Here is a 72,089-nt window from a genome sequence, read left to right on the forward strand (position 1 = left end):
TAAAAAATATTATAATTGCAGTAAAGAAAATAATTATGCTGTCAGTGTTTTATCAGTGTTATGTGTCAGTTTTTAGAAAGTATTTAATCGTTTTCTTCAGACTATAATTAATCTTTTGAAGGTAACTTTTAAGAATTAGGAAAAACTTGTAACTGAAAATATTGAAAAGTATCTAATAAAATAAATATCGAAAGTTTTATATTATGAGCAATTAAAAAATGTATTTTTATTTAAGAAAATTATAATTCGCAGTGTCCAGTGACGCTTAACATTGGAAATAGATTTGGTGTTTCTGAGTAAATATCGAAATGCTTGTTTCGAGGTTTTTTTAAAAATATTCCTTTGCATTGAATAAAATGTATATCGGTATACTTTTTAATTATTATTTTTAATATTATCAAGGTGTTTTTTAAAACTGAGTTTAAAAGATATCAAAGTAATGTTTTTATGCAATCAGTTGCTTTTAATGTTTAATATTGACGGCAGTAGCAAATCAGAATTATTTGAGGAACTCAAAATAAATCCCTCTATATGTAATTAAAATTTAGTTCAGAATTCGTACATCTTTTTTCTAAAAGGATTAATAATTCGTATAAAAAAAATTGGTATAAAAAATTGTTTTTGATGGTAGGAATGGAGTAAAATTGATCATTTTAGAACTCCGTCCTATCTACCTATTTTGCTACTAGGCCTGCTCTTATAACTATATTAGATCAAATATTTGGAAGTTTACTGTAATAACAAAAGGGAAATATTTAATTATCTCTACAGAGCAGAAAATTGGATTTAAAGCTACTAAATTTATCACTGTGCCTTTTTCTCCAACATTTAAGTTTCATTTTTAATTAATTAAAAAGGAAATTTTTGGCGGTCTATACATTCAGAAGTTATTAAACCTCTGAACGTATAGTCAAACAAAAACGATATTATATTTTTTGCTAAAGAATAATTCTCCTTATTTGTTAAATATTTGTCTGCGTTAATTTTTCAAAAGCAACTTAACATACCCACTATCTTCCATATAAGAAAATTAACATGCATATAATCTAAGCGACTGCTCTAGACTTTCGTATACTTTGAAACCACTGTAATTATTACAGCTCTAAATATGCATTAAATGGTTTTAGATTATCCACACAAGTTCTCAGTCAGTTAAAAGAAAAGAAAATTAATGGTCCATCGCAATCTTTTAAAGGAAAATAGTAGAATATTCAGAGAACGAATCCTCATCAACTGTTAACCCTTATATCAATAACACTGCTTATTATCCTTTCTATTCACTCTACGGAATCCCAAACTATAAAATATAAAAAAATAAATATAAATTGGCCAGAGTGAAGCTAGATTAAACCGAAAGAGTAAATTTCACAACTAATGACACTAGCTTGACGCTGTTGTAGATTTATTTCATTGGTGCTTGCATAAAAAGAAGCATACATTCTAATTTACAAATAAAATTCGAAATACAAAAAAAAAAAAAACACCAACTAGTCACATACTTTCATAAAGAGAGGAAATTGAAGGTGTTGATGACCTAACAAATTACTGTTTATAGATTTGACTGGTTTGTTTTCATTGTAGAAAAATATAAGTTGAATGGAAGTTCCATAGTAATTTTTTATTTTATAAACAGGTTGAGCATATATATTATAGACTTCATTTCCATCACCCCCAATTTATGGTACACGAACAATTTTTTAAATAAAACAGTTCTATTGTAAGATTTCACTGAGAAAACTGTTAATCATTTCCTATAAAAATATAGACGGAAAAATTAAATTCTTTGAAAATTTCGCTGAAACTAATAAATAAAAAATTATGATATAAGTATTAAACAAATTAACTTGAAAGAAAGATAGAAATTTGTAAATAGAAAAAAGATTAAACATAGTTTGTGAAAACTTTATAAAAAATATCTGGCTCTTTCAATTTTTAAAATAAACATCAAATATTATTTCGCTTTTACCTTTATGGAGAGGAACATTTTCTATAAATGATAAAGAATATATAGATATTCCCGTATCGAGAAATTTGGAAAATATAAATAATTAGAAGTTTAATTTTCAAATGAGAATTGAAATTTAAAAATTATAAATGATTAAATTCATTAGAATAATTTTTCAACTAATTGAGCAGACGTAGCCGATATAGGATAAATTTTTTCTTGGTTGTTCCGTCTTAGAAAATGTCTAGTATTTGTTTTGATACTGAATAAAATGTCCTGGTTTTAACTTTTAAGCAAAAAATCATGTTAAATTTTTTAAAAATTTAGCATGAATTTTCCAAAGCTTATTAACTTTAAATAATTAACTTCTGGGGATTTCTTCTTATCAGTTTTATTGTGCAAAGAATGTAATCACTCCAATATAGCCAACTATTCTATGAATCATTCCACAGATAAATAGTTGTAAATAAGTAGTATTAATGCATTCTTGTCTTTTTTCTTTAATTTTTGATCTTTAAATTTCTTACACTCATCCATCTGAATCGCTAACCTTACTGGTTACTAGGTGAAAGGATTGAAGTTATGAAAACTTGATTATGATATATATAAGTCAAAGCTATCATCATTCAATCAAAACTATTCTTCATCTTTTCGTACTCTTTTTTAGAAATTTTGAGTAGTTTATTTTTTTTTTATATTGAACTTGCTTTATTTTTCGCAACTCCTAAATCTATATCGTTTTTTTACAAAATTCTCTGACTTCCAGAATTCTTAGAATCTACAATGTCCCACATTATCGTTTAGGAAATTTGATATAATAAATTTAAATGAAAGCTATTAACATCTATTAAACAACTTACTTAAGAAATAACGTCCTAGGAAAATTATGACATAATAGATATTTTAGCTTTACAAAGTCTTTATTTGTGTTTTGTATGTTTTTAAAATCTTAGTAATGCTATTTTTTTATTTTATTTGCCAATGAAATATAATGATCAGCCAAGAAGTTTGGAACGAAAAAGAAACTCACAAATTTAAATCATAAATAAGTTTATTTACAAAATGGATAAAAATATTTTTTGCAATGCAAACGTCAAGCACAGAAATAAAACTATAGCTATATACAGAACATTTCCGTATCACACTAAATTACAAAAATGCAAATGGATTCATTAAATAATGCAAAAATCTAATTTACAAATCACCGGTTAGAATGCACCGAATTTATCTGAACTTCACAGAGAGCAATGCAGAAATTAAATTTCATTTCACTAACAATCTAAATATAATTAATAAAAGTTTCGAATTATTGAAGTAAAAAATCTAGACAATTTCAGTAAAAATTCCAATAAGTAATAAACTCCGAATTATTTCACCAACAATTGCAGTATATTTTAGTGAAATTCGGAATTATTTCGTTAAACATTTCAATTTATTTTAATAAAGTATTGAATTATTTCAATAAAAAAAATTCGATTTTGTGAAAGTTTATATTCTAAGTGCATGAGTGATAAAATACATATAAAAATTTAAAGTTAAAATTATTAAGATAATATTATATTACCTGAGGTTCAACCTACTTATTCAATTAACATATAATAAATTCAATTTATATTGCAGATATAAAAAGTTCAGATTTTATACAGCTGACATTAGAAATGATTCCATGAAAACAAAAGAAAAATCTATGATATATATATATACGCCACAACGAAAGATATAAATACAATTCTGAATAAAAACACTTTACAAAAGAAGCAAAATAAAAGAAAAAGAAAATGTATATAAATAATTATCTGAAATCGGACACAAAAAATGAATAATAAGTTAATACAACCTATGATATAACACATATAATCTACCGTTTATATATGATCTCTATATAAATAATAATGAAAACAAAAATACAAATGAAATAATAAATAAATAAAAAGAAGTAATAATAAAAAAGAGAGGAACCCAAATTTCAACACACGCAAAACAATGCAATGAATTCTCCCTTACTCGCTCTTCTTAAGATCTTTTGTTTCAAATTCTTAAAGCTTTCAAAGGATGCTTTGCTTTCCTAAAATTGTTGGCATTTGGAAATTTTTTAGATACTTTTGGATGGAAAACCTAGGTACCTCTCCGATACCGCACACCCTAAATAAAAGAGACAGAAACAAGGCCTGGTCGTACGATGCAGCTTAGAAATTATTCTTCCTTTTATTTAAATTGATACCTAATGAAAAAAACTACTTGTTCGTATTCGTTCCTATTGTAATTATTTTGAAATGCGATTCAAATCTGGAATTCTTATAGAATTAATTTAATTTCATAAAGAATTTTTTTTACGTTCCGAATAACTTAACTTCCCAATTCCTTTATTTCTCTTTTATAAACAGAAATAATCACGAACAGAAAATATATTTTTAAGACAGATTTTAGCCTAAGCAGTAGATTGTAACCAACTTCAGGTGTGTTTTCTTTTTCTTTGGCCAGACGACAAACATTTTTTTTTTAAATTTGTCTATTGGTACGGAAAAATCAGATAAATTATTTGACTATGTAATTTATTGTTTCAAACAATTTTTAAATTATGGAAAAATTTGACGCACAACCAGACCTTTATAGACCATTATCCCGGGGTTATGGTTATTAGATGGAAAATAAAGATAGACAAAGAACCGCTTATGAGCAACCTACCCTTGTTGTTCATTGCACTGCTGTCCCGTAGCTTTGATCCACTCATTGTAGTTTTATTTTTGCACATGCCCCGTTATTATCATTTTTTACTTTTCAAACCATTGATTACAATTTATACAGTTTTAGAGTTAGCACTATTGGTTCAGAAAATTTCATATCTGAAACCACAAAAGTGCTTTTAAAAGGTGAACTAGCAATTCTTATAAATAAATTCAATAATTTCGGAATTTATACATTTAATCTTTTAAGATTATATTATTAGATTTCTAGTTCAACTTTGTAAAACTTAGCCATGTTCATTTTTAAAAAATTAATTTTATTTAAAACTGAAAAAGTTGTTTCATTTTTTAAAATCAAACATAAGGAGAAAATAATTGTTTAAACTTTTGAGAAGCTTGAAATTTAAATATATTAACTATTAACACCAATTAAAAAAAGTTAAATTTAAGAATGAGAGAAAATAATAATAATGGAGATATTTTTAATGAATTCTGTCGATAATACTATGAATGTAATTTTATAATTTTCTTTTATCAAAATTTTAGCACTGTTTTTATTTTATTCCACGATTTAGAAGCTGCGAGTTCACCTTTTTGCTCCAAATACACATTATAAAATTACAAAATTTATTAAAAAACATTTACAAAATAATAAAAAAAAAACTGTTTAAAAAAGTCAATCACAAATATACATGTACAAATTCTTCGCATATTATACAAATCACTTCATCATTGTTGTGAAGAATACAAAAATTTAAAGAAGGCTTACTTTTGTTTTAACATGAAATCATTAATGAAAAAATAATTCAGAAAATATTTATCAGGTAAAATAAATTTCGATGTTTACAGCAATTTTAAGTTTATACAGTACAAAAGAAATTTTATTCCACTTCTCATCACTAAGGATAGTAATAATTTGTAAAGCAGAGTAATAGTAATAATAATAATAATAATTGAAATCAGAAGGAGGATTTGTGCACAACAGATAGCTTCACACACAGAATCAATAAATTATAAATAATATATATATATATATTCTTTTCTTTGATCACCGAGAAACAGCCATAAATGAACCAGGTACGTGAAGAATACTGCAGTAGCAGGGTTTGGTGAAGACCAGCAAAAGTGACATAATATAAGTTAATATATAAATATACATGGGTTTCCCAATATCCCCTTCAATTCTCTCAGTCTGCGTAACATCCATTTGTGTAGATCACTCTACGTTTTTCTGAAAAAGAGAAAAGTCACCATTAGTATCAGATAATGAGATACTTAATATTTAATTTGCACACAAAAAAAAAAGACTAAAAGATTTGGAAGTTTTTTTTTCTTTTTTGAGGACTGTATAACAACAAAACTTTGGTAATGCGAAATTTATGTCAATATAAAATAATGATTTTTAAGGATGCCAGAACATTTAACCATAATGTTGAAAAACAAATTATAGATATTTCATAATGATATACGCATTAAAAAAAAACTTTCCTAAGTTTGATTTCATAGTAATTTGAGTTCAATTCATGATAGGCTTTTTTTTAAATACTTAAATAAAAAGGCGTGGTCCTCTTCATCATCATCATCCAAACATGATTCAAAATTACGGGGTCCATTTTAAAATAGCTCTTTTGCTGGTTTCAAAACGATACGTTAATCTTACTAAACAAAATATGACTAATCCAAAATCTACTCAATAATATTTTGTCATCGAAATGAAATAAAATTATGCAGAAGGTTTATATTTAGATGTATGAGAGGTATCTTTCAAGTCTTCACTTAAAACACTCCGTCAGGGAATTGATGCACAGCACTATTTTTAGAATACTGGGAAAAATCTGTTTTTAGTCAGAAGTTTCCAGTCTATACTCTCTAGGAGTCGGTTTTCTTCGAAGAGGGTTAAAAGATAACATCGGCTTCCTTTATGCCAATTTTTTTAACTTTTAAAAAACATGGATATTTATTAGAAATGTTATCTTTAAAATAGTGAATAATTGAACCTGCAATATATGCATAATTCATATGCATCATGGCTTCTTAAATTGTGGACAGCTTCTTCAAAAAAGGTCACAAATAAAAATGCTGGATTTGCATCGTAAGGCATCTTATATCCAGATTCTTCGAAATTTATTAGAAAAATATCCCAGAAAAATCATTTCTTATAAATTTGCGTTAAAAATAATTGCTTAACTATATACGATTGAATTCCTGCTTCGATTATCGCCAATTTAGTTTTTTTTAGAACTTCAATGCAATTATATAATTTTCGCAACGCAAATATAAGCACAAGAGGAAGATTTTTTTTAAATAATTAATATAAATAATAACTAAACCTAACAGCTAAATTGATAAATTGAGATTCTTGTCTTAAATTAATTATAAATTTCGCCAGTTATATTACAAAAGTAAGAAGAAAAATCATTTCTGCAAAAAACTTTTAAAATTTTATATCCTTATATTAATGACAATAATTAATTATGATTATTTAATGAAATAATTAAACCTGACAGTAAAACTGACTAAATTTAGAATTGTGAGGTATTAATGGGTCAGAGTTTCGGAGTCAGAGGGTTGCCGTTCAAGACCCGATTTCAAGAAAGATCCGCCATTCAAATTAAATTCATCGAAGTCGAATTTACCCCCACTCCCATCCTTATCGAGTGAATGGTATGCTGGAAATAAAAATGTCTTGTAAAGAGCTCGTCCTCATCATTTGGTGACGGTCAAAAGCATATTATATAATGAGGCTAATTGGGCTGTATATCAGTTGTGACATGGATTTGAGGGGATTTAAAATTACTATATTGATTCATTTCATTTTTGAGCCAAAAAATAATTATATTTTTAAATATGTTAGCTGTAAAAATATTATTACGTTTGTAAATAGACAGACATCGATTTAGTAAGGAACCATAAATATTTATATCAATCCAAAAATATACATAAAAAGTCAATGCATGATTATTTTTTATATTTATTATATAACTGTTAAAATTAATCATGCTTACGATCAAGAGTGGCTAAAGTTAGATTTTGAAATTCTATTTTTTTAAAAAGTGCCAATTTGTAAAATGGCAAGTCGCTAATCACAGAATATGACTTTTTCTTCTTCCTTTATTAGTTTATTAGGTAGGTATTTTCTTTGTTTATAGACGTTAAAATTCCTAGTTACGGTTCTATAGAAGCGTCAAATTATTCGATACACAAATTTGTTAGACGGTATTGATTACAATTTAAAATTACGTACTATGTAATAAATTTGCTTTTACATAATTTCGATAACGAGATGTTAATCTAATAATTAATCAGATCTGATTATGATAATACAAATTATTGCACACAATAAAGTATGGCAAAAACCAATTCCGCCTTATTTTTTTAATATTATTATTTACCGTCATAATACTCTATTGTAGTTTACCGTAATTGTTATTCAAGGGGGGAAAAGCATGTCCGGAAAAATTTAAAAATTCTGAGAAAATAAATATTTAATTTCTGCTTCGTTTTCGCCAATTTGCAATTTTTTTTTGAGTATATAAAGCAAGATTATTTTATAATGTTAGCTAGTATTACAAATTAAAAAAAAAAACGTAATTTTTTAAAAAATAAAACCATTAACATTCAAAAATCCGTATTTATATATGTTGTAGTAAAGATTTTTAAAAATATTATGTAAAATACATATTGAGAAATATCTAATTCCTATCCAAAACATTATTATTTGCATTAAGAAAAATATATTCTGAAGCGCAGAAAGCATGGCTAATGGAAAAAAAAAAAGTTGTATAATGGGAATCTGAAACTCTTGTAGAATATAAATTCAGTAAACATTTAATATTGCATAATAGGACGTCAATGAAATGAACAAACGTAATCAAATCAAAATAACCGATTGTTTAACAAAAATTCATTCATGCCGTAGTACACAGAAATTTGTTGATGTAACAAGCGGAAAAACATAAATTATTGTTTTAGGGAATTGGTAAATCACTGAACCAGAACTAAAGTTTCAAACAAAAGATTTTTTTATCATTCTTTTTTCGAGCATTTCTACTCCAAGACATTGATTAATCACCACCAACCTGTTTTTTGCAATGACCTTGAAAAAAGGAGAGCTACATTGTATCTTCTTTAGCAAAGAAAATATGAAAAAACAAGCGAGCATAGAAAAAAGAGCTATGGGAACACTAGAATATTTGGGAAAAGTGACATTTTTTATACGGAACCGAAATTGCCTAAGTCAAGAACAATTTATTGGAAAAAGTTGATGCAATAATGCTTGGTTATTTTACACGTTGATGTTAGGCGAGAGAATTAAAAAACACAAATTGGGATATATACTTTTCAGTTTCCATTTCATTAAAAAAAAAAAAAGCAACATTCATTTTAATTCACGTGTGGCCAAGATTACATTACAAAAATTATTGCCATTTATTATGCAACTAAGCGTTCACTTGCGTTGCATACAGTCCCTCCCCCCATAAGGTGCACAGTCGTTTTCAAAATGATACAGAAACGGCGCATAACTCATAATAGTTTAAGATAAAAGCTATATCGCGTATAAGTATATAACCTTTAGATTTAATTAAATAACAAATGCTTAGTTGTTTCGTTATTTGTTTATGGTAACGATTAATAACGGAATATAATTTAAATCTGAACTTCTGAAATCGAGATTTCTCAATATTAGTTAAAGAAATTAATTCAAAAAAATCTGCTTAATTTGAAGCATGCCGTCATAACTTTTGCAGATGAAATAAATAACAAAAAAATGTTATGTATTTGTCAGAAAGAGAGTTAAAAAATTATTTTAATTAATACTTAGTTGTCCTACTTTATTTATCTGTTTGTATACAAAAAAATGTGCAAAAAAAAAAAAAATGTCTAAAAATGATGTCAATTTTGTGTGTGTGCGTGTAACTGTAAAATGGACCAATTAGAATAAATTTAAGAAGCTTTATTATTTTTTAGTGAAAGACAATTTGTGAATACTAAAACCCTTTTTCTCTTGCTTTCGTTATTGATATTGATAAATACTGAACAACGCAAAAGCACCATTTAATGGTTTTATTTTGAATAAATCTCTATAATTTTCTATCAAGGAAAATATATTATCGTAACAAATTGTATTACAAGATATACATCTTATGTATATCTTGCATGTCATCATCCTATATAAATTTCCCAAATTTGGAGGAAACCAAGAAATGGGAAGCAAAAGAGAGAGAGAGAGCTTCGTGCACCGAATTCACAACAAAATTTTTTCTGATATCACCATAGAATTTATCATGTTCGAATTTGGAAGTATTATTTCGAATTGGAAGATATTAGTTTCGAATCCATTCAAATAGATTTTATAAAAACTGTTACTGATTAACATTTTTGTATCAGTATTTCAGAAAACTATTGGATAATTTGGTGCGTTCGATCTCGAATAAAATTTAAAATATTCAGCTTTAGTTATATAAATATGAGCTACGAAAAAACTAGTTAACGCAATTTTTTTTTCCACCAGTCGAAAACTGGTATTGAAAATAAGAAAATTGAATATTTATTATCTGAATCTTTATATCGCACGTTTGTCCATATTTCATATTATTTAGCACAAAGAAATGCATTTACCTGATGAAAGTTTTTTGGTGTGGAGAAATGAAAATAAAGGTGATTCATGTGGAGAAGCGCCGCCTCGTTTTTACTTTGGGTTCTGGCGTCATGTCTTTCTGATTGCTTGACAACTTCCGCTTCCGCATGAAATCTGAATGAGGAAAAAAGAAATAACAAATTAGTCATCTCGCAAAAAACACTCCGACTTTAATTATGCCAGATGTTCAACAAAGGAACTCATATATCATGCACTAGCTGAATAAAATAAAACGACAAAAGCACACACACATCGTGAGATGATACGAAAACAGGTGTACAACAAAAACGTACTCAGAAAGGAGTTTTCTTATGTACCATTATCTCTGTTTATTGTTAGTAAACATCTGAATACTGTTTTTGTTCGTTATGAGACATCATAATGAGGCAGATTTTTGTTAATTGGTTTCTATAATTTCTAATACTTTTCCTTAAAGATATTTAAAGAATTATTAATGTTCACTTTTTTATATTTAGTGAACAGAAATGTATGTTAAAAATAAAGAAGAAAAATTATATAGCGAATTGATATTTAGTATTTTTGTTAATTCTGATTTTCAGCCAATAATACAGTACTTCATTTTATGTTATTATATACCAGTGTGCATCAATAACCCCGATATCCAAATGTAATAAGTGATACAAGGATACAATTATTTAAGAATATAAATAATTCAAATAATTTATATTGCCATCACTATAAAAAATATCAATTAAGTTTTTCACTATTTTTGAATATATTTTGAATGTATCTATATTTCACTATATTTTTTATCTATATTTTTGAGTATATTTTGAATATAATCTATATTTCACTAAATTTTTTTATCTTATATTTTTGAGTATGTTTTGAATATAATCTATATTTCACTACATTTTTTTAATTATAATCATTTATTAGTTGCAGGACAAAGATAATTGAATACAGAGTTTGTTTTGTTTATGTTAAGTTGAACGAGAATTTTATCTCACTATATTTTAAACTATTATCTTTTGTCAGTCACGGAACAAAAATAATTGAATACAGATTTAGTTTTATTTATGTTAAGTTGAACGAGGATTTGTTTTCTTTTTTTGGGATTTCCATTGCAGTCGCTTTATTTTTAATATTCTCCTATTCTTGCTTTATAAAAAAAATATCATTCTGAATATACTTGTTGAAAACAAACAATAATATGAATATGAAATGAAGATTATGATAAAATGCATATTATATACAAAAAAAATCTAAAATTAAAATAAAATACATTAAATAGACCTAAAATTTAGATATAAGACTTATATACTTTTAATAATAAAATAAGAAAATTATTAAATTACTAATAAAAAAAATCAAAGACATACAATTCTACACATCTTCCAAGTATGATATCATTTGAGTTTTTCACATTAATTTAGTCTCGTCTAAACATAACATACCATAAATTAAGATCGTGCATCCCCTCTGTCCTTCAGAGCAGAGAATAACCCTCAATAACAACCTCTAACGAAAGTAAAAATGAAATCATCCCCTCTCAACACTAATTCGTATCCAAGGGCCCCCAAGCGTGCCTAAGAAGACCCAAGTCGTTACTGTGTTCTCAAGCAGATCTCTCATCCATAATTCATCGGTCAAGCCCCAGTTGATGGCGCAGCCCCCCTGTTGCTGCACAGCCCAATTTAATGCTTTCTTCATCCATCATAGTTCGTTGCGCTCTGCCAATCAAGCAGTCAAATGTGCATCTCACTCCCCCCTCTTTCGTGACCCCCATTCCATTCTGTATTGACTTGAAATGCCATCATTTTAATCTTGCCATACAGTTAAGTCGCTGGAATAAACAGCATGTGAAGATCTTCAGAACACAACAATGTACTGGTTTTGGTAACTAAGTCATGCAGTTTTATGAGTAGCAGGGATGGATGGACACCTGTTGCTTCGTTGTACTCAGTAGGGAGGGGGTTGTTAAACAGAAGTTTCTATAATCAGAGATTAAACTGCATGAATAAATAATGTTTGTATGTTAGCAACTGACATAGATTGTTTTAGAATCGGTGCGAATTAAATTATTTTGGGCAGATGCTTTCATGTTTTTCTACATTGGCAGATATTCTATATTCTACATTAGATATATTCTTCTATATTCTATATTAGATATATTCTTCTATATTCTATATTAGATATATTCTTCTATATTCTATATTAGATATATTCTTCTATATTCTATATTAGATATGCAGAAATTTAATTGGGAGGGAAAGAAAATTGAACAATGGCTATATTTTTGTCTTCTGTAGAGTTATTATATTATAATATAATATGAATAGCTTTCATTTTTTATGTTATAGGCATAAAATATTAATTGCCAGCTCAATTTAGAGCCCAATGGCGTAGCGAATGTAAATAGCGCTTACGACATGCCGTTATTTTTTCATCTCTTCATAATCCTCAGCTTTAAAAAAACGATATAAATAACAATTTTTTCTTTATAATGCCTCTAAGACTGGCACCCAAGGCATCTTTATATCTTAGCCTTATCGCTGCTATGTCGCTGTAATGACGCTTTAACAAAAAAAAACAAAAAAAAAAAAAAAACGAAGAGATGTAAAACAGATATTATAATGAAACAACATTTTTGAAAAAGATTAATAGCAAAGAGAGATGTATTTTAAAATATCTATCATACATTTTATACATTAGTGATATTTAAAAGGATTAAAAACAGTAATTTCGATCTATTGAAAAATGATAACAGCAAAGTGACATATCAAAAACTGTAAATTTTATGAATGCAGGCGTGATTTAAATAAAAATATTAAAATTGTTTAAGTCTTATATCGCGCATTTATTTTAATATTAAACGAAGCACTAATAAAAAAAGAAGGAGAAAAAACCTCTGAGATTTATTTTTGCTTTAAAATGTGATTTTTGTTCCAAAAAACACTAAACATATGCAATTAATTCTTATATAAGGAAGATTTTTCAAATTAAAATAATGAAAAATAATTTAATTAATTTACGTTGAGAAAGAAACAATACAAAAAAAACGTATTTAATTTACTTTATTTTAAATTTAAAAAAAATCATACTTTGCATCTTTAGATCATAAACAATTTAATTGTAAGGAATGTGAACCTCATAAAATCATAATTGTTTAAATTTATATCGCACACTTATTTTAATTTTAAGCTATGCACTCCTCCCCGAGATAGATTTATGCCTTAAAATGTGATTTTTGTTCCAAAAAACATTCAACAAAAGCAATTAATAAGGAAGATTTTTCAAATTAAAATAAAGGAAAATAAGTTAAATCATTTAATTACATCGAGAAAAAGACAATACAAAACAATCGTGTTTAATTTACTTTATTTTAAATTTTAAAAAAATTATACTTTGTATCTTTAGATCATAAACAATTTAACTGTAAGAAATGTGAACCGATTTTGAAATGCGAGGATCAGCTATTTATCTGATAACGCTGCATTTTTCTCATTACACGATACAGCGTATCTTCGGAATACCTCAATTTGCCATTACAAATGCCAATGCCCTCGCGAAGATTCATCTACGCAACCCCGATAAATATAGTCATTGTTTGCAATCAAATGAATCACTTAAATCCTATCAGGTCAATGTTGAAACCGCAATTATTATCTACTGTGCACCACAGTAAAAAGAAGCACACCTTCCCTGACGTGACCGCAAAACACAATCCCGGTACAGAACAAAGACAAAAAATTGCGTGCATCTTCTCTGTCATCAGACTTTCTCACTACGAGAGCAACAGAATCGTCCCCCGAATCTTCCCCATCCACAGGTTGTTGCACTAGAGGATACTCGCATGGTTAGAGTTTGTGCCATTAGGTGACTTCGGCCATTCCACTCTGACGCGCGGGAAAATGCTCTGGACGATGGCACGGTGAGAATCGGCTTCCATAGGAAGTCCGGACTGGTTGCGGTTTCACTGATGTCAGATAAAAATGATAAAAGTAGTATCTTGATAGTATGGGAATTTTGATTTTAATGAGCTGATGTCACGTATTTTTGATTCAATCTATCGCTTGACCTTTTCGATAAAGTTCAGATTCTTTCTTTTTTGTTTGTTTATGTGTATTAACATTGGTAGTTCCTCACAGGGCTACTGAAACAGCAGGATACCGTTTTTAATTGCAGCACGCAGAAAGATGTAATGAAATTTTTCAGGCTTAAATTTCTTTCAGATTCTCTAGTATTCGTTAACAAAGATATTTAAGAAAATAACCCTGACTTAAAATACGTAATTAAAATTTAATAAAATGGCTCTAAAATGTTTTTCATTCAAATTTCATTAATGTTTCATTTTCTTATTCTTTTCCAAATAATGGCGCAGCAATGAAAATTTTTAAGGCTTACTGCGATCGAACATCATAATTTTACATAATACTTAAATGACGAGAACATCCTAGATGGTATCTTGTCAATGAACTTATGATTAAGTGTTAGTAATGACCATTAAGCAAATGGTGAAGAGTTGTAAAGGGCGTATTGACACCCTCGGCATGATTCAGTCTTGGGCAAAACAGAAAAAAATATTACTTTTTAATTTTTGAAAACCAAATATGAAGAAAAAAGGACAAAAAAGTAATACTACGCCTCTCGCATCATTTTTCTTAGTTACGCCATTATCTTCAAGCTTCCATAATGCTTAATAGGTTAAAGTCGCCAAGTTAGAGTTAAGCAAAACTCAACGTACCCCAGCGCTACTTTGCAATTTTGAACGTACCAAGTAGGGATTGCAATACCGGTATACCGGGATACCGAATACCGGTATTTTGAGCCATTTGTACAATTTTGTAATACCGGTATTCACAAGTTTAAATACCGGTTTTTCGGTATTTACTAGAAATTTTTAAAATTGTCTGCTCTATATGTTCAGGGATCGCGAACATAGCAAAATAGTATACGTTTTTGTTTTTATGTCTTCATAACGGGTGAAATTAATTAGCTAATGAATGGCTTAATTAATTGCTTACATCTAAATTAGAGAAACATGGATTATCCCTGAAAGAAAATATTGTATCCATAACGACTGATTACAATTAACAATTATGAAAAAAGTTGGAAAGTTGATTGGTGCAAATCAGCAGTTGTGCTACGCACATGAAATTCAATTAGGAGTAATAGATGCATTATACCAAAAAAATAAAGAACAGAAGAATCCAAATACTGTGGATATAGAAACTTCGGATTCCAACTTTGAAAAGAGTAAGAGTGAGAGTGATATTGACAATGAAGATAATGACAATGTAATTGTGGAAGAAGATATTGCTAATTAGTATGAAATATTAACCTATCAAGAATTGCTTCCTATAATTTATAAAGTTCGAAAAATTGTTCAGATATTTCCCTATATAAACGTTCCCCTATAAAAAGGATATATTACTAACATATATACTAACTGTTAATAAAACAGAATATGTGTTAATATTAGATTCTAAAATACGTTGGAACAGTTTACTCCTAATGATGGAACGATTTTTGATCCAATCCAAGAAGCAATAATCGACTTAAACCTGTAAATTAATTTTTCAGATAGTGAATTCGACTTAATATCCAGAACTATATCAGCTCTACTTCCAATAAAACTGACTATTGAAGCATTATGTCGGAGAGATTCTAGTTTATTAACAGCTAATGCAACAATAAATTTCATGTTGCGGTCACTGAAAGAACAGCACACATCACTATCTGAAGTATTATATGTTACATTGAAAAATCGCACAGAAGAAAGGCATACCGAAATAGAAAATGTCTTATGGTATTTACATAATTATAATGATTTTAAAAATGAAAATTAAAAAGAAGAAAAGGAAATAACCATTTCAAATCTGATTAAGTTTAGAGAAAATTTTCTTAAAATTTTTTACGCACAAACCTATCCACATTCAGAAGAATTCGGTTCAATTATCGAAGATTATGATATCACTACTGTCGATATTGAAAAGGAATTGTCTCTTGAACAAAAATTAGAATTAGCGATAAATAAAAAAAAAATCAACGAACCAAATTACAATACAGAAATCAGCTATATCCAAAACCATCTGACGAGAAATCGATTTATTTGATGATGAGGGATTTAGAGGTAAATATTTGGAAAAAGTATATCGCGTATTGCTAACAGTACCACCAACTAGCGTAGATGCCGAAACAGCGTTTTCGACAGTTGGTAATTTTTACACAAAATTACTTTTCAGGCTTAATGACAGTACAATGGATGCATTATGTTTTTTAAGATCACATTTCAAAAATTTGTAATAGTACCACAGACTGAATAGTGATATTTACACTTTTTTGGGGATTTAAATAAATAAGATGTTTCTTTACTTTTTAGTGATTATATACTGTTATAATTTATAAGTTACAGATTATTTTTTGTGATATTTACACTCTCTAACAAAAATGGCAAATAAAACAAAGAAACACCTGTGTTTTCTTTCTTTTTTTGAAATTTCTAATACCGGTATTAATACCGGTATCCCGGTATTAAGATTTAAAAAAATACCGAATACCGGTATTGAAATTTTGGTCCGGTATTGCAATCCCTAGTACCAAGCATGAATAAATCTTTTAATGAAACAGATCCTATATTTTACTATCAAACCATGGATGTCCGTGGATTTTGTAAGAAAATTAATAATATTTTTCAAGATTAAAATTGGTATAAAGCCCCTGCAACCCCAGAGGAACCTCATAAAATGCAAGCATTTCAGAATTTCTGAAAAAAAGTTTGTTCAAAGTCTACTGAAAAACACTATTATTTCCGAGATTGTTATGATTGTTTCCTCTCTAGTATAAAACGAAAAGTGAAAAATTTTAGTGATCATTTAACCATAAGCTATAAAATAAAATCCTCATTATATGTTTTTTAATTCATATAAAAGGATCGCAACAGAAAAATGAGCGTAGAATAAAATTTTGCAGTGATTCTAAGCAGTTATAGTTGCTACGAACCTGGATTATTATTACAAATCACAATTGATAAGCAATAAAGTGTACTTATTATTATTGTACACTTATATAAAAAATATTACAATTATTAATCTCGTTTAATTTGAAGACATTTTTTATTATTTTTCGAATATTGCAAATCAAGCAAATAAAAAAATGCCGAGGAGTTGATAACGACGATACGATCACCTGTTTCACAAATTGGAAGCTCATTAAAACGATCGTTGACTCTTTTATTTGATAAATAGAGTTAGAGGCGAAAGCTGGGATCGTTTCACTCTTCCTACATGGACGGATTACATTGCGCAACCGCTCACCTTCTGTTTAATGGGTCAAAACCAAAACTCCCGTGACGAAGGCCAATTACCGTTGACTATAACAAGTTAGTAGTTTCGAAATCCAGCCGCTGCAGCCCACAGAGCTAATACAGAATTGCTTTTCTTTTAACTTAGTAATTGCTAAAGAAAAATTATCAAAAGTGTTTCTCAACAATTCTTTCTTATTTGTCTCCTCTCGAAATTGAACATTAAAACGATGTAGGATATTTTAAACAATCTTATCTGTAATTATAACAAAAAATTATCAAAAGTGTTTCTCAACAATTCTTTCTTATTTGTCTCCTCTCGAAATTGAACACTAAAACGATATAGGATATTTTAAACAATCTTATCTATAATTATAACAAACAGAATCAGATTATTACATCATTTGAAATTCTGCTTTTTGTAAGGTTTATATAACTTTATCATAATAAATCTGGAGAACTTTCAGAAAAAAGTAGATATAAAAGATCAGGTTAGGTATATTTTAGGTCAAATGGTTCACAAGAATTAGTTTTCGTATTTAAATAAAGTTGCAAAAATCACGCCTATATAGAATTTCAGAGATAATTCTAGTACACAAGATATCCGAATTTGCAAAATCTCAATCTATATCGTTACAGCATGCTTTCAAAGGATACATATTTCACAGATTGAAAAGTTTAATATTAGATAATGAAATCTCAGAAAAAAGGATCCTCATTTGAATATTTTATATGAAAAACACAAATTCAACTTAAGCGCGCAATATAATTTCATATAATAAATTCTGCATAAAAAGCACTTGAAGAAAAACTTTTTCGTAAAGCTAAATTTAAAATTTGTATATTTTTGAAATATTCTCTACTAAAATTTAAAAATTCAAAATACAATGCTTACCAAATAAAATTATTTTTCGATATGACGAGACAAAAGAAAATAGATCCTATTTTTATTTTTAAAAAAACTGAAACAGAATAGAAGATTTGTTCTGTTTTCTTACGGAATTTAAAAAAACTTTATCATTCTATGTCAAATTTTAAAAGTTTTTAGTTTATATATATAGAAATCCCGATTGATACGATATTACTTTTTTCTAGTTTCAACAGTTCACATAATAAACTTAATTTAAATACGTCTTTAATTCTATTTGAAATATTCAAAACCAAAAGTAAACCACACTACAATTTTTTTAAACTGAGCTCCGCATCATATTTTATAAACAAAGAAAGTGAGCTATTTGATTTTTGGTATCAAATATAGTGCAGTATAATTTTTTTTGGATCCACTTTGACTTTAAAAAAAAATATGCTATCTATTTGGATGTGATGCCTAGTTCGGCCCAACGAAAGTTTTGAATTCCTCCAATCGAATTCCGAAAGCCTCAGCTAATTTTAAAATTTCAATACCAACAAATTAAGCTCCATTATCTTTTAAATTAGGAATTTAAATATTTACAAGTTACTAAATTATGTTCTTTTTAAATATCCTAATATGTAAAGGGATGAAAAAACTAAAAAAAAAAAAAAATTGTGTATAGGGACGTACGTAGAGAAATAAGGAGAAATGAGTATAAATATAGTGGATTACTGAAGAAAAGTAGTGCCATGACAAAAATATGACTTTTCATCTCAAATTCAGATTTGCAAACGCAAGTGATACTCGAGCACAATATAATATTGTGCATTTTCGTGACAACTGAAGTTAAAAATTTTTTAAAGCACAATGTTTTTGTCTCCTTAGTGTTTCTAAAACAAGTATCCGGGAGCATCTATATCCCTACCCACCCACTCCTCTATACACCACTTCATCATCTTCTTGCGTACAGCCAACCACCCCCTACACCACTGTTCGGCATTACAAGCGGGCGCTAGTTTTAAAAAGGCATTATAGACACAAAGTACTCCAATCTATTTCTCATTTTTTTAAAAAGTTATATAACGAAGGGGCGAAAAAATACAGGGTTTTCATTAATTATTGTCGGGGTTTCCGTAGCTCATAACTTTCGAATAAAAAATATTACGCAAAAACCGATTACGTATTCGTAAATTACAACTCAAAGAATTTTATTAATGATATTAAAGTGTAAAGCTTGCACAATTTGCACTTTGTAGGTATTCAGCTGAAGGCGATTCTTTGAGTTGTAATTTACGTATTCATAATTCTTTCAGTTGTAATTTACATATTCATAATTCTTTGAGTTGTAATTTACGTATTCATAATTCTTTGTAATTTACGAATACATAATCGCCTTCAACTGAATGCCTACAAAGTGCAAATTGTGCAAGCTTTACACTTTAATATCATTAATAAAATTCTTTGAGTTGTAATTTACGAATACGTAATCGGTTTTTGCGTAATATTTTTTATTCGAAAGTTATGAGGTACGGAAACCCCGACAATAATTAATGAACACCCTATAATATAATCTGGACTTCCATTTATCCTTGCTATATGCCTGAGAAATATTAGGGGCGAAAAAAATCATATTTTTTTTTTTTTGTATCTTAGCTACTTATCCTCGCTATCTGCGCAATAAATTTGCTTTAATCTTAATCAACGCAAATGCATTTAACTTTTGATTTGCATTAGCTTTTAGTTCCGGCACTCGAGATCACTGATATAACAAGCCTTTTCAAGTCAAAACACTACCATAAAGGCCAACGATTCCAGCATTTAAGAAGCACTCACTTCCTCAAGAAAGAAAATACCGCACAGAAATGAATGAACTTAAAGCAGCAGCAGTGAACAAAAATAGCATGCGAAGTAAGCGAACGGCTCACACGTCATGCATAGAATAGAATTCTCACATGCGCGGCAAAAAACAAATACCAAAACCCAACCCTCTTTTCCTTGTACGCGCGTATTTTTTTATTTTTTAAGAGGCGAAATAAAACTTCCCGAAAATCTCGTACATCCTCTTAAAGACTTGACCACACGCCAGAGTTTTCTTAGGAAATTATCTTACTATGTGTATGTGTATGTGTGTGTGAGCAGCGAAAGTGATTCGGACTCTTTCTACTACATCGTGCCGCAGTGTCGTGCGTTGACCCCTTTGCTTTGGAATCTTTTGATATTTAGTTTCTTCCAACCCTTTTTATTATTTTTTTTTCGTTCTTTTTCTTTTCTTTTTCTTAGCGTTCATTCCACACAAACAACTCTCCAACCGGTTTGTCTATTTCTTTATTCATGAGTTCCCCCCCCCCCCCTTCATCTTAGCAGCAGCTTTCATAAGTTCTTAAGAATGGATCGTATAAGTGGCGTGCAGGGGGAAAGAGCAGTGGAGGGGGGTCGGTAGGCGTGAATTCGTATGATTGTGTAATGGATTCCCCCTAGAGCGTTTGGTGGAATTATTGATAATGAGTATGAAATTATAAGGCTGTGATGAATAGGAGAAGGTGGGGAATCATATGCTCTTTTTTTTTTTTTTTCTTTTACAGATGCTGTTACATTCGACCTCTGACGGTGCAGGGTTACTGAAGACGAATAGCAAGTGTGTAGAGGTTATATACAAAAATGCAACTCAAATGCTTAAGCATGAACTGTGCGCATATTTTATTATTTTAGTTTATTTTTTGTTTCCACTTTTTTTTTTTTTCCCAAAGAGAAAATAGTTTTTAAAGTTACGATGTTTTTATACGCAAGTAACGGCACTACTGAATGTTTTTTAAACAGTTTTTAATTTTTTTTTCTACCCAGATGGTTCGCATTATCAGTTTTTTTTAAAAGAAATTGTAATTTATGTACTAAAAATTATAATTTTTTTCGACCTTAAGTGTAATACGAGTTATTAGCTTCCTTTTCCTATTCAAAGGTTGGTATACTCCTCTGATGGTGCAAGATTATTGAAGACGAATTATGATGGTTAGATACAAAATTTCAATTCGGATGTCTAAGCGTTAATTGCGCTTGGAATTTACTATTTATTTAAAAAATAAATAGTTTAATAAATTATGATGTTTTATAACTGAATAATACTTTTGCAGTTTTCTATTCGGTACTGCAATATGCGTTTTATCTAGAGGTTATTTTATTATTTGTAAGGCTCCAATGTCTTGAAATGCAGTTTGTTCCATCGTGCTAGGTGGAGTTGCTCTTCAGCGGCCCCATTAAGTTTCCCGCATGGCTTCTGGTTAGGTAGGGGTATTGCACAGTATTCAGGGCTGATTTTCAATGATGCATATTATAATGCTTTAAACTTTATTTTTTAAAGTTTAAAAAATTACACTATAATTCATACTAATACCATAAGTTTATAAAATACAATCAAGTATAATCTTTCAAAGAAGATATAAAACAAATATATTGCTGCTTATACTAACTTATTTAATTACTAATGAAATTATGGCTATTTTTTTCTGTCGTAGCATGAATAAATGGGTACATGTGTCTAATACATTCTTCTATCTTTGCTTTCAAAATTCTTCCATTTTTGTTTTCAAAAAGTTAAATAGCGACCTGATGTTTAGCAGTCGCAACCCTTGTCTGAACAACGGGATATATTTCTTTCACATACCTATATTCCCTTTTCCCTTTGTGGCTCCATCACTGCAACGTTTTCAAAATTCGGAAATCAAATTTTGGCACTTTTATACATAATAAATTCTCAAAATTTTCGGCAGCATTTCTTATTTTTTTTTTCATTCAATATTTAGAGACACAAGACGATGCCTCATTTTGTGGCAAAATATTGCTATAAAAACTTCAATTACAAATAAAGTGTATTAAATAAAAATAATTAATAGATGTTTTTTATAATAAACGTAATCTAACAAATTTATAAGTAAAGAAATCTACTTTTATAATGTCATAATGGTATGTTTAGACCCGATACTATAAATAAAAAAGCATCGATTTTCCTTTCCGATCCTTCTGTGGATTATCCATAGAATCTGCTTAACTGCAACTCCCGAGTCATCTAATTCGAAGGATAATTTTGAGTATAACTGCCCTAGTATCTAAATTTTTCTTTAGTTATTCTACCGCATTCCTAATAATTAAAGCACGGCTCTTTACTAAATCGTCTAGATACTCTATGCTATCAGTTTATGTTGATTCATATCAGTTGTAACTAAATTAAATCAGAGGCTAAAATCAATAATTAAACTGGAATACTCTGATTAAATACAAATAATATAGCATGACTCATATAAGTAGAATAAGGCATCTCTTTCGAAATTTTATAGTCCAAGGCGAAAGTTAAATGAATTATTTATATTTATTCAATTTTATTTTCAATAACAAATTTATCCCAAGTACCCCGTTTGGAAATCAAAAAATTAAAATTGTTTCTATTTTGGTTTAAAAACTATTTACTAATTCTCCACCTTTTGCCCTCTGCCTTTTTGAAATATGCACACAGGCAAACCGAGAAAATTTCAAACATAATTTTCGAATTCAGGGTGAAAATTAAATTCATCAAAATCTTGATGTTATTATTTGATGATTGCAATCTTTATTCATTTTATGCAATGTAATCTCCTGGTTAAGCAAGAGATCATGAGAATTAGAATATTCTGAGGTCTACGCATCCATGGACCATTTCCCCAATTTAAATAAATCCAAATTATTGTTACTTTTAATGTATTTTAGATCCGAAATATCAACAATTGACACCGGTGCTATATACGATAATTAGCTCGAACTTGGTTGGTATTAAACGGAGAAATTCTTAAGATCTTGCTTTTGGAAGGCGAGATTATAAGAATTTCTCGTTGAAAACTTTTAAGATTTTATTAGTTTCTAGAGAAATGAAAATGAGTTTCTCAAAATTATAGAATTCTTTGATAAACATGAATTTTTAACATATTTGTAGCTTTAAAATTAGTTGCAACATACATCCTATTTCCTAATTCACAGAATGCAACATCTAAATACTGACCACTAAAATTTTATAATTTCTCTATAATATGAAATTTTATATACAAACCAAGCAAATATTTCGAGCGCATTTCATTCCTATAGGCCTAAGCTGTAATTCAATCCTCTATCTTTTGATGCATGTTTCAATCTAATTCAATTAGTTTGGCAAAACTATTACAGGAATTTACTATGCGGGAGATTAAATTTCTCAAATGTGCTGGCTTTTACACAAAAATATAGAATTTTAAATGGTATTTAATTTTTTTTACGTATCTCATGCCTTATAAAAAAATTATTTCATCTTCTAATAATATAATTTGACAATGTGCCCAATTAGAATGCAATGCCAATAAACTGCAAACGAAACCAAATAAATGTGTAACTTTTACGCCATAATCCCATTCCCTATTATTATCTGTTTGTTATGTTATTACTCAGTTTTTAAATATTTTCTATACAAGAAACAACTCATGTCTATAACACTACAAAATTTACAACTGAATTTTCGTAAAATACTACGAACAAAAAATAATTTACGAATATCTACTAAAAACGGTTGTAATTTTTAAAAATAAATGATCTCGTACCGTATTTTGTATTACATCATCGAGATAAAAAGATAAAAATTCACAATAACCCTTTCTGACAATCTCCAAACCGAAACAGGCGAAGAAAAATGACGCTCAACTTCAAAGGCGTATGCGTAAAAAACTGAAACATGTAATTACTGCACATTATTCATTTAAATGTTGCTGATGTATCATGTAGTATCTATTCCGGATCCACTAGCATACTCAAAGAACTATGTGAAATATATACATAAAAAAAATCAGTAAATAAATAAATAAATAAAAACCCCAACAATGAAATGCATATAAAAAAAGTGATTACCAGAAAACCGGTTTTCTAGTTCATAGGGTCAAGGTGATACGGACATCGCCATCCGAAAACATCTCGAAAGAAATCAGGTGAACAACCCACCTGATGATTCTGTTGAAAATGTTCTTGGTAGATATTAAAAAAATAAAAAAAAAGTCGGGGGGAAGGGTCCAATCTAATTTTTCTTGCTCGAGCGAAGACACTTTGCGTGATACGACTCGAAAAAGACCGCAGGCGACTTTTTTTCTTTTTCTTTGCCTCTTTTACTTTCGAATGCGTGATGCTGATGTTCTTTTCTTCTTAGGGTTAGTGTTTTTCAAAAAAAGATATAGAGGATTCATTGTTTGAGAACAAAAATTTCGTGTGTTTACGTTCCAAGTTGAAACTTGTTCTAAGCGATATGAAAGATGTTTGACCGGTTAACAGAGGGGAAAAAGAGAAAGAAAATAAATAAAAAATGCACTATCATAATGAAAGCAAGAGTGATGGAACAGTGGTTGTTTTTGTTTGGAATTCGGTAGCGGGTATGTTTCGTGTTTCGTAATGAAAGTGAAAACAAAGCTACCACAAACCGTACATAACATTGTTCTGTTGAAGGATATTAAATAACAATTCTTTAAAGGTCCCATTACTTAATAATTGTTGCCATTGAAAAAAAATTCAGGAATATAATATCATAAAATGAGAAAACTAATTCAATATACAGCTATTATCTGAAAACAGATGAGAAATTTCCAAGCAATAAATCTTCACCAAAAAATATTTAATAAATAAATAACATCATTAAGTCATTGTAAAGGCATAGATTTTTTTTTTTTTTTTTTAAAGAACTATCGTACGAAGAATAAATTTAGAAAATTCAATTACTTAATGCCTATAAATAATTTAAAAAAATTATTTTATTTTTAAAACAAAATCTGCATTTTTTTAAAAAAAATTGTATTGTTTTACAATGGATCAAACTGTGTTCGCATGATATGCAATAGATGAACTGTATCAATTTATTTTAAAAGTCGGCGTGCATCTTGTAGTAAGAAAAAAGTTATTTTTGTCACAGTGACATAATTTTAATTGACTCGATTATTACTTTTCACATCCAATTTTTAGAAACAGAAAAATAATATTTTGATCCTGAATTCAATTGTTTCTAGTCAGAAAGGTCAGTACGAAAATCGCTAAAATTATTTTAGGCTTCATTAAAAATTAAATAAGAATTATTTTCCAATTATTTTAATTATAAAAATATTTTGTCGTTAATTCACATTTTTTTCTTTTTCCATACTACTGAGATGAATTTTAAAAAAAATATTAATTCAGGTACAAGGGTAATTTGATTTGTTTTCATGACACAGGACTTATTAAAATTTCACTCTTCTATGCTGCATATAAAATAAAGCACACACAAAAATCCCTGAAAACCTACGCTTTTACTACTTAACCGATCGAATTATTAACAAATAAATCTTTCAACGTATTTAAAAAGTGTATTAAAAAACAGCGTACTTAAAAAGAACTGACATGCCATATCGCTAAGTAAATACACATGACACTTTAACAAAAGAACGAAGGAAGCAATGACAAATCAAGACAGAAGCTCTTTTCTTTATTCCTTTTATTTGTTTACGATTTAAACACACAGTGCTATCTATATTTAAAAAGCGCCAGCGGAATTCGGAATACTCACTATGCGAAGCTTATCAAAAATGTCCCGTTTGATAACCGAAGGCGTAACCCAGTTCCGATAAAGCAGTGAAATGTGTTTACATATTTCACAAGACGGAAGTGAGAAAAGGGTCATTTTCATGTCAATGCGCGATTTGGGTTATTGAACGGAAACTGAGACCTTTATTTGTCAAGCGCAATGAGATCACGACAAAAAAAAAAATGGCTTTTGTCTTTGAAATAAACTCCTACGCAAAGAGTGTTAGGGGATTAAATATGATGATTTCAACTAAAAATAATGACTGTCTTTGATGAACATCGATACTTGCTAATTCACTTAAGATTACTAGGGAGAAGGAGATGATATAATGTTCCGGGTGCTGCTTTATTTTACCACTGACTTTTTAATGGGGAGTCAATAAAGTTTCTAAAACGAATACATTGCTGTTTACTTATGCTCACGTGAAATATAACAATTACATATCTAATAAGATGATGTGTCGTCTAACAGTAAGTACCTCGTAAGATCACATGTGATTTGATGAAATATATACAGTGATGCTTGTCATGTGACTGACGATGCATTGATTCTAATATACTCGACTAACACCAATTCCTTTACATATCTGCCTTTACTTATGCTTTCTACGTGCTCACGTGAAACATATCAATTTCGCATCTATTAAGAGGATGTAACGTCTAATAATACATTCTATACCACATGTGGTTTGATGAAATATATACAGTGGCATTTTCCATGTGATTCTGAAGAATACATTAATTCTAATATACTAAGCTTATATCAATTCTTTTACATATTTGTCATCATATTTTTTGAAACAGTACAAATTTATAGCAATTCATAATATATATATAGTAATGATTATACATCAGGTAAAATCTTACCTATGTTCAGAAATCAACAAAATATTCAAATTGAAAATGATAATTCAATAAGCTGTTTGCTGTTTAGTTTTGATATTTTTACTTTCGCTTCAGCTGCTGAATTTTTGAAATCATAACTGCTAAAAACACTCATTAGAGGATATTGAAACTGAAAAATTATCTCTCTATTTATAAAGTTCTGTTCTTCTAATAATAAGTATTTGGCAAAATTTTTGTATGGACATTTATATATCGTTAGGCACAGTTTGTAATAGTAAGACCAAAATTAAAAAAATAGTAGCAAAATTGAATCAACTGTAATATGCTGCACATCAGAATATTCATTATGCAAACATTAATTCCTGTAATAATAATTTCATAATTTTAAACGCACTTTTTATAAGATTATCTATTTAAAAATATTTTATCTTATCATTTTAACTACGAAAGCAATTTTGTCCTAAATTTTATTTTAAAGTAAAACTCTTCATTCGAATTAAAAATTAAAAGAAAAACGGTCTATTGAAAATCCGACGTGGAAATGCAATAATACTTTATATTATTCAGTGCTGTAAAATAGATGATAAGGTATCAGTACTATACCGCGCCATGTTTAACGTGTCGTACATGTTCACGAGATTTTGTAATTGTTATTTTCAGTAAAATAAATTACAAAGAATTGTAATATAAATAACGTGAACTAACAAATTATGATTAAAATCTTAATGATTTTTACAGGAACAGAGTTTGAACTAAAACAAGAGAATTTTTCCGAAGAAAATCTGCTTTTTCCACGGAATGTTCGGGGAAAGGTGATAACAGCAGGTAAGTGATACATTAATTTCAACGCGCATTGGTAGCGCAATGGCGATTGCGCAGGTGTAATTTTTTAAGGCGCGATCACGAACTTATGATTGAGACAGCTGCGCATACTCACGGACCGAAATCTCACGATCAAAAAGCGTGTGATCACTTGTTTTCCTGCTTTCCTGAATTTCCCCAAGAATAGGATACGCAGAATTTTCGTCCTTATTCGGAGAAATCAACACAGAAACGTCACTATTTCGATTATTTCCGTAATGCCCAACGCATAACGTCACTGTTGTGGTGGAACGATACACAAGCCAATGAAAGTCAATATTTTCATGCTGCAGACTTTGTTATGGCGTCTTTAGGATTATGCTTAGCATCACGAGTAAGGCAAATAAAGAATATTATAGGAAACAAAAATAGTAAACATTCATTTATATTAATATATTCAATTTATTTTTGAATTCTACGACACATTTTACAGATTTTTTTTTAAAAAAAGGACGTCGTCGAATAATGTAAATTTAAATATTAGATGGTTTGTGCTATTACGTTTACCTAATTGCAGTGATATTACTTATGCGAACTCACTTAAAAAATACAGTTTTTCATAACTTTTATAATTACACAGTTTACAAATGACATTTTGTACTTTAATTTTCTTGAATTCTTCTTGCTATAAAATAATAGATATTCGAACATCATCAATTTTTCTTTCCGAGATCAAAAACTTATACTCATCACTTCTTGATGCTGATGAAATATTGAAGTTAGAAAAGAGGATATGAATTTAGGTGTCGCCTTCGATATCTGATCACGGTTAAAAATTACGAGGTCCATTTTAAGCTTTCGAGTTTCTTCAAAAGGGAACGTTTATTTAATTGACATATTCGCTTTTAAATTTGTTAATTAAATTATTGAAAGGAAGATATCGTCCCAGGATATTTTACATAGGGTACTATAGTCTACAAAATGGGTTCCATTATATCCCAACCAACTCTGTTGAGTTAGATCCCATCAAATGGAATGTTCGTCTAACAAATCTTACTACCATGAACAAAATCGTTAACCATTTTGATCTTCAGTCAATGTTTTTGTGCCCATCATATTGTGGAGTATTAATAAGGATAAAGGCTATTTTCTGATCTGTTTATAATAGACAATACACGCAAAAATAAAACAAACTTTTCAAAAAATAAGCAAATTTTTGCTTCTTTGTCATAATGCATTTTTTCACTGACATGTACTGCAACTAGTCATCTAGTCATAGCGTTATCTAGTTTTTTTTGTGACGAATTTGATTTTCTGAATTCTTTCCTTTTTCTGCTTTTTAGTAAATAATTCATATTAAAAAAAAAAACGGATTAGATTTGATTTTTGGAAAATTAAAATTTTAAGCAGTTTTTCTTCATAGCTTTTACTGCACATACAATAGAGTTATTTTAATATGATTAATGTGTATTAAACAGTCTAAAGAGGGAAAATGTAAATGCAATAGCGAAATGTATTATTTAGGGTTTTTTTAAATCTCTTCCTAAATTTTAATTAATCTTATTTTACTAATTAACCAGTTTATTGTTTATGAATTTTTATATCAAATTATATACTTACTTATATGTTTTTCCTTTCCTTTTATTTATTTATTTATTTATTTTTGATTTTGAGAAATACTAAAAACTGTTTTGCCCAGTCAGAATCCCCGGTTCCATTCCCAGAGAAACTGTCGCAGTGAAAATCACTTTACCCAGCTACTTTAGTTTGGAGTAAGAACACATCAGCCAAATATCGCAGCTGAATCTTTTTTACGACATAATAAAAAAAAAGTGAATAATAAAGAAATTAGAGTAAATTTCTGAAATAAAATATATATGGATGGGCTAGCAGGATGGCTTCACTATTACGGAAAAAAAATGAACGGACAAATGAAATTGAGCTAAATTCATAGCCACCTCCCATTCAAGCATAAAAGAAAAGTGTCCAATTTTTTTAAAGGACACTCTGGCCGTTTGAAAAAGGATGTAGCATATCCTGGAAGTCTATAGGCCGTCGTACGTCACAGCACTACATCCAATTAGCGGATGCGGTGAAAATTACGTCAGAGTCGCGTTTTTCTGGCGAAGCCCTGATGACAAGTGAAAGTGACGCAATAAAATCGCGGTTCGTATTATGAATCCGTTCTGACAAAAACACTTTTTCCTTTCTTTTTCCAAGTGCTTTAATCATCGAATGACCCCGATTCACAGCTGGATTCATACAGTAGCTGCTGTGGATGATGATGATGATGACGAAGTGGAAAATTTAAAAGTCCCTACAACAGCTTTGCCACGTTTTGTGTGCAGGAAGTTATTCGTCAGAGGATATGCGACCTCATTTCATGCTCATTATTTGCATTTTAATTTTTGTTCACTGTGTTTAAACTATTACGAGACACATTTGAGCAGTAAACCTAATCAACACAGGGCTATTTCAACAGTGTTAACTCATTGTAATTTTAAAAAAAATCAAGGGATAAGTAAAAAAAATTTTGAAGGGGGTGGGATAAACAGAAAATGGAGAAAATATCACTTATTTTCCCCCTTGAGCTAATCAGCCATATATTTAAAGTAATTGAGAGAAGGAAAGAACCAGTTCCGCAACCCCAATCACTGATCCGATTTCTATAATTTTTGCTTTATTTACAGGCTTATGACCGTGAGATATCTCATGAGCGGTCATCTCTCCTCCAATTTTTCAAAGAAATGGTATCAAAACCATTACTTTATTGTAAATTCTCTATCAGAAAAAAACTACGATAGAGTCTTCCAACCTCAATCATTGCACTGATTTTTACAGCCTCAACTATTGCACCGATTTCGATAATTTTTATTTCATATGAAAGCTCATGAGTATTATATATATCACAAATATTCGCCGGACCGCCATCTCCTATTTTCGAGACGAATCTCAAAATAAAACATTGACACAGTTTCTAACCTTAACAATTGGTCTAATTTCTCTAAATAATATTGATACTTCGCGTGCATAGTTTCTCAAGCAGAATTCTTTAGTTTATCGTGCAAGTATAATTTAAAACTGTAATTAAACTTTGTGTGATAAGATTAATTTACCAAAATTGGTTGACATTTCTAAATTAATTTTATTATACGGTAGGCGGACAGCTGGTCACCAAAGGCGGCTAGTAAAAATTTAAAATGTAAATTACATTCACTACTTAAATACGCAACAACATTCCGAAGGTTAGCCAACTGGGCGTATTTCCAGGGTCCCTCCCACCCAGCGAAACCTTATGGATAAAAAAAATTGTTTATTATGAAGGCTGGCAAATTTGTTTCCTGTATTCTCAAGTCAAGAAAAATGTTAAGAGAAAAAAAATAATGCATTTATTTATTTCATTTTTCATTCAAGGGGATCTCAATCCATAATTATGCCTTGGTCTTCAAATTCCAAAGAACAATGACCTTAAAAAAGAATTATTAGAATGTTTTTTAATCAAAATTTTCGCCTTAAACTGAAAATTTCGTCTCAAAATGTGATTGTAAAAAACTTGAATAAGGTTTTATTTAATGATATTCTTCAATAATTAAACGAAAAGCAGTACAGGATATTAATCTGCATTTTTAAATATATATATATAAATTTACTAAAAAAATTCTTTTTAATTGAATTTTTTTCAGCTGTCATAGTATTATTTACATATTTGCAACAATTCAATCTGAAATAATGAGATGCTACATCCTAAAACAGGCCTCCAATATATATTTTATTTTAAAAAAGGAAGTTAATTTTTCTTCACTAATTCCACCAATATTTTCAGCAAAATTTCATTTCTGAACGCGTAGTTGCGAAAAATAATAAAGCAAATAAAAAAAGCAACAGCAATAACGAAGGAAAAAAAAAAAAAAAATCCGTTGAGGAGCACGTGCGCCTTGATCATTGCAGGTGCATTTCGTCAACACGGATAGCTTGTTTATTTGGAGCATCCACAGGCAGCGAGGGAGAGTTTGGCAGCATGCCAGGAATAGACCCTCAGCGCGTTTTTATCTAAAGATAGCGATGCCGGATCGACCAATACCTTTACAAAATGGAAAAAAGGCACGGTTGGTTTTTCGCTCGCTCGTTTGATCGCATTCAGGAAATGTTTCTCATTTTATGCACAAGGTAGTTCTGGAAAAATTCCTTTTCAGTGCAGTTTAAATCTTTATTCAATTTTCTGGTACAGTGGCGTGCCTTTTAATATTTCGGAATAAAAAATACAATAAAATTTAATTCAATTGGTTGGCTGTAATTTCACGTTAAAATGTACCATATGAATTAAGATAGTATATACTTAATTAATGAAGTAATATTGCCACTGTAATGGCGTAGCGAGGATTAATGACGCCCATGGCAAAAATTTTTTGAAGTCCAAATGCTATCAACAGTGTCTTACTAAGTGTAAATAACGCTAGGATATGGTATTATTTTTTTTTATTTCGTCCTTGAATCATATTTGGTTTTTGAAAATGACATAAATGACTAATGTTTAATATTTGCTGCCAGGAACAACGTTCGATATGCCTAGGTGCAGGCATATCGAACGATGAATAATTTTGAAAATCCAATGAGGTGTGAAATTTCTGATTAAATGATGGACAATCGAATCAAAAGCGTGGGTACAAATTAACTAGGTAAAATGCTTAAAAAAAAACTAAAATTGTTTATACAGCAAGTATTAAGAGTGCAAATGGATATTAGATAGGGAAACGTATTACGTTTACTTTTTCAGCAATTATAGGCAATCTTACGTTAGTCCATTTCGTGGACACTGATATTGGTATTAAGTATTACTGATCATCAAATACTTTCTCATATATCAGTATTCTTGACACCACAATCCAATTTGAAAAGCACAAATGCTTATATTTACGAGACTAGAACCAGTAATAAAAATTCTTTGGTTACAGAAAAAGTGTTTAGCTTTAACATCTGTTTTTGCTCCAATGGAAAATTAATAGGGGTTGAAAAGTCAAAATAATAAGAAATTTAGCTAAAGATATAAATAAATATTTTTCAGTTTTCTTTTTTGCAAGGGATGTATATATATATATTTATAGTTTCTTTTTTTAATATATATTTTAGATAATTTATTATATCTGGTTTTAAGAAAGTCAATCTCACTTGTTAACCTGATGTCACCTGTTGATTCTTACAATACACGTGATTTCTGATGGTTTATTTTTTAATTTCTAGGTTAAATTATTTTTTAATTGTTTGCCGTTAATTCTCTTTCCTTTTACAGTACTTTCATTAAAAAAATGTACTTAAAATCGTGTACTGAAGATAATGGATAATTTGTAAAATTATAACTATCTAATTATTTATCTATAACCATCTATTATTTATTTTAATTTGATAAGACTGCAAAATGATAAATTTTCAAATTATTTTTTAAGTAATGGTTATGGTGAAATGACACAAGAAAGTAATCTTTCAGACCTCTTCATATCAATGAAAGTTCAAACATGTCAGTCACTGGTGATTCATGAATTCTGGCTTTTTGCATACCATACTAGCAAACAAAAATAACAGTCACACAATAGGACCGCGCAATAAAAGCATCAACAGAATTTTTAGAAAATATAATATTAATTCTGCAAGGGAAAAATTTCTAATCGTTTCATGTTTCAGTTTTTGTATAGTCCCTATCAATAGGATTCAACTGGTACAACAGCTATAATATAATATTTACAAGTACTATTACGGTATTTAATAGTTACAGGTATTAATTTAAAAGGTACAACAGCACCTTTAAATTAATAGTTAATCTTTACTATTAATAATGTAAGAATGCGTCTCCATGTGTGTGTTTGTCTGTACAGGTGTATGCTGGCAGGACAAACTATTTGAAGCACAGCTACGAAATTTGACACATATATATATTTAGAAGGGGAAAATGTGCAGCTTGGAGCGATTCTTTTTTCGAAATTTTAATTGATTAAATAATAGGTTGTACTTTTGAGGTTTTTCTCGATTAGCTAACTAGTTAGTCACCAGAGGGAGTTAGTAAGAAACAATTACAAGCTATGAGGCTTTTTTTTTTATACTGATAGAGGATAATTTATTTTTTGCATTCATTTTGAATTCTGAGATGGCCAAACAACGCCATTTTTCTGTAATTATATCCAACATTAAAAGCACAAACCGCCTCATATTTAATCCTCTCTCTCCTAAAAACTATATACATATAGATAAGGTGGAACGAAAAAGATAAGAAGGCACGTACGCCTCATCCATATGATCCAAGATCAGAGCAACAGATAAACAGAGATAAAATGTCACCCACAGAATGGGAGACGACGTATGACAGCAAATCAGCTTTGTAAAAACAGTTAACCGAAATCTGCCGATACCGAAATGCGACCACAACAGGACGCTAACGAGACGCGGTCTAGTCACCAAGAGAAGGAGACAAACCTCTGATATTTGAATAGAGCAATTATGAAAAAAATAGAGAGGCTGGTAAACAACTTCGAAATAATATCGAAAGATGTTCTCCTCCTCTTTTTTTTATTTCTTTATCACAGTTGTTATAAGTGGGTGGATTGAATAAAGTTTAGAACGCGGAAGTCTAGAAAAATCGGGACCCCATTTATTTAGTGTCTCGACATTGAACGGGTCACGTTTCAATGCGACACACAAATATATATATTATTTTTTTTATTTTATTTTTGACTCAAGGAACAAGTGTTCGTGTTCAGTTGACTTTTCAATATTGACGTATAGAATTGGAAGTACGTTATTCTCTTCTGATCTACGTGTTGGCAGCGTAGCATTGTGTATTTTTCCGCCTTTTTTTTTCATTTTTTTATCGCTTTTGATTAAATTTATTACTGCTGCTTGCGAGCTTACAAAATGCTTCCAGGGACGCGGCCTTGGCTCGGTTTTTTTTTGTTATATTTGTTTTAGCAGGCATAGCTTTCATAACGCTCGAGTATGAGGTTTAGAGATACGGTTATTTATCTATTAAGTTGCAATGCAGAGATGGTACAGAAGAAAAATATTCCACGCACTTTTTTCGAACTATTTTTAGTATTATCGAAATATCTTGACTCTTTTTAATAAGCAATAATATAAATCTCCTTTTAACTGGGAATAACAAGGTTAAACCAGATTTTGAAGTATCATTTTACTGCAATATATTTTCAGGAAAGTGAAAATTTTTTTAAAATCCGGAATTTCAAGAGATAGGCATTTTCTGATGGCAGATTTTGCTGGAATACATATATTTTAGAAACTAAGCTTACACTATACAAAGTCATCATTTTTTTTTAATGTAAAGATCATAATTAAATAAACAGCAGCCTAATGTAAAATTAAAAAAAAATATACAAATATACATTTTTTTTTAAATTCGCACTTTTTTGAAGATATTTACAAATTTTTTTTTAAATCCGGAATTTCAAGAGATAGGCATTTTCTGATAGCAGATTTTGCTGGAATACATGTATTTTAGAAACTAAGCTTACACTATACAAAGTCATCATTTTATTTTTCATGTAAAGATCATAATTAAATAAACAGCAGCCTAATGTAAAATTAAAAAAAATATACGAATATACATTTTTTTTAAAATTCGCACTTTTTTGAAGATATTTACTATGCACAACAATAACAGCGGCAATTAAATTTCCTACATATCATGTAATTCTTTATACAATAATGTTGTTTCTTTATCTTAAAGACGTTATCTGGGTTTAAAACTTAAATCATCAAAAGTTCCTAAATTTTGGTAATTTTATATAACTAACGATAGGAACTATGATATTTTGCTGCGTTTTAACCAAGCCATTTTACACAATAAAAAAATCAAAGCACATGTACATTATTTTTATATATATTTCAAAAGAGCGACCATATATATCAATTTAAGGACAGTTTTGATAAAGTGCGGCAGTAAGCAGTTTTCTCTCTTAGACCAAGACTGATAAAATTTACAAGTTACTCTCGATTTTAAATAAACACTTCAATAAAAACGAGACTGCAATAAGTCGGAGAAAGTTAAAATTAAAAAGAAAATGTTAACAGGAGATCTAAATATTAAAACATTCAATATAGGAGTCCTATTTTTCATCTATACTGTATACAAAGTATGACCATTCAGATTTAGACAATAATATTGGTTCAGTATTGTAATTTCTTTGAATATCATGCATTAAAACTTATAATGCTTTTTTTTTATTTCGTGTTATCATAAGTGTCATTATATGCTCCGATTTTTTTTTGTTCCAGTTCATAATCTACCATAGTTTTTTAATTATCTAGCATATATAAGTTCGAGATTTAGAGAATTTTGTATTTTTAATTATATCAATGGGGATAAAGTAGAAACATATGAAATCAAAAAGTATTTTAAATGAAATTGAGCGTTTAAATATTTATAAAGTTTTATATAAACAAACTACGTCCATTATTATTCAGAACGATATAATGGGATGAATTTAAGATTAGCGTTAGAAGCAGTGGCAGATTTCCGACTACGTAGCATCTTAGTGCCAATAAGCTCAAGAGGGAGGGGCCGTAAGGAAGTCGATAAAATGAATGCTATTAATTTGTTGCAAAATAAAGCAATTTGATAAAAGTTTAAATTCTCTGAAATACGTAATATTAGAATGAATGAAAATTTATATGTTCATCAATTTTTCTAAAATAAAAATATTAATCTAAAATAAATCATTCTGATAAAAGTAAAAACGTGTTGAAATGTGAAACTATATTGACCAGCTTATTAAAAAGAAGGCCTCATGATGCGCATAGTTCCCGACTGCCAAATGCTTAAATCTGCTAGAGTCCAAAATTGGTTAGAATTATATTGATTAGGGTCACATTCCAAGATTGACGCACTTACTTATTTACTTTTTGACGACTTTATGAAATAAATTATTTCTTTAGTATTAATGATTGCACTCTGAATGAAATTACATTACGTTATACTGCAAATAATAAGATAGCCAGAATTATCTCAAACGAGCAGCTAGCGTTACGACGAGGCCCACGATAACACTTAGAAATGACTTTCCTATTTTTTTCTTACTCGTATCGTAATAAGAATTTTAATTTAATGGCTTGCGACCTATTTTAGATTTTAATATTAAACGTATTATGATCGGGACTGAATTAAGCCTTCCAGGAGCACATTGGCTATGCATATTTGGGGGCACAAAAACTAAATATCTTTCTTAAGATTTTAATTTAATCAGTATATAAGCAGTTTCACGAGCAAATTTTAACAAATCACAAAATATGTTGTTGCAGATCACTTAAAAAAAAAATTGAATTTTAATACATCGCGTAAAAAATGCACAATTAAAAGTTAAAATTTAAATCTAATATTAAAAATAAATATCGGAACTTTTATTTTAACATAATCTAAATAATATTGTCTAATACGATCGGACTTTTTTTTTAAAGATTATAAATAAACCTTTTTTTTTTTTTTTTTAGAATTATAAAATAACATAGTATAAAATTAGCAAATGGTAATAATTCAGGAATATAACAAAAATTATGTTCGAAAATTAATTTAAACAATGCTTTATATCAATTTGAATAAGTTTGAGTGCACGGACTTTGTAATTAATGAAAAGAACAAAATAAAATAATTTTAGAAATATCGCAAAAAAAGTATTTAGGGCTTCTAAAGTTGCAGGACTCTAGGCAAGGGCCTACTTTACGAATTGAATAACCCTGCCCTGATCGTGAAAGGCCAAAACGACCGTTTTCTAGTGACAGCGTGTATAAGCAATAAGAAAAGAAATAAAATATCAAATCTACAGTTGTTGAGTATACTGTATAACGAATTGCTAAAATCATAATTTTATAGAATCAATCACAAGTTATTATCATTATTATTATTTCTGCCATAACATTTAGTCTAGACTCTGACTTCAGACAGTAGAAATAAGGGTAAAATAAACAGATTTTGGGTTTTAATTTAATAATTTCAGCTATTCTGCTCTAAATACCTGTGTATAATTATGAACATAACATAGAATTTGCAATATGCATATAATTTAAATATATGCATATAATTTAATTATAGATTTAAATATAAATCTTTGCATATGCACTTTTTAACATTTTCAAAATGGCTACAACCACATATAGCAAGAATAATTCAAGAAATAAAGAATGCAATTAACGCATAAAACCTCTAATAAACTTCTTATAACTGTTACAGATTCTGAAATTTTTTATATTTTGATTTACATTCACTTATCATTTGCTGTCAGTCATTAAAAGTGTCCATAATGCAAATATTTATTATTATAGTTATAATCCTGCGGTGGTGAAGAGCAGTTTTATTTCAAGACTCACATTTTGAAGCATATAAAATACTTGTGGTTATTATAAAAAAACATTAAGGGCAGAAATTGATACAAATAATCGAATTAATATTGCATCGATAAATTACTACTAATAGATTACCTTTCGACAAAAGAAGCGATAAAAAAAATAGGTATCTCTGTCTCTCACTTTTCCTTGCTAATGAATTCTTTTGATGAAATGGAATTCCAGACGCCTTTTCACCGCTGTTGGAATCAATTGCTGCTTAAATATCTTTTTATTTATATAAAATTAAAAGGAAATAATTAATATAATAAAAGTTGAAATTAGAGGATATATCAAACTTTCACTTTTTTAATTAGAAAAAAAAACAAATTTTTAATTTTTATTTTAGTTTTAATAAGTTAAGTTAATTGGAAAGTAAATTGTTTAACAGCATTATGATTTTAATTCTGAAGGTATGCAATTTTTTTAAAAGCAATACTTTAACGAATAACTATGATTTTTTTGGGAAAATTAGCAATTAATCTAGCTAAATATCACATTAATGCACAATTAATTTTTCATGTTAATTCAAACTGAACTCTAGTGAAAACAAAACAGTTTTCAAAAAACTTGAATAGAAAAAAAAATGTTTAAAATAGCTTATTTAAATAACATGCAATGATTATTTTAATAGTAAAATGTTCGTTGCTATGTCGCTTCCAATTTTTAATCAACAGTAGAAAATAAAAACGGCGAAATTTTAGGGAAAAAAATCCAAATGCAGAAAGTATTTTCGTTTTAATAAAAACAACTGAGGACAGAGTGAGAGAAAGAGAGAGACAAAAAATAAATAAAAATAAAAAACTATAACAGCAACGACAAGGAAAGATTAATAAGAATCTGTGATAAGGAGAAAATGAATAGCTGCAACGAATGAGGATATATCTTCCACGAGTGAAAATGACATTTATTAGAACAGCGAAGAGATTTCCGTATTCTGTAAATGTGTTTTTCCGTATGACCTTATTTTTTTCTCTCCCAATAGCTTAAATATTAAATGACAGAAAATACTCGGAAGAAATAAAATTATTTCACATCTGTTTTTAAAAAAGCAGTTAGTGAATGCAATATAGAAATATATGTTATGAAAAATCACCAGAAATATTTATAAATTTTTTACAATTGTGTAAACGCCATCTATGGATTTCATGGAATTAAATTGGCTATTGAAACTTCACTTAAATAAATACAATTTGAATGCTTAACTGAATAAAATCTATTTCTACGCATAGCAGATTAGGCGTAAATGTAAAAGTCCATAAATGCAAAAGAAATTTTTCAAGAATTCAACTTTTAAATCCATTTTTTTTTTTTTTTTGCTAAGTTAGCTAAGTTTTACAAAAAATGCTGTATTTTAAAGTGCACACTTTGATGTTAATTTCCAATACGAATATTGCGTCCAATTAATTATATGCAAATATTTCGAAGTAAATAAAACATTTTTAAATAGAAATTTGTAGCTGGAAAAATTTGAGATTTTAAATTATAGTAAGTAAAATAAAGACTTTAGTAAATATTATGTATAAGAGAATAATGAAAATCTGCAGGGTATTTTTTTTATTGAATTTAAACTACAAAAATATGCGCGTGCATTTTCATTTTTGCCTAAACAATATTTTAATTTTTAATATAATTAACGGTAATTTAATCATGCGAAGTTTACATATTATTTGCAAAAGTCTGAGATTATCTTTTAAAGCATTTTTTTACAACGAAATACATTTGTTTTTCTTTATGATTGATGCATTATATTTTGCAAATACATAAGTAAAGACTGCTAACGTCAGTTTTTGTAAATCCAAACTCAATAAAAAGCAAATATTGCTAAATGCAAGTGGCGGTAACCGATAACCGCCAATACCCAAATGTAAACACAACGAACTTATGCAATTCCACCCAGACGCTGAGTCGCCATAACACGAATACTATCAAAACAAAAATCGAACAGAATAATACTAACTACATCAATACATCACAAACCTTACCTGTAATAAGCTTTTGTGACAGTTTTCCATCGGCGGATACTGCGCAAGCAGAGCCATCATCATCCCGATCCTTCTCCGACGGTGATGAGGATGCATCATCTTTTTCCTCCGCTGCGGCTGCATCCTTCCACACCGGTGTCCAAGCAAACCGTCCACCCTCCAAGGGTGTTCCTTGTATGAAATCGAAATTCCACCGATCCCGATTCCTTTTTTCCAACTTTTTAGTTTCGTTTTCTAGAAATTTTTCGGTGAGTTCATGATCCGGAGAGCCGAACAGACACCTCCTCGCACGGCTGGGAGCCCAGAGGACCCCGGGCCTGGGGTCGGGTCGCAAAATCCCCACTGCTGCCACGTCCCCCATAGAATCAAATGGGTAACCCGACGGAGCGTCCGCGCACAGCGAGAGCAACCATTTAAATGCCCGTTTCTCGTTTGAAGTGCTCGTCGTAAACAAGGCGAACGGGGACGCGAGGCCTTTTTTCTTCTTTACCAAGTTCTTTTCGTTGTTTAGTTTTTCGTCAGCCCGGCGAATGTTGTTACACTGGCATTTTTATCTTTTTGGGGTTTTTTATTCCCCCTGCTTATCTTTATTTACTTGGTTCTTAGGTTACGCCATGCAGGTAGCTACGTCACATCCGCTAAGGAATGGTTGCCTTTTTCGGGTATGATTGGCGAGTTTTTTTGCCATGTGTTGGCGGCGTTCAATTTTTTTTTATGGATGAAGTACTGTTTTGAGTTTTAATGAAGTATTTTTCTCTATGCATTCTTTTATATAGATAAAATATCGAAGTGTTCTTAGAAGTGAGTTGTTCGTAAACGAAATCAGTTATTATTTTTCTATTATTTATATTTCAAAAGTAAAAAAAATATTAATCAAAATTTTAGTTTTTTTTAAAGAAAAAAAATTATAAGAATGTATTAAATTATTTGCTTCAACTTAAACAATTGAAGTCCATTCAGTTTTAAATAATGCGCATTACATAATTTTGTTTCATAGTTATTTTTAATCTATTTCTGTCCATACAAGGGAAAAGAAACAGCAACAACCCCCGATAGGTAACAACCCCAATATGGAAATTTTTTAAAGCTGAAATTCATAAAATGCAAATTTAAAGTCTCCATTACATTTCAGATTCAAATAATGACATATTTCAGACATAAAGAAATTCAAGTATAAATATTTCTTTATATTTTAAATACGAAAAAAAAAAAAAAAAGGTTTAAATGTTGGAAACTAATAGAGGAATAATTTTAAGCAGCAATTTTCATTAAACTAAAAATGTTTCTGTTTGAGAAAAAGGAAAAGAAAAACATAATCAAATCCTACTTAAAAAAAGGAAAATATGATAAAGATAAGGATTTATAAATTTTGTGTTCTTCGTATAATATTTTATATATTTTGTATTATAAGTTGATAATTTAGATTTTCATGGGATATGGCACTTAATCATTATACCATAATATTTTTTAATTGTATATGGAAATATACAAATATTTGTAACAGTATAACAATTTATATCTAAATTATTTTCTTTCTGCAGTTGTGCAATTGGATATATGAAAATAGGGAATGGATATAAAAATAGATTCATGTTTTCTTGACATTTTACAGACAATCAGAAGTGTTTTTTTGAATAAGAATTTTCATAAAAAGAGCAATATGATATATATATTTAAATGAAATAGTAACTGCATTCTAATTAATTTAACTATATTCTACAGGCACACTTGATACAAATATGCAGTTTCAAAAAATTTAAAATGTTCAAGAAAATGTACATAAGCATATCTAAACAGTGTTCCTTAATAAAATTAGTTAACAAACCATTCAAGCAAAAATATTAATGAAATAATAATAATTATTATAAGTGATTGATATCACATTATCGTTAATTTGGAAAATATTTAATTATTTTTTAATACAATAATTGAATACAATTGATGCAGTATTGAAAGTGCTATTTCCTTTTTTAACGTGATGGCATAATTTAAAAATTCAGCTATATGTGTGATGAAAATAATTGTTCAAAGTTCTTTAAGATAAACTGTTGCAAATGGAGATATGAAATTTGATAACTGGAAACACATTAATGCACAAAGGTTATACTTACACTCCTTTAAGTATAATTTTATTTTATTAATTCTTCTCGAATTTTATTGATTTTTTCAAAATATTTTAAAGCATTTTTTCAACAACATTTTTCATTGTTTAATGATTTAATTTATACTTAGACGAGTTTGATTACATTAAATCAGCGGTTCTTAACCTATGGGTCGCGAAGCATATTTCTTGGGTCGCGACAGATGTAAGTAAAGATGCTCAACTCATGGTTTACGTGCGGTATCCAGGTTTAACAGATATACAGGAGGACATTTTATTTTGCAAACCAATGTCAACAACAACTAGAGGTGAAGATATTTTTCTTATGGTCGATTCGTTTTTTAAAGAAGGATTAAATTGGAATCAGTGTTTCAGTATTTGCACCGACGGTGCAGCTGCCATGACAGCATCTAAAAAGGGATTTTCGACAAGAGCAAAACAAATGAATCCACAAATTATATCGATTCATTGTTACATAGACAAAATCTTGCTTCAAAAAAATTATCACCCGAATTATGTATCGTTTTGGATGAAATTGTGGCGGTAGTCAATTTTATCAAATCAAGAGCTCTTAACTGAAGAATTTTCCGCGAACTCTGTTTCGAATTTGGTGCAGAATACGAACATTTATTATATTATTCTGAAGTTAGATGGCTATCCCGGGGCAAAGTTGTTCAAAGAGTATTATCATTACGGACAGAAGTCGAATTATTTTTGAGAGAAAAGAAACACCCATTAGCATCTATGTGCTAATCAAAATGTCAATTATTTTCAAAAAGTTATAAATATATTTTAATTTGGTCAATAAAAAATATTAAAAACACTTGATTATTAATTAAATTTTCCTTGGATCGAAAAGTACTTTTGTTTATCTTTATTATTAAAAAAATAAATAAAAAATTTGTAAGTTAAAAAAAATTATCATCGTAGGATTGAAGATTTTTTAAAAATACAATCTAAAATAAAGCAATGAAAAAATTTTGACTTTTTCTCAAATATTTCTCAAATTTGGGTCGCGGCTTAAAAAGGTTAAGAACCACTGCATTAAATAAACTGTTTTTTGTATGTATGTTTTCGCTGTTGCATAATTAAGAACACATTTTAAAAATGAAATAAATATAAATGAATCAAGCCTAAAGCAGTATCAGGTAGCTATGTTTCGAATTAAAGTTTCGAATCTTTTTAAAATTTTTAAAAAGCATCATCAAAGTCAAAATGATGCATCCTCTGGAATGGCGTCAGACAGGCGCCTTTGGAATGCAAAGAGTTTCATTTCCACGGTTTAATGTGCATCGTTTGCGATGTTTTTTCTTTTTTTATTTCGACTTCACCTACAATTAATTCAATGCTACCCCTCCTCCCCATCATTCGAATTTACCTTTTAAAATATTTAAAAAAAAAACCATTATGTTTTGCATACGAAAAGAGTTGCAAAAATTTTACAGATTTATGCAGATTTTGTAAAACTTTACTTCTAAATTTATGTCTACATCTATGGTTTTACTTAACGGCCATCCCTTCTACTGCAACAACAAAATTTGGATTAAATTAAAACTGTTGTTAGCTGTCTAGTCTAGTATTGCAAATGAATATTTATTCACTTGTTACAAAAGCATTTGTATTTTTTCTGAACAGTTGAAACGAATTGAAAATAAAACCAATCTATGAATTTTATTGAAAAGAATATATATATATAAAATCTTTGTAAAATGTATAATACAATGTGTAGTTTGTGCCTCAGAAGGAAAGTCATAAATTTTCAGACCTTGAAAACGTATGATTCTACTGCTCGTATTTCATTTTGTGGCCAGCCTCAATACAGCAATAACAGAAACAATAATCAAATTATACAGTTGTTGATAGCTAAATTGCTTCTAAATTTGTGTCTTCATTTACAGATTGTGTTTTATTTAATGGCTATCCCTTCTACCGCAACAACAAAATTTAGAATCAATCAAAACTGTTGTATTTATATTTTTCTGAACAGTTGAAACGAATTGAAAATAAAACCAATCCACGAATTTTATTAAAAAGAATAGAATACGTAATTTATTAAAAGAATAAATTATTAAAAAGAATGTATATAAACAAAATCTTTGTGTTTAATGCAATGTATAATATATGCCTCTGTAGGGAAGTCAGAAATTCTCGGGCCCTGAAAAAGTATGATACTGTAGCTCGTATTTCATTTTGTGGCCGGCAACGTGACAGCAACAACAGAAACAATAATCAAATTATACAGCTGTTGGTAACTAAATTCCTTAAAAGGCACTTACCAAGCAGTAAGAAGTGGCCGTGCCTCGAAATTTGCCTACGTAAACAATGCCCGACCACAATTGTATTGGCCTAGTAAGCATGGGGCTCTAATTGAAAGGCAAGGTCAACGCGCTCAGCCACTTCCTATACTGAGAATCATAAGCCACAGAGCTTCGTCGCAAGATTTGCTTCTTTATTTTATAGCAGCGTAAATGTCAACCTCATGGTTTAACAGGGAGAAGAAAAATCAACATTCCTTTATGGACTTTTTTCTTCTCCTTTCTTTTTTCATTTTAAAATATGCAGGGAGTTTCTAAAGTATACTATATGTATTTTCAGATCAAACCAGTTATTTAATATTCAGTAACAAAATGCTCACGGTCGGTTCATACTCACGTGACCTGCGTCAAAACATAGGAATTTAGGAATCCATTGCGTTCATGTTTGTACAGTGATTTCTTTTCTTTTTTTTCTCTTTTTCATGTGACTGTGTAACGCGGATTGATTCTTTTTGTTTGTAATAAACAAAAGTTGCGTTCGGGCTAACTGAATCAGTTATAATTTCGTTTATGTACATTATACAGTCATACTGTACAGTTTTTGCAAATATACACTCGTGTTATAAAAACAATATTTTTTGAATTATGGAATAGTGAAAACAGACAGCGATAGTTTTACTTTTATTTTTGGAAAATAATTCTGCATTCTTCTTTTTTTTCTTCCATTAATTGTTAAAAAAGCGAAAAAAGTGAATGAAGTTCGAGTTTACAGTTATTTAAAAGATAAATATTTATGACCATGCTTTGCACATTTGAGCAGCGCAAATTTATTTTACTTTCTTGTACATGCAGTATGGTAGGACAAATGACTATGCTAATAAAAAATTCAACCACGGAATTTCGATGAATTCCTGTTTCAAACCTTCTGCTTTCCTAACAAACCATTTTACTATTATAAATATTTGTCAATGAATACCATAACTGCTACAATCTAGACTAAGGATATTCAAACTTCTCTAGAAGAATAGGGGCAAAAAAAAAAAAAAAAAAAAAACAGTGGGTCACTATAACTTATTAAAAAAAAACTCTATAAGATTTCAAAAATATTATTTTATAAATTTTTTTGACCTACTTATGCAACGAATATATCTGTGACCGGTGTCCAAGAACGAAATTTTGCTTTTAATGCAGAGTTCTTTCCTATAAATATATCAGTCCTAACATTTTAATATTTCTACATAATTCTGTTTTTCCTAACAGCTATAACATTTCTGCATAATTCATTATATTTAATAGGTATTATTGTGAGTGTGTTGTGATTTTCTAATGAACTGCCTGGTTTTAAATATACTATTTTTAATCTACACAAACACAGCTACACTACAAAATTTGAAAACACACATAGACAATTAGGTTAAAGAAAACAGTATGGTGGAGGGATTCCACCGGTTCCACCCGAAAGCATTCGGCGTTAGCGCAAGGGTTGCGCATAGGAAAAAGTCCACCTCAGGATGCAGGTCTACCGTTCAACTGCTTGTCTGTAAACGTCACAAGGGGCTTCTGTAAAACGTCACAAGGGGGCGCTCTCTGCTCAAGGGGAAAAAGAGGTGCTACAGTATTATATTTCTCTTAAAATTCGAGGATGGTTGGTAACAGAACCTCTTAGCAAACCATAGTTTGGCCGTAGCCATCATTATTCTTGTCGAATGAAATTTGGCCCATTATATGAAGAACATTCATGGCCCCTGATATATATAAAATGAAATTTTAGAAGAAATCCCCGTACATGCGGATATGATAACCCGAACATGCAATGCAGCTAGATGATTTAAATGTGGCATATGATTTTATTACCAGCCGAACTATTGATATGTATCTAGTTGTGAATCAAATGCATCTCTGGACATGCTGTTTATTCGTATACATGTAAAAAGGATAATTTTGAGCTGCAATAAATTAGATAAAAATGATTTTATATGCGATTTGCATACAGAAACTGCGAATCCATATGAAATTAGGGTTATAAGCGGACAACGAGAAAAACTGCTATTCTAAATACCTCTTCCTTCCTTTGATATACGATGGAGCTGACTAGTCGAGGAGAAACTACTCCCTCTGGTTGCTAATGGGTTCTGTTAAAATATGAGCTCATACATATTTATGGGGTAACTGTTGATTCGTAAACTGTACTTAACAGATTGTTACTATTCACGTTTCAACAACTAATAACATAGCTAATAACGGTTACTTTCTTGAACGTGAGTCTGTTTCTACTCAGAAATATATTTATTGCTTTAATGAGTCAGCCATCAATAACTAAATTCTACTTTAGAGATTTTCGCTGTTACTAATTTTTTTGGCGGTTTGGCTCTAAATTGTACGTTTTAAACTAATTTTCAGTGACTGCATTTTGTCGTTAGATTTATATTACTTGCACCAGCTTGTTTAGAAAAAAGATTTCGAATGTAATAATAGAATATGTTTATTAATTAATTAGACAGAATCTCTGCAAAAATATGACAGCTTTTTTTTGTATTGAAACTAATTACTTTTTTCTTTCTATTGAGGAAGTAAATAAAAATCGGACATAATTTTTTTCCCAACTTTCTCAATCATTACTTGCATGTGAGAATATAATTAAAAATCTTACAGCCAAAACTTATTTCACTTGTATGGTATGCAATCAAGTATTCTTGAAATTTTTGAAAAATGTTCTAAAATAATCTTTAATTGATTTTTCTTTAGCAGACTTATCGCTGCGTTTTTTTTTTTTAATTTCGTACTTTTGGTGCTTTGAGGTGATAGTTAGGGAAATGGTTATATAATTAAGGGGAAAGGATTAGACCATCTAGAAATAAAAAAAAAAAAAAAAAATGTGTTTTGAATGATATTGGCTTGGCTGCATTGCTCTTTTTTAAAAATCCAAACTTTTCTTATAAACTTATGTTTTATTTCTAGTTATCTTAGTAACACACAAATAAATGTATTAAAAAATTATGTCGAGAAAATTAAAATTCGGTGGTAATACTCTATGCCAAGAGATACAAAGAAAACAAAATTTAACCCTTCATCTGCCATTTCCACTTTTCATTTCAGAAGTGTTGGATCCTTAAGAATAAGGATATTGGAAGAAAATGCAAATGTTAAGAGCTTTCCATTAAAGTGCTGAATTTTAAGTTAAGTAATATGATCATATTCAGGATGAATTCTTTGAAAAATGTATAAAATAGTTATATTTTTGAAATTTCATAAAATAGCTTGAAAAAATAAAATCTTACATATATGGAACCAAAGTATACTAATTAAATGTCAAAAGTATTTTTTTTAATTGGTAAACAATGGAATTGGTTTGGCTGAAATGCGGTATAAAGCAGGAATTCAATTAATGTTTTTGGTCTTAACAAATAATAAGGTGAATTGTAAAAAAATATGTTCCTTCCTTCTAGTTTAACAACCAAAAAAGCCATCAAATTCAATCACTTTACTGGTATTCCATTCCAACAGAATAAAAGCAATGAAGCTAAACAGCATCAGTATGAGAAACTATATTCTCAGTCTTCGTATACTTTTCTGTTAGAAAAGACTCAACTATTAGAATAACCAATAAACGATTATTTTTCCGCATTTAAAATGCATCGACTTCAATCACTGTCACAGGTTAAGCGGTAATCCCGATGCGTGACAATGGGTAAACAGTCCAAAGAATAGAAATCTGATAGTAGTTTCTCCCCAGCTCAGAAAGACCCTCGAGAGTAAACCGATAGCCTTATTGCAACCTCCTTGATCTTGTTCTTTAACACTAAAAAGATCGAGAAAGTGCTAAGAGCGTCTGATAAGCAGAGTGTTTTAAAAATATTCCCAGTGGAAGATAACAATGATGGGAATGTGAAAGAAATCGACGTGCATTGTACGCACAGGACGACGATCAATTAACGAACCTAAATTGTTCAAAGATGATGTCTGCTACCAAGATTCTGCATTAATAAACTTAATTTGCATTTGATTTTTATGGGAATATGAATATCTCATTTTGGTCATCAACAAATAACAATAATATAATTTATCACTATATTTATGTACTAGCCGCCTTTGGCGACCAGCCAGTTCGCCAATCTTAATGTTCCTTAAAATTTTAATAATTATACATTTTATGCAATTCCTACTTTAATAACTTCTTCATCAAAATATTTTAAAACTTCAATTTTTGATAGTCATATAATTCACTCATAATATTATAAAGGCCTTCAGTCATAACGTAATATGAATCTCTCTCATTTTCTGTTAGCTCCCGTAGAATTTATGCCTCAAATTAAAGTGGAAAGGATTAATCAGCAATTAATATAATAATATTTTTTACTGAAACAAAGCATTTTTTTTATAATATGATTACTGAAAACAGAGTCACTGAGCGTTTAAACTTTATGGGCACTAAAGAACATCTTTCTTAATTTATGTAATATCCGATCTGAGAAGATCATGATGATCTTCTCAGATTCATCATGAGCAGATCGATTAATTAACAATGTTTAATTTGAAATGCATCAAACACTAAGAAAATAAAACGATTCGTTTTAAATAATCGGTTAAAAACAGGTTAAAAGAAAACTACTTAAAAAAAGATGTACTTGAAACTATAAGAATATGCAAAAAATATATAACTAACATAAATGCAATTTAATTACAAAAGCATACAAATTACAAAGCAAAACCTAAAAATAATTTAAATCATCTCCGCATTCATTGAAAATAAGTTGAATCCGTTGTCAACAATCAGAACACAATGCGCATGCTTGAATTTTCTACGCCAGTTACGGTAACGGAAAGGCGCGAATTTTTTTATGTCAGTTGGGGTAACGCTATGCAGATTAGAAATTTTTGATTTCCTTTATTCTGTTTTATTTTAATTCAAAAGTACTTCAGAATGAATCTGAAAGATCGATTCATTAACGATGTTTAATTTTAAATTTACCAAACATTAAGAAAATAAACAGAATCGTTTGAAATAATCGGCCGAAAAATGTTAACCCTAGCCTCATTAGTGTTGGGAAAAAAACTGAAGCCTTACTCATTTGGCGACGGGAGAAATGAAAAGATTTTTTGGTGGGAAAGTTAATTTTTAATTAATAATTAAAACTTTAATTAAAAATTGAAAAAAAGGGACCCCAGGTGCACATTCCCGACCTCCAAGGTATACATGTACCAAATTTGGTAGCTGTAGGTCAAACGGTCTAACCTGTAGAGCGCCAACACACACACACACACACATTGAGCTTTATATAAGTATAGATAGATAATCAGTTTTGGATTGCTGTATTCTGACACTATGGTCTTGGTTTCGGAATAGGAGGATTCTTTGCTCTAAGTCAGATGTAAGTGGACAGCGGTGGACTTTAAAGCAGCTGTCTAAAGTAATCGGCTGAGAGGAGGGTCACGAGCATATAAAAGTTTATTTTCGTAATTGCCAAATAAATCTATCTATTATATATAAAAAAAATTTTATTTATAAATTGCGTTTCGTTCGTTTTGTGATTGATAAATAGCGAGTCACCTGACCCATGATATGTGAGGTTTGTTTTGTCAGTATATCGTTTGAAATATTTAATGAAAATTATTATTGCGTCATTGCAAGTATTTATATTGCATCAATTGCGTTCAGCTGAAATCAATAGTAACATCATTTGCAAGTTTGAATTGTAACAAAAAATTTAAACTTAAGCACAAATTCAAAAAAAAAAAAATCAGTAACTGACAAAACAATATCAAATAACTAAGTTAGGTGATATTGTAGTAAATTAAATAACTTTTAAAACAAATAATTTAAATAAGGTTGCCATTGTTTAACACGATATTGCTGTACCATGGTTTCGCTCAAACATGGTTCAAAGATTATAGAAAACTTTCTCGTACAACATGACATCCTTAATATGGTTTGAAAATTTGAAAAATCGCTGAATTACATTGTGGAATTTAGTTACATCTTTGAATGACTTGGAACATATCAGAATTTCTAATTGGAGAAGAAAATGTCAAAGCAGATTTTATAAAAAATTATCTCTGGATAGGCCACTATGATTCGGGGCTCGAATGCGAACGTAAAGTTCAATACTTTGCTAAAAACAAGTAGAAGTCATCTCTTCGAACCGTTTTTGTATGCTGTCTGATAAAGGTGTTATTCCCTTCTCCTGTATAAAATCGTGGACTTTTTGAAGACCGCAAATGCCAAAAAGGCGGAGTGCTCAAATTTTTATTTTCACGCCTGAGGATTGTGTGCTTTGTAAAATAGTAAATAAAACCTGTAATGAGGCATTCATTGCAAGCCATTGATGAACAATAGCTACGAAAAATCAACCCAATCTTTGGCATATATCTAGCGTGCAATTATTGGCGATTAATAGCTGGAATGCGGTTAATACATAAGTACCAGAAAAACAAATGTCTATTTTGGACTTTTTTTTTTTTTTTTTTTTTTTGGCTGATTGAATTTAGAATTTAATGCAGAACCATAAATGAAGTTTCAAGACCGTATACCAAATTTCATTCACCCTAAGTTGTTACGTTTTTCTCAAACCTTTGACATATTTGCTTCACCTTTAATAAAAATCTACATTTTAAAAACTAAAACTGTGGACTAAATTTTATTTATACAAATTATTACGATTTTGAATTATATCGCTTTCATACAAGCGAAAGTACAGGCAGATTAAGAGGTTAATCTATTAATGGATTTGGCTCAAAATTTGATAAGAATCTATATTTTAGATGCTAAACTTGTGCACCAAATTTTATCTATTTAACGCTTTATTTCTTTGAAGCTATCAACTTCATTTGTAATCTAAAAGCGGAGAGTAAAACTTTCCCTGGATGGATTTTGCTCAAAATGTAATGAAAACTTGAAATGTATTGAATAATCTATATACTAGATTTCGTCCAAATAGCTTAAAGCGTTTTTGAGTTAAAAGTATTAATAGATATATTAGCATAATTTCAAAATGTGTTTTTTGGACTCCGAAAGGTCTAAAAAGCAGAATTTCGTCAAAATCTCGAATTCGGACTTTTGAACTATTACATTACTTTATAAATGTAATATATAAATTAACTATTACATTATTTATATATGTTGAACTATTTCATTATTTATATATGTATTCTTTGTATAAAAGAAAGTAAAAAACGTACAAAAGGATCAGATTTAGTTATACTGAGGATGAATTTTGGAAATGATGATGATGATGAAATTTTGGAAATTCGATTTGGAATGATGATGGAATTGAAAAGTTTGAATTTTTCTTTGAAAGAAGCACAGAAAATGAACGAAATTGTTAGCATCAAATAACAGAATTCACAGAGTTTTCTTAGCTGGAAAGAAACCTCAGAATTTATTTTTACTTCTTCGTATACGTAGTATAGAGAAAGTATAGTAATGGTTAAAAAATTCGAACGCAACATTTCGAAGAATCCCCACGTTTTAGAATTTCCCGATTTCGAAAAACATATATTTGGAAAATGTCCGCCTATCTGTCTGTGATAAAGATATTCAAAAACGCTTTAAGCTAGATAATTGGAATATGGTATTCGGTCTTTACATCACATTTGCAGATATCTGTTAAATTTTGAGGAAAAATCTGTTTACAGGGAGTCCGTCTCTTTGGCTGTTCGAATGTAATTTAACACGATAATTACAAAACAAAGAGAGCTAGATAGATGAAATTCGGTGCATAGATTTAACATCTATGGCGTTGACACTTGTCAAATTTTCAGACCAGTCTTTTTCTGTCTGTGAGTCTGCATTTTCAGAAACATTTAAATTCAATAATTCAAAAACTCGATGATTTAAATATATCAAATTTGATATAGGATTTTTTGACTACAAGTGCAGATTTGTGGCAAATTTTTGTTTTAATCAGTTAAGAAAAATGTGCCTAAAACTCAAATTCAATTTTTGGATACTAGTAACAAATGTCGGGGATTAATCGCCAAATAACTCGCCAAGATTAAGTAAAATTACTAAATTCATGCCAAAAAATATTTCGTTAAGTATTGCACGCCATTCGTAAACGGCATACGTAAAGCCTTCTTTGGCGTGATAAGTTTATTATAGAGTATACGAGAAAGTTTTGCGGAGACAACTCCCTCTGGTTCCTTTTGTAAAAGATACAGAAGTCGGGATAATGCTGCAGAATATTCATAGGGTGATGGTGGCTTTACGAAAAGGAATTCGGTCTTAGTAAATGATGAGAACTGAGAACGAAGAAGGAACTAAAATTCAATAAGACGCATAATAAAAGCGATAAAACATCCATTTGGTGAAAATTATTAGTTTAATTAAGATAAATATCGATAAATAATTTTCAATCTTAAATTATTTTCTTCAACCTTTGCAGCTTTATGTCTTTTTCCTGCTCTTCTGATCTTTTTCTACATTTCTACAATTCGAATTCGCACTGACAGTATTGTTTAGAAGTATAACAATTATGTCACTTGTATCAATCATGTTGTTCCCTTTTGCGAAATTACATTTGATTAATTATTTTGATTATACTTAATATCTTATAAAAATATGATAAATAATAGAATAAAATGCTGAAGTTTATATTTTATTCTTAACTTCCGATGTTAAAAATATTATATATTTAAGACTCTTTAACTACACATTCTTCAATATTTTTTGAAACACACACACACACACACACACACACACACACACACACACACACACACACACACACACACACACACACACACACACACACACACACACACACACACACACACACAAATGTTAGAGTTTCTTGTTTTCTGAACATATTAGTACAAAAATTTTAACGGTACTGTCAAAACTTCCAGAATTATCGAGAAAAAACTAAAACTACACCGATTAAATGTTTACAGAAACTTTCTCTGCCAGAATGTCTGAAGACATACAACCACAGCATTCTTTAATACATATAAGGAAAAAAAAAAGACAATTAAGCTAACTAAAGCCCATTCTTATGCCTTTGGAGCTTTTTAATTTTCTTAGCTTTATTTAAATTCTTTTTTTGCTATTTTTCAACTTTTTAAAATTTTTCTCAAAGCGAAAACATGAAGGATATCTCAAAAACTACTTATCCAGTTGATCTAAAATTACATGCACATGCTCAAAATCCATTCTTCTATGATTTACACATCAATTTTTAGACAAATTATTCACTCAAAGCATTTTTCATGAATTTTAATTAGATTCTTTTCTTAAAATTTCAAATTTAAAAAATAATAATTGTATTAAATTTAAAAATTTTTTTATAAAAAATATGTGTAATTGCGAAATTGAAAATTTTTAATATTAATTTTGTAAATTTTCACCAGCTTTTAAATTCAGAATCCTGCCCGCAGTAAAATACTGATTTTTAAGATTTTCAAAAAATTACCAATTTATAATTCTTTATAATCTTTTAATTTTTCCTTAGAATTATATCAAAACATGAGAAATAATGTAATTATTAATGAATATTCTATAGTTAAATTTTTAAATTTCACAATTATATCTCTTATAAATTAGATTAGTTGGAAAAAAGGATGGAGTTTTGCTTCCATAGGTAATTGTTAAGTGTCTTGATACCCCTTAAGTATCAATAACATAATGGAAATGTATAAACGAGGAAAAAAATTATTTCAACATTTCGCTTTCAAGCTTATATCTGCATCAAATAATAAGAAAAGAAAAATTAGGAAAGGAAAAAAAGCTAAGATCTCTCAATGTTTCGAGTATGCCTAAATTTATAATTTTAAGTTTGATTATTATCTTTTCCTAGAACTATTGAAATGAGAAGACTTAACATTTCATAATAATGACATAAAATATTTTCCTGCTATTACAAAATGCCGTTTCTTTCCTTGGAACCAAGGTTTCTTATTTCATTGGCTGATTTATATTCAAGATACGGCGGGTCGTTTTACGTTCGGCGAGATCAAAAGTACTGATTTCTTCTTGAGAGTCTTTCTTAACCCATTTTGCTTCACAGCAACTCCTTAGTGAAAACTACTTTATCGAGATTGGATATTTATTTTTGACTCCAAGGTCACTTATTTTATGCTGCCATTGTTCAGTAATTTTCTCCAAAACCACTTGTGAGATCTCAAATGCAATACATCATTTTCATTAAAGAGTTTAAAGGCAAAATAAGTTCCAATAACGCATGCGAGGTTTTAAAAGATTTTAATAGCTTTGATCGTATTATGTGAGCCTTAATTTTCTTCCTGGAAGATTAGAAAAAAAGGAAAAATGGTACAGGAAATGCGTTAGAAGCTTCCGATCGATAATGATTCAAAAGTTTTGTTAAACACATTGAATTCTTGAACTTCAAAATACTAAGGTATTCTAATAATGAAGTGCGAATATGGAATTGGATATTTCTTTCGCTGTATAGAGTGCAATGTAAATGAATGTGACTTTATTTTGATAAATACTATCAACCCCTTTAGCTTCAATTTAATTCTGATAAAATTTTCGTTAATGCATCATTTAATTTGCTCAAATCATATATCAGTTAACTGATATCAAAATTTTATGATATTGTACAAATTTTGCGCACGTTTAAACATGCAACGAATGCATGGTGAATATTGTTACGAATCTGTGATGCGGCTTCCCAGCATAGTTGGTTCCATAGGAGGTTCCAGAGCTTGGCGACAAACTTGGCGACCATTTAGCGACTTGGCGATGAATTTGGCGACTTTGGCGCCAAAATAGATTATTCCCGAAGCATTGAGAATTTTCCCGATCCGTTCATTAGGAACCGAGATCCACACCATATAACTCCCACTACCCAAACGAACCCCGGAAATTTCGCAACAATATAATTCGTTAATTTAAGATTGTTCATTAAAATCTCGTGATGAAATCGATTATCGCTGTAATGAAGGGGTTAATTAGTTATTTTTATCACTGTACATGCTAATCTAATTAAACTAGAGATTCTTAACTTTAGGAACGCAAAAGTAGTTTCAGTTGTATTAAACTCTCATATCTGATAGTGACTCAAAAAGACTACTTGTTGCTTTGAGCCACGATCAGATGATATGGATAGCATTTGAAACAAATACTTTATCTCCAGCCTGCAGTGTCTCTCCAACCAACCACATCAGTCTTATCGTCCTTTAGGTCTACATACAAGATAGATATTTGTTAAATTCGGGTATTTGAACCTGGAAACTTGTAGATCAGAAGATGAGATTTTATCATTGAGTCTCAGTGAAATCCCTCTTCTTGGTTATAGATTTATCCAGTATTTAAAACAAATCTACCACTTTTGTCTTAAAATCACATACTAAATTTTATTGCCCGAGCTTGTAGCGTATTTAAATTATTTTGTTTAAATATATGTAAGAAGAGATTGATTCTCTTTTGACTGTCAATTCCGTTGAAAATTTGGTTCAAAATTCGACATAAATTAATAATTTTGGTAGTAAAATCATACATCTAACATTGCTTATTTAATTTACTGCTTTTAATAAATAGTGTTTACATAAACCTGTACAGACCGATGTAATTCCAAAAATGGTTTCTTTTATTTTGTTTTCTTCCGAATTTCGGGAGATAAAAAAAATGTGGATGCAAGCGTTAAAATTTCTAGATCGAAATTCGAGTGTAAGGCATTATGTTTGTACACATCTCGTTGAAAGTAAAAGTGAGAAAGTATACTGACAGTTTTGCAGACTAAATGTTTTATTTTGAACTTTTGGTTAGATGCAAAAAAGATCTACAGTGTTCTTTGCTGTTCTGTGCGCAGAGGCATAGAGACATAACTGCGTTATAGATTCGCTAAAAGGATATTTTAAGTTGTACTGTGATAGCAAACGATGATACATTTATTTGACTTTTTGAAGTCAAATATGATGAATGGGGTATTGAATAATAGCATAAAACGCCACATTGCTTTCTATGTCATATTAAACACTCATCAAGTCGCGGTGGTTATTTGTAATTGGAAGTAGGGCGGAAAAATTATTTTGTCTTTTAGACTGAAGAGGTGGTCTACTGGATATTGACTTTAATGCTAAGAAATCAGGCTGAGGTAGTATAAATTTTGGAGTATAGAGCGTCACTCGAGAGTCGCCATCGTCATCTGATTACGCCTCGCAATTTCAAGGCCTGTCTTACACAGTCTTCAGTCAACTTATAAATGAGACGTCGAACTTATGGAGGTAACTTCATAAGCCAGGTAACAACCTGCGGACGGGAGTGTACACTTCTGTTTAGTGGCTTTGTTACTCGGCTATGAATTCTAATGTTGCGAGATCGAACCTCAAACTTGCACATTTGTGACCCGGACGTGATTTGAACGAGCAACCTTCTGATCTGGAGTCAGAAACTTGGAAAAACTAATGAAACTTGCACAAACTAATGAAATTTGTGAAGTACTAAGTACAAAATCAATTCTGCTTCTATATTATAAGATAAAAAGAAACAGTTTTTTCGAGAGATCGAGGGAGATGATAATCTTGGGAAAAGTATAGTGAACGTGATAATTCAAAAATGAAATAAACCAGAGGGTTGAATTTTAACCTGCGATCCTTATGTCAGAATTGCAGATCTGCATAAAATTGTGTATGAATTCCAGTGTCTGGTTGTTCTACTGTCTACACGTAAAGATAAAAAACTCAATACCGCAAACTAATTCGACGAATTAAATTTAGTATAGTAAATCTGTACCAAAATTTGGCTCAAGTTAATTAAAAGAAGAAACGAATTTTTTTTCTTCCAAAATACAAACTCTATCATAATCAATGAATGACGAAACTAAACTCAAAATATGTCGTAAAGTAGAAATATAACATAAATTCGCGAAAAGAACCAGGTCGGCCGGTCAGCTCAAGATAAGGAATAATATATATTTCTTACTTTCAAGGGGAATTGTTGGATGTGTGGGGCCCGCATACCAAAGCTTTACCTCGGGGCCCTGCTCGGTTCTCGATGGCTTTGAGGTGAACACTTCTAATTTTTAAACAGTATGATTCTCCCGAGAGAAACTGATGTACATAAAAAGTTTAAGGCCATCATAACTCGAGAATAATACCAGCATCTAAGTCAAGAACTATACTGACTGCTAATTGGTAGATTTCATTGATGTAGCAAATGTAAATAATGTTTTGGATATTTTTATTGCTGCATGTCATATAAAATTTTAAATGTGAAACAGACGCATAAATATTCTGTCCTCGCGACACTAGTGTGGTTAAACTTCTCCTAATTTCATTTCAAATTAATTTTTTTTGAAATATTGATTGATTTTTAATTGATTTAAAAATGACTATCCATTTTTTTGGAATGTAGTTTTATTTTTTATTTCTGTTTCTTTAGAAAGCTATTATTGGAATTTTGGAAATCTTGTATGAGTAACATAAGAATTTTTAAAAAGGTTTTCACCAATTTTTCTTTGCAACAGATTTTTTCGAAATTATTCCTTTACTGACTTTTGTAAAGCGGACTGTAAAGCTGATTTATGTCTTGAATTACAATATTTTTGCCTTATTATTTTAATTTTTGATTGAAAATTTTATTTGCAAGCACAGGGTCTTTGATTTGTTGTCTGACGATCATTTTAACAAGTTTCCAGAGTTGTCATCAACTTAATGTTAAAAAGAGATTTTTACGTTTAGTTCGAAATATCGCAGCATGATAATATTTTAGACTTTATTCTTCCGTCTTGCATTCCTTAAACTTGATTGCATTAATCCTTGCATCAATTGTGCCTAGTGATTTTTACATCATGCAGTTTAAAGAAAGAATAAAAGCGTAAAAACACCTTTATTCTAAAGAAACATCTCATGTTTTGAAATATATAAAAAGCGTTAGTTAGCAATAAACTGAAAAATCTGATATTTAGTTTTTTGCGTTTGGGAAGAGTGTTAGTAAATCATTCATATTGATTATTCACAAGCTTTCTGTTTTGTTGCACACGATTACACGAAGAAAAATAATTGCAGCAAAATTGTGTTTAAAATCAATTTTGAAAAATTTATTACAATTAACGGGAAAAAATATTACTCGGAAATAAAATTGGTATAATGTAAAGCTAGTTTTTAAAACTAATAATGATAAAAAGATTTTTAATAATGATGATAAAATGATTTTTGCTCAGTGATATATTTCAAAATCAAAGAGGAAATTTTTTTATAGATTTCTATAATTCTATAATTTTATAGATTCTATAATTCAGGATCAAATTAAATCAAGATATTTTTAATAAGTCCATTATTGAATCCCAGAAGCGATTATGTGCCAAATTTGGTAGCTTTAATTCCAACGTCTGTAGAAGGTATATATAAAGGGATCTTTCGTTACAGAGAATTTAAAATGACATTCCAGTTCAGGGCATTTCAACAACCAGGTTCTAACTGTGTCATGAAGGAGATAGCCTAGAGCCCGAGGCGGAAGATCCTTAAATTTTCACATCGCTTCCATATAGAATTTAAAATGACTGTTATATCAATCTTGTGGATGATATGTATAGAGGAATCCTGTGTTATAGACGGTTTAACCCTTTCTAAGACCGTGGGATGTATGCTTCCCACCAAATTTATCAATATTTGTATGAAATTATGTAGGTTGGCATAAGTTCTGACAATTTTTTTAGAAAGACAGAAACTTAGATGCTTTAGTTCTTTATCTCAGACAAAATGATGTGTCTTGATTTGTTACTTAATTATTAATTAACCAAATTAATTAATTAATCAAATTAAATTTATCTAATAAGTTAAATCAATCCCTTTTCTTATTCTAATTTCAAGCCTAAAAATATTTTAACATAATATGACTAGAAAAAACTGGCCCTTTAAAGGATTAAAAGGTTTTTGCATCGCAGTGACTAAGAAGCAATGACTTGCGAAGATGCAGTGAGTTTGCATCCTTGCTAAGTAACAGATAGTATCCAGCTTATGCATTTTATTATGTTAATGAGAAATGAAGTGTCAGAAATATAAATTTATTCAATCTCTATTAATAATAAAGACAAATGTTTATGTTAGCACTTTACACGGCAAGCTGCTAGGATAGAATGTATACGTATGATTTTTTTAAAAAATTAAACATAATTATAAATAAGGGACATTTTCGAGCCCTTCTGTGATAACTCCTGAAAATATCATTGTCAAAACTAAGTTTTATACTACATTAAAATTTTTTTTAAAAAATTTCCTCTTAATTATAGCAGTTTAATTATGCAAATTTTCCTTGAATTTCAGAAATATTAAAATTTTTTTGTTTAATTTTCAACAATAGATTTCTTTGTAGAACTGAAATTCAAACAGTTTTCATCAAGAGATTTAATCTCTCAAATTTCAATGTTTAATCTCGTGATGTTCTTTCATTGTTGAAATCTAGGAGGGATAATTTTGTTTAAAGTTTGTGTTATTTACATAAGGAATATGAAAGTGAAGTTACTATACCGCGAAAGTGAAAAGACAGGTAACTATGTAGTTACGTTTTTAATAGACTGTAATAATATTATGGATGACGATGATTCATATGCATAATGAATAGGATTCAAGTAAATATAATTAAAATTATACGCCTTTAGTATCTGTCACAATTTAATGCTACATATTTTTGATATGGGAGCATACTTTTGACGAACCATTCATTAAAGATTTAACTGGAAATGAATTAACACTATTCATGGAGAATTAACAAGTATTCATGGAACTGATCGCCAAAAGCGACTAGTTAAAATAATTTGCAGAAAAAAAATCCCAACATCTCATGTTTGACTTGGAGAGACACTTGGCTCTTGTCAAAATACGAAAAGAAACTATTTACCGCCAAAGTAGATAACCAGCCATTTGTGGTAGAGATGAGCTGGAAATGGTAAAAAAGTAGGCGAGGCAGAGTAAAAACGTCATACGTAAATGATCCAGGATTTGCTCGAGAGAAGTGACGTAATTGCGAATTCTCTTCGGATCCAGCGCTCGCTGTGCATGTTTTTGCAGATTCGGGCGTGAATAGTGTGCTACATTTGGCTGTTTATCGCTAATGATTAATTTTTTAAACACATTTTAAAAATTAATTACAGAAAAAAAATTTAGTTTTGGTTTTGAATTCACGGTGATAGAATTTTATGGAATTAAGACGTAATGTTTCGTAATGTAACTGATGAAGCAAATTCAAATTATTTCTCAAAAACGGATAGCTTTAATGCCATGTTTTCTTGTTATTAAAATTACTAGGTTTTTGAATGGTGTTATGTTGAATCCGCTTCACAAAATTTAATTTGAAATTGGAAAGAGGAAAATAAATTTCGTAAATAATAATAAAAAAAATTAAATAAGTAAAACTGAATTAAAAAACAGTTATATAATTGGCAAAAATTAGAAAAATATATTTACTAAAAGGAATTTTCGATATAAATATTCTGTATCATTTATTTAGAGGAGAATTTTATTCACTATTTTTTTATTATCATTATTAAAAAAAATAAGTATTTGATATATTTTCCTTATTATTAGATTATTTTTCATTTTCTCCATGATTTTATTTGAAATTAATATGTTATGATCTTGATTTGGGGTGAATCGTTATTAAATTGTCGTTAAAAGACGAGGAAACGAGGATTTTCAGTTTAGGGCATTGCTCATAAATTAAATGGAACACAGGGAAAGAGCCATTAATTTGTTCAGGAAGATTAGTAAATTTTGTTCAAGTTTAAAGTAATTGCACAAGATTAGTGCAATGTTATGAGGAGTACAATGAAATACACACACCTTATACCGTTATATATTCTCATATTCACACACAAAACAGAACAGAAAATATCAAATTATAACCAAATTTTATATGAAAATATGTTCTTTCTCGAATTTTTTAAGCATTTGACTTGAGCAAAAGGAAAAACATTTTTTGTAATAATTATTAACTTGCATTTTAGATATTAATAACTTATTCAACCTATATAAAAATATAGTTATAATAAAAGTTAGCTCTCAGGTACCTCAGATATGGAGATGAGGAAATTCCGGTTGCTCTCGCTTTCCAGGTGGGGATATTAAAGCTACAGGGCGAGTTACTTCCACTTCCATGACCTGACGCACTTCCTACTGAAGGAGACAGTGTAGTGTCTAGTAATGACCAGTAGAACTCAACCACCTCCTACCTCTGTACAGTCGCTTCGAATGTCATGCAAGTACTCTATGTGCCTGGGAAAATCGGAATAATTATGATAAGTGTAAGAGTTAAACGCATAACAATACGTGCATGAACACATACAAGCACAATAATAGTTAAAACATGTTTAGTATAATTCCATTATCATCTGGGATGTTTTCTATGGTCCTGTAGACATAGTCTAACCATTGACCTGTGGAATGATGACCTTGATATCGTATTGGAAAGGTTTCCTGTGTGTGGAGTGGTAGCAATGGAATTGAATACTCGCTGTCATATTTTTAGTATTATTAATTACTGTTAACGTTTTTAAATGATTCATATATCTATCAATTTATTTTTAAATAAATGCATTCAAAAATAAATGTTTCTAAAATCAGTTTTACAGCATTATAAAGCGGCTTTGCTCAGAACACAATTTAATTTATTAAATTTCAGGTTAACACTTTAAAAATTTTTTCGCATTTTATACAGTTTGTAAAAGAGTGTTTCTGAAAAGTGATTTAGAATTCAGTATGATAGCCGCTATGTGTGGTAGAAGCAGTGACGGATTAAGCACTTCAGAGGCTCTATAGTCAATATAGGTTTCGAGGTCCCATTTTTCAGGTCCAGAATTTCTTTAACCTAATATTTTTGTTGCTGTTAATCTTCATTTGATCTCAACAAAAAGTTTTTAACAATATTTAATATAAACCGAAATAATAAAGTGTTCCACTGCTGATTATTTTTAGTAAATTTAGTTTTTATTCGTTCGATTCTTATATTGTAAAAGCTGATTTCATTCTCTATACATGTGGAATGATAGGACTGTCAACATGAACTGTTAAAATGACACTTTTCTGGAAAAATATATTTAAATTGGCAACTAAATCTCTTTAACCTCTCCATTCACAATAACGAAAATCTGATTACCTTTGGCATATTTACCTTTTGTTTGTTTGATATCTGTGTTATAGCAAAAAACTATAGAAACCTTGCAAGGTCAAAGAAAGGATAAGAGGGACCAAGGCTAATTATGAAAGCTTTCTTACAGGCACTGTGGAACTGAAGTCTCCTCATTTTTTCTCAGCTTATAAATATAATCACTAATTTATTTAATTTTGCAGATGATATTGAAATTAACCAACAAACTGACATAATTCCTTTCAGAGATTTTAATCTTCAGTGGCAAAGGAAGAACAAATTATATGTTTCCGAGAAGAGAGAGAAATTTTTAAATTCTACTGCGATTTTTAGTAATACCGATATCTGCCGTAACGTAAGCTCAATAACAAAGCGTATTCTTTTTCCTCGGAGAAGAAGGGATTAATTAAGAAGATATTGACTGAAATAGTCCCTCCTTCCCTTCAAGAGACGTTAAAAGCAGCATTTTAAGTGTTTCCGGCTGCTGAAATTCTTTTAAAAAGACTCTGATTTAAATATAAATGAAAACGGAGATAATAATCGAAAATATTTATTTCAAAGTTTAACATGCAAATAAGCAACAACAAATCAAGTCAAATAATAATTTTTTTCAAAGAATAATTATTAAAAAAAAGATGCCGGCGTCCTGGCATAGGGGTAGCGCGTCTTCCCTGTGATCTGGGCGTCCTGGGATCGGGTCCCCGTTTGGGCATGGTTGTTCTATCTGTGAGATGTGTGAATGTGCCCACCTTTAAAAAGGGGTTGCGCAAGCGAATGAGTGATGCGTGAGTAGTGAAGTCGTATTCTTGGCCCTAGTTGACTCTACTATAAAAGCGAGAGACGCTCCCCCGCGGGCTTAAAATCGCTGTCTTCGTAACAGCGGGCTTGTCCAAGGCAAGTGCCTTAAGGAGCAACAACAACAAACAAAAAAAGATGATTGCTTTTAAATATATATTGTTTGTTGTTTAAATATAATTTTTACCAAAAGGCTTCATTGGGCATGCAGTGAAGATTATGTCACACCCAATCACGAGCCACCATTGAATGTTAGTATTTTTTCACCTCACCTCTTCATATTTAATTTGAAACTATCAGGAGTGGTCTACCTAAAGTTTCTAGCATACTTTTTAATAAATGTACGTGTGTATTAATCACAGCAAACTATTGACGAATAATAGTTACGAAAGAGTATTAAATATATTGTTAACATTGTAAGCATATTGATGATTAGCATAATATTGCTAATATTTCGAGCATAATGGTGATTAGCATAATATTGCTAATATAGTAAGCATAATCATGATTAGCATAATATTGCTAATATTGTAAGCATAATGATCACTAGCATAATATTGCTAATATTGTAAGCATAATGATGATTAGCATAATATTGCTAACACTGTAAGCATAATGATGTATATAATAAAATAATTATGACATCTCATGAATTCCTTGATAGTTGTTCTAAAAATGCTAAATTCAATAAAAATTACACATAATCCACAAAAATTTAAATATTCTTTGGAATTTTCATTGAATTATGAATACATTACATTACTGAAATGGAAAGTATAAGAACTAATTATAAGTATAAGATAAAAAAAAGTAAAACTGTTAATAGTTTAAAAAGTAGACATATACCATTTTGTTGTGCAATTGAAATAAATATCTTATTTTTGAATGAAGATTCGATAACACGTTTTTTTTTAAAAACAAGATATTTCCTTGAAAGCCATATAAAAAAACTTTTAATCAATACAAATTTTTATTAAATGTTGCATAAGGAATTTCATTCAAGGTAATGTTGCGTTAATGGCAATGTTGCTTCCGTACATATTTTTGATGGATATACTGTAGCAGATTATTAATTTTAATAGAGAAAATTGTTATTATGTTATCGAAATTGTTATTTCTGATGAAAATAACGGATGTGATCACAGATGTCAAATTGCACCTGCGAGATCTTGTATCGAGTAAACACATCACTCTCGAAAGCTGCATCATGAAACATCCTCCAGAGAAAAGAGCAGCTGTTTTGAAAAGAAAGAGTTGCAGTCTTGTTCGCATATGATCATACCTTCCAGTCTGAGAAGAATTTTTTCTTTTAAATGCGAGGGAATCGTCATCCCTCGACTTTATTTCATGCGCGCATAAAATCATAAGTTTTACGCTTCGTAGGAATAGAAAAATTACTATGTGTTTTGGAGCTTTTCCTTTCATATATTTGGCTCAAAATTTCACACAGATCGACAATTTCGTCCTCATAATATTTCTTTGGCTCAGATTATTTTACTATTCAAGCAAATATACTGACCAGTAGATGTTCAGATGTAGTACAGACATACACTTCTAGTAATGAAATTGTATCTAAATTTAATCCATTCCTTTTTCTTGAGTTTTCGTCGTAACTAGCACACGGACAATCAAACTTCCCTAGTATAAATAGAACCCAAAATCTGATAGGCATCTATAAATTTAAGATCGGTAAACGGTAAAAAAAGATCGGTAAACATAATTTTTAAAATTTGTGTTTTTAGATTCAGAAAATGTTTTAAATTTGTAGATTTAACAACATCGACATCGACTTTTCTGACCATAAAAACGTTGCTTCTTTGTACAGGAGAAAGTAAAATCATAGACTGGTTACTCCGACTCACCCGAAGGCACACGGAAAAACTTGAAAGATCGGACCGCCGTAACAGCAGTTCTGGCGGAAACTCTGATTGAGTCTAAGAGCCATCAGCGGCCTTCCTTTGGGAAGTACGTCCCATCATCGATGGGAGGAGTCAGCCCCCTACCTTTTCGTGTACCCACTAGGGCGGCGAGAACCAACCACCATGCCGGAAGCCACTCGTCCTCAGTTACGAAGTCCCCCCTCCCCTTGGGACCAGGAGAAAATAAAAATAAAATGTCAGAAAATAAAACCAAATGTAACCATCTCACCTCAGTTAGGGAAAAAAAAAAATTTTTTTTTTTTGGCAAGTTTATGCATTTCTTGCCGAGGCCATAAGCAACAATCCAATAATGTCGATAAGCAACAATAACAATTCGATTTGAAATTTGGGAAATATTTTTTATAAAAAATTATCTTCTCTTATACAGTTTCTTTAACTTAATTATAGTTCAAAATTATGAGGCTTGTTCCAAAATAGCCTCATTTTTCAAAAATGCAAAATTAACCTAATATAAACCGGCAAGAGTAATCTTCCATAAACGTTCGGGCATACTCTAATAAAATATAATCACCCTTCTTTCAGCATAAAAATAGGAAACCTCGTGAACATCATGGCAACTCTCAGTTTTTCATTTTAGATTTCCCCAAATGTGTTTTTTGCTTTATAGTATGGTGGGGGAAAAATGTGCATGCATTTTGAAAGCCATTTTCTCAAACTATTCAAATCAAATTAGACAAAGAACTACAATTTTTGTAAGATCGCATGCAAAATTTCACTGATCACTCATTATTTATCATTGTCAAGTCATTAATTTTTTTTTGTCACAACGTTTACTTTCATGCGGAAGGTATACACCGATAAATGGTTAACCCTTTAATAGTTAAATAGTTAATAGTTAATTCAATAATTAATTAATTAGTTAACTCAATTTGATTCGGATATGCACAATATATGCTAAAACTCTGTGAATTATTTATAAAATTTTATGTACTATAGTGAGTGTGTTGTGATTTTCTAATGAACTGTCCGGTTTTAAATATAATATTTTTAATCTACACAAACACAGCTACACTACAAAATTCACAAACACACATAGACAATTAGGTTACAGAAAACAGTATGGTGGAGGGATTCCACCGTTTCCAACAAAAAGCATTCGGCGTTAGCGCAAGGGTTGCGCATAGGGAAAAGTCGACCTCAGGATGCAGGTCTCCCGTTCCTCTGCTTGTCTGTAAACGCCACAAGGGGTTGCTCTTTGCTCAAGGGGAAAAAGAGGTGCTACAGTACTCAATTTTTTGCATTTTGTAGTTCTCGAGTTCATTTGTTTTCTGGCGGACGGATGGACATCTGATGCATTTCGTTCAAAATTTAAATAGAAATCTGTAAATTTAGTGTAAAGGTAACATATGAAATATAATTCGTCTACTTCAAAATCGTTTTATTTTATCACGCTCACAAGCAGGTGGATATAATTCAAAACAAAGGGAATGGTTTTCCTGAAATTTTCTTGATTACGTTCCAATAAAGGTCTTATCTCTTCCACCCCCACCCCCTCACACTTGCAGACCATGATTATGGCCGAGAAAACCTTGCAAGTCAAGATATAGGGATCTTTTGTTGGAAATCTAGCATTTTTACTGAATATATCATAGGAATATGCTATTTTGAGACTGTATTTTTACCGATTTTAAGCAAAATTTAATATGGAATTATAACCGATTTAAGTCCATATATTTATGGGTTATTGCCTTTATATGTATACGAAAGTATAGATCTACAGACGATCAAACTTTTGACAGAGTTAGTTCAAATTTTGATAAGAATCAACATTTCAGATACCACACCTGTGAAATCAAATTTTATCTGTCTAACTTTTTATATTTTGAAGTTATAGAGTTTACTTGTAATTGAGCAGTCAGACAGACTGACTTTCTCTGAATGCATTTCTTTCAAAATTTTATAGGAACATACAAATACGTTCTGAAGTCTATATACTAAATTTCAACCGTTCTAGCTCAAAATGTTTTCGAGTTATCGAGAGGCATAATGCCAAAAAATGTCTCTCAAGCTCAAGAAGATCTGAAACGTGGAGACTGGTCAACAGCTCGAGATGAATCTTTTGACGATTGCAATACTTTTCTATACTTCATATATGTGAATATTGAAATATAATTTTCGGACTGAGTGAGGTCTGAAAGATTAAAGATTCCTCAAAATCTTGATTTCTAATTTTCGACGATTACAATACTTTATTGTAATCGTCGAGGAGGGAGAAAGCAAACATCAGAGTATTCGCATTATGGTGAACAAATACCTAATCAAAAATTTTCTTACCATGTTTGCACATGTAAATCTTAATTAATATAGATATCTATCTTTAACATCTTTTTTTTTGTTTCAAAAGGTTTTCTTGCTATTTTAATCCTGTACAAAAGGAATGATGTTATAATCTAAAATGTGGCAATGGTTCCTGATATCATCAGTTTGTTTACCAAGACCCGCGATCGCGGAAATTGACTCAGACTGACAGATGTAAGCGGAAATTGAGGTATCCGGCATACATATACTACTAGTTAAAAGTTAAAATCTCGGAAATAAAAGCGTTTCCCGTTATAACATCGGATACACATCCGATAGTTTGTCGGTAGTTATTTTTTCCTACCAGTGTCAGGGATTGATGGAGCCATTGAAAAATCTCAAAATCATATTAACCTAAAATTACGTTGCATCCCAAAAATACCGTATTGATAGAAATATTGTAATTGAAGTCTATTCTTTCTATCATTTCGAAAACAGATATATCTAAAAGTAATAAAGAAAAATGTCTGTCACTGTGTTTTGTGTCGCATTGACGCTCTATAGGCCAGACCGTTTGACTTACAGTTACCAAATTTGCATTTTAATATAACTTGGGAGGGGGGAGGGGTAGGTGGGAATATGTACCTTAGAGTGATTTTATTGAAATTCTAATTAATTAAAAATTAATTGTATTTTGGAGTTTTTTTGTTATAACTTCTCAAAAGGTTTTTGCACAAAAAATTTCACACCGTTTCAAAATTTAAAAAAAATATATATTTTTAATGATTTCATTTTTATTGGCGTGCAAATTTTTCTTGATTTTTGGCGACTTTAAGAATATTCATTCCCTACAATTAATTCAGCCGGCGTTCTGGCATAGGGGTAGCGTGTCTTAACCGTGATCTGGGCGTCCCGGGTTCGAGTCCCGATTTGGGCATGGTTGTTCTTCTGTTGTTCTATCTGTGAGATGTGTGAATGTGCCCTCCTGTAAAAAGGGGTTGTGCAAGCGAATGAGTGATGCGTGAGTAGCAAAGTCGTACTCTTGGCCCTAGTTGGCGCTGCTATAAAAAATAAGAGACGTCCCCCTCAGGCTTAAATCGCTGTCTTCTTAACAGCGGACTTGTCAGTGGCAAGTGCCATAAGAAACAACAAACAACAACAACAATTAATTCAAACAGTTTTGATTGTTTAATGAAATATGTAATCACGTAATTTCTTCCATTGTTAAAAAGTAAATAATATATTTAATATGTAGTTAATTCTATTATATACAAGGCGAGCCAACAGCAGCAGTCTCTCAAAACTTCATTGCTTCCTCTCTGATAGATTATCATTTTCCTCTTCTCCCAAATAATTGTAAATTTTGGATAAGATCGCAAATACCATACACAGATTGGCGAGCGTTATATCAAATATAAATTTTTGGCGTGAATTTTAGTATTTTTACTGAATCAGTCATAGGATCTTTGCTGATTTTTCGAGGACTACTCTCTGGCATTTAACAATTGGTACCCAAAAATCGAATTTATGTTTTAAACACATTTTTTCCAACCGAGAAACAAAAACTTGACAGAGAACTCTAATTGTAACCACAAAAGCACCTACTAAATTTCATATATTTAAATCATTGTTATAACTCTTATAACTCTTACATGTTTGTGAAAATACAAACCAACAAAAATTTAACTCTTTTGCGGATATGGTTCCAAATTTGATAAAAATCTATATTTTAGTTATTAAATCTGTTTTCCAAGTTTAATCCGTCAAACAGTCTTCGTTTAGTTGTTATCGTGTTTTAACTTCGGATAGCCGGATAAACAGACTTCTTCTGAATGGTCGTGTAAAGTTTATATACTAAATTTCATCTGTCTGCCTCAAGTTAACTCAAGTTTTGGAATAATCTTTATCAAAGATAGAATCATAATGCCAAAAATATGCTTTTCGAATTCGGAGAGGTCTAAAAGGTGAAAATTCTTCAAAATCTTGAATTCGATTATTTTTTTTTAGGATTACAATATTTTCTCTATATTTCACATACAAGAAAATAATTAAGAGGGAATTTATGATCTCATGAAAGTTGGAAGAGAAATGAACCGTACAATTGCATTTTTTATAGCGCAATGATAGACAAATAACGGGACTGGTTTTTCCATTAGGAAAATTCAAGTACCCAATGAACAGAACATATGTAAGATTTAAAATAGCACTGTTTTAATGTCTGATAGTTTCAAGAAGCGAATTAACTGAAATTAAATATAACTAATATACACGGCGAACCATATAGTCATTAAAGATGATTCGTATGCAATAAATTTAACGAATCTGCCAGTCGCCTTCGATGTCTGACTATTCCTTCACAATATCAATAGTCTAAATTAAGCAATGCCAATCATCTTTATTGAAACACATTTTATTACAGAGAATGAATGTAATATTTAAAAATATATTTGTGCAATAAATAAAGAATATTGTGAATGGTTAATTGTGCCTGCAAACTGGCAGTATTAATTGGCGAGATTCTGTAGTTATTGAGGGTGGGGACAGAGTTATAATTTTATTTTACGATACCTCTACGTCGAGGAAAAACAGATGACCATTGATGACTTAACTAAACGTCATGCATTTCAAATAAAGTGAAAATGGGTGAAATCAGTCCATTTGTTGAGGTCATGCGATTCTGTCATGGTTTACTCCCATATAGATTGCGTACAAAAATATTTTTGAGATTTCTCTGGAAAATGAAGAATAAGTACTTCGATGGTTTAATTAGGTGCCGTGAGGTTTCATGTGAAATGATAATTGGGAAAACTGATGAAATTTCTGTGACTGTTGAATCTGCCGTTATTTTTTCACGTACGCACGAACATGCTACTGAGAGTCAATACTTATGATGATTTTGGATACCTAAAGAGGGATCTTATTTATATCTATTAAGAATGTATGATTGCTTAAAACAGAGAGAAAATAATGTATGGTCTGAAAATTGCAATATCTTTATGAAGAATTATACGAAGAAATTGAAGTCAAATCACGCTATATATATATATATATATATATATATATATATATATATATATATATTTAGTATTTCATTACATGACATATGTGATTTTCATCATCCTTCCAGTCAAAATACAAATTTCGACTATCTCCAAAGATTGATAGTTCTGCTCTGAAGACTGCCATTACATTATTCTTTTCCTCAGTATTTTATTGAAAGTTGTGTGCTCAAATTGCTCCAGAAATAATATAGTCGAAACTGAGACAACGACTTCTCTGTTTATAGTGACAGACAAAAATAATTTTTTCCCCTTAAGAGTTTTTTCTGGAGTTTTGTATTCTAATGACAGTTCAACGAACGGATAATTGCAAAAGAAGGACTTGAATAACAAATGTTATCGTTCTATCTAGTACATGCATAACGTTTTAGAAAACATATTTCATAAAAATGCCAGAAGAAATGTAGGAGATAGTTCCAAGAAATTTTAGCAAGGTCCACCGAAATAATTACAAAACTTAAATCGAGTATCCTTTTACCGTTTGTGCTTTTGGCGAAAATTTCTGATTATTCTTTTTTTTAATTCATGGTGTTCATTTTAATTTTATGAATTTGCCGTAACCACGGGAAAATGTTTTTTTCCTTTCTTTTTGTGATGTCGATTAAATGTAGAAAAAAACGTTTATTGATTCAAATTACATAAAATATTCCATTCAGACCATTTTTTATTAGATATATTCGCCAATGACAAAAGATCCCGGCATCCTGGACTAGGGTAGAGCGTCTTTCCCGTGATCTGGGCGTCCCGGGTTCGACTCCTGATTTGGGCATGGTTGTTCTTTACTCTGTGTTCTATCTGAGAGGTGTGTGAAAGAGCCCCCCCCCCATGTAAAAAGAGGTTGTACAAGTGAGTGTCATCTTCATTTGAGCTAGAAAAAAGGCCCCTGTACTCAGGGGCCTTTACCCGAGACTTCTGCACAAAACTAGGATTCGATTGCTGACTTCGTCTGACTATATTAAAACATATACGCCTTAAAAAACTGGATTATTGAATTAATACTATAGTTGTTTGAAAATGTTTTCTTATAATAATATTTTTTTTATAGAAAATATAATATTTTATATTTATTCCATTTCATACCAATAGTTACTGAACATCACACTTTCTTAGGTTTAGTTTGTAGTAAGAATTAACTTTATCTTTCAAATTTGAGTTTTTGTCAATGTGTCGAGTTTATATTTTGTCAATTCTACTAAAAACTAATTTTTTCCTACGCTCTCGTAACATGCTCGTGCAGGTTAAATTTTATTTTCATTTTATGCGGAATAAATTGTTGAAAAATATAATTGAAATATTTTTAAAAAATTTATTACAAATGGAAAATTTGTAGGTTAAAACATTGGCATCATTAGGAGTAAAAGTTGATTTTTAAAAATTTTAACTTAATGTGAAAATCATTTTTGTGTGATAATATTTTTCATCGCGAAAACATACTAAGAGTACTTACTCTTTATTTAATAAGAGTCTTACTCTTTATTTAATAAAAATTTTAATTAAAAAAATTAAAAAAAGCACTCCGAGGTGGTGCACATTCCCGACCTCCAAGATATATGTGCCAAATTTGGTAAATGTAGATCAAACGGTCTGATCTGTAAAGTGTCAACACACACACATACACACATACTTATCTTTATTATAAGTATAGATTAAAGGAATGTATGGTTCATCTGATGAGCAATAA

The 72,089-nt window shown here is 29.9% G+C and overlaps 1 protein-coding gene across 1 annotated transcript; it reads right to left on the reverse strand.

Annotated features, from left to right (window-relative positions):
• Positions 1 to 2,978: 2,978 nt before the first annotated feature.
• LOC129980891 (cyclin-dependent kinase inhibitor 1B-like) lies at positions 2,979 to 40,526 on the reverse strand. The gene is made up of 3 exons (XM_056091344.1): positions 39,981 to 40,526; positions 10,249 to 10,381; positions 2,979 to 5,860 (listed from the first exon to the last, which is right to left on the reverse strand). Exons 1-2 carry the CDS (start codon positions 40,339 to 40,341, stop codon positions 10,293 to 10,295), a joined length of 450 nt encoding a protein of 149 aa, XP_055947319.1. The 5' UTR covers positions 40,342 to 40,526; the 3' UTR covers positions 2,979 to 5,860; positions 10,249 to 10,292.
• Positions 40,527 to 72,089: the final 31,563 nt, after the last annotated feature.

Source organism: Argiope bruennichi, chromosome 8 (assembly GCF_947563725.1).
Source record: "Argiope bruennichi chromosome 8, qqArgBrue1.1, whole genome shotgun sequence".
NCBI lineage: Eukaryota > Metazoa > Arthropoda > Arachnida > Araneae > Araneidae > Argiope > Argiope bruennichi.

What these genes read in the sequence shown, in the direction of transcription:
- LOC129980891 (XM_056091344.1), bottom strand. Translation starts at nt 40,341, where the DNA reads ATGGGGGACGTGGCAGCAGTGGGGATTTTGCGACCCGACCCCAGGCCC. An exon ending in GTCACAAAAGCTTATTACAG is followed by an intron (nt 10,382 to 39,980) that starts GTAAGGTTTGTG and finishes TTCCTCATTCAG; the next exon opens with ATTTCATGCGGAAGCGGAAG.